Below are 69,102 nucleotides of genomic sequence, written 5' to 3' on the forward strand. Positions count from 1 at the left end.
CTTAATTTGTTGACAAGCATGCAAGGAGGCAACATTTTTTTGAGACTTTGCATGTCTAAAAACACCTCCATTCTATACCCGTACAGATAAAAATTGAGTTTTAAAATTCCAGGTCAAAAATCATTTCCGATCAAAGTGATGACAGCTTTGTCCTGGGATCCTTTAGGTTCACCGGGTTACTGTTGAGAAATCTGATGCCTTCCTGATTCTTGCACATTTGTATGTGAGTGAGGTTCTCTGCAGTTATTGGCATCCTGCCTTGATCCCTAATATTCTGAAATTTTACAGGGAAATGTCTTCGGAGAGATTCTTTTTTTAATTCATTTTTTTTTCAGCACTGGTCTGGGACCATTATATTTGGGAAATTTCCCTGTCTTTTTGTTTGTTTATGTGTGTGTGTGTGTGTGTGTGTGTGTGTTTAGTACTACCCTCCCCTTATTGTTGCTATTGTGCCTAGAACTCTTGTTAGGTGGATAGCTGGTGTCCTGGACTGATCCTCTCATTTTCCCATGTTTTATCTCCTATAATCCATCCCGTGTCTTTTTTTAGTTCTCTTTTCCATGAGATCTCTCTGATGTTAGCTTCCAACTCTCTTCACTGAAAAACATCAACTATCACTGTTTTAATTTCAAAAGCACTTTCTTGTTCGGATTTTTAAAAATAAGTGTATGGCATATTGTCTTATTTTTTTAAATGTACTATCTTATCTCCCTGAGAGTATTATGGTCTGTCTTTTTTTTTTTTTTTTGGTTCCTTTTTTACCTTTGTTTTGATCCATTTCTTTCTTATTGAAGTTTGTCCATTCCTGTTAAGACTCAGGTCTTTGAAAGTTGATTGGCAGCTCTTTGTAATGGGCATAATCATAGGGTGATTTTCACTGGTACCCTCAAATGCCTTTGGGGCAGTTCAGTTTTTCCAGAGGACCCTCCAGACTCCTACCTCTTGGTTAAAACTTAGCGGCGCCACTGGATATATACGTGTATTTCACTTAATCCCCATTTTCAACCTGGACTCTCAGCTCCACGATCCTTATGCATGTTCTCCAAGTGTTCCCCAGCCTTCTGTCTTCTATAGAACTGCCCGTGGCCCCTCACTGTGTGGGTCCAGGATAGAAGCTACCTCTTACCTCATGGCCTCCCTTTGAACCATCTCCTTCCATGGCGTCCAGCACGGGCACCTCCTGAGACCTTTAGGATTTGGCAGGAGGAAATTGTTTGCTCCTTGTTGATCGTTCTCCTTCAGTGGGCTCGTCAACACAATCCTCCCCTGCTCCACTGAGGCGCTTACTCTTCCTCCATCCCGTTTCTGCCTTCTTATATAGTGGATGGGGGTGGGAGGGTTGCTGGCTTCTCCTAGTTTCACTGAGAAAGGAGTTTGCATAGGTTTTCTTGCTCTCCTTGCTATTTGAGGGCCAATTTTAAGAGGGACAGAAACGTCTTCACTCCACCATTGTAGAACCACAAGTCTGCATTAAGTAGAGATTAAACTTATATTAAGCCCACATGATCTTTTAATCCTCTCAACTCTTAACATTACCATTAATAAAGCCTAAGTTGAAAGAGGTTAAGTTCTCGACCCAAGGTCAGTGTTGGAAAGTGGCTTAGAACCCAGGTCTGGCCAAAGAAAAAAAAAAAATCAATGTTTTTTTCTCTTACTCTCTCCTGCCTCCGAAAAGCCTGAGATCAAGAGAAAGTAGTAAGGTATGGTCCAGCCTGGGGTTCATACCTGGAGATACAATGTGAGGAAGCCCCTCAGGAAAGAAAAGTGCTCCTGAATTTGTCAGAATCCTAGGGGACTAATGTTTCTTAGAGTCCATGGAGAATCTAGATTGTTAGTCAAATAAAAAAAAAAAAAAAGATATACTAGAAACAGGGTCCGGCCTTAGGGGCAGGGGCTGAAGAACTTGGGGAGCATCCCAGACTTAGACCGTGGAGAAAGGAAGAGGGCCTGAGTCTTAAGAGAACTTAGAAGAGAAATTAATTTCCAGGTTCCCAGGAGAGGCCAGTGAGGCCAATGGCCTCATGATGTGAGGGCAGGAGAAAGGCTCTCGTGGGCACGGAGCCACAGCCTGCCCTGGGACATCAGGGATTTCCAGCCCTCAGCCTGTCACTGCTACCAGGATCGGACTCAGCCAGGGTAGGCGGTGAGCCGTCACATAACTAATCGGATCGGCAATAGAGCAACTTAGAACTGATAGTGTCGGTCTATCTTTTCTGTGCATAGCTCATTTTTTTTTCCCCAAGAGTAGGTCCTTACAGTATCCTGTTTAATTTGAACTTGTTGGAGTCTGCTGAAGGATGGCATGCGGGTGTCACCTCCCGGACCACCCTGGTCAGTGATGGCTGGCGGGACCACCATGGGGAGAGCCACTCTGGCTTTGTCCCAGCTCCGGGCAGCTGCAGGGGTACAGGGGAGTTCAGTACATGCGCGGTCCCCACCGAGGTGACTCCTGTCCCCAGATTTGTGTCCTCCACGCATGTGGTCAGGAGGCTCCCAACGCCCTTAGTCAAGTCGCTGGTAAAAGCTAATCGAGATGGATGAGTGAGCAGTGCCCGCTCGTGTGGCTTGGAGGCCGGCCCGGAGCTGGGCGCCGGCGCACCGTCCCTGCCCGGCGTCTACCACAGGCACGCTTGCTTCCGAAATGGATTTCCAGGTCACATTTCCCCATCTCGCGTGCAAGAGAGGCTTTTCCTGTAAAACAACCGCCTGAGGAGGGTGCTCTGCTCAGTCCGCTCCTAAGATGCATGAACCCGGAGGTTGAGAATCGAGTGGGAGAGAGAGCAGCTCTCACAGGAGAGAGCAGCTCAGCCCTGGCGGTTATGGCCTCCCCCCACCCCTGCCCCGGGGGCTCATATTTAGACAGCAGCGCCGCCACGAGGGCTCCAGCCCGTGGTCTCCTGTCACGTCCTGAGTCAACGCTGTATGTCGTGCGTGGGGAAATGAGCAGTGAAGATGACACAAAGTGTGACAAAAATACACAGGCACATTCCGTTTCAAGCAGCTCACACTTTTATCATAAAATACAAACTTTCTAAAATTAAGCGTCTTACTTCTATTTTACCAACAACAGAAACAAAAATCACTCATGTCAGCTAAATACAGGTGCATATGTGGTCAAGTGGGGGGCGGGGGTACGGGTGCGAGGGAGGCGTGTGTGTGGGGTGCGGGGTGTGTGACACAGGTGGTCAAGAGATGAGCCTGGTCTTGCCGTTTTCTGTCTGTGACCTGGTCGGAACTTTGGTTTTCCAAACCCCCGGCCACGCGATTACAGAACCCGGAGTTCCAGAGCCCTCAGCCCCGATCTGAGGGCTAAGGTAAGAGGAGGGAGGAGAGAAGATCGTCTAAAAGTTTATGCCATTCCCACCAGAGGAAAAATAGGGGCTGTTCACCAGGGGCCCGCCAGCCGTCGAGCCGAACCTGGAAGAGAGAGAAGACGGACCTCATGACGGGACTCCTGGGGTTGGCGGAGATATTGGGAGAAGAAGTGCGTTGTCTTATGGCTGTCGGGGACCGGGAAGGCTGTGACAGGCTTGGAGGCTAAATGCTCAGCATCATTAAAAAAAAAAAAAAAAAAAAAAAAAAAAAAGCTTTGGCTCTGGGAAAATAAAATACTGTAAGGATACAACTGGAGGACAGTTAAGAGCTTCCAAGGCCACTTCCTTAGATCCGAGAGGGCCTAGCGGGCTGCAGGGACTGCCTCCTTGGGCCCAGCGCTGTCCCCATCTCCAGGACCGCACAACAGGGGGCCTGTCTGCACCTGAGCACCTCGCCAGCCCTTCGACCTGCCCGGGAAGACACGTGTGTCCCCCAGGGGGTCCCCAGCATCACGGGACTCAGGGTCGGGTCCCAGGGTGAGCCCCAGAGTCTGCACGGTCCCGGGGCTGCCTGTCCCCTTATGGGTGCTAAGCTGAACCCGTTTCCCTATTTTAGCACCTGAGCCCAAGCACCCTGACCCCTGCCAGGCCCCCCAGGGAAGGCATTTGAGAGGCGCACCTTCCCGCGGGGAAAGATGACACCTGCCCACCCCCACTCTGCCTGGGCTCCAGGGCTGCTCACGCCTCATGGGGGCCCCAACGGCAGCTCCCCCGTGACTCGGCCTGACCTTGCCCCATGGGACCAGCTACTCGCACGGCCCTACAGCAATTTCGTCCTGTCCCGTCCACAGGGGAGCCGGGCTCCGTACACACCGCAGCAGGGCACCCGGCCACACGGAGTCTGACCCCGGGGTTCTCGGGCCTTCCTGCGGCTGGTGCTCAGAGCAGGAGACAATCGCGAATTAATGAAAGAAAAAAGAAAAAAAAGGGGGGGGGGGGGGAGAGAGGGTGAGGGAGGGAAGAAGCGATGGGAACAAACCGGCGCCCTGAGGGGCTGGGGCAAGCTGGGCTTCGGGTTAGTTTGATTCGCTTTTCACTAAGTAAATCCCAAGAGAGCGGGGACGATATCCGCCTGGTGTGCAGCCCAGGACCTGGCACGAGGAGGGGCCTCTGCTGGCGCCCCCCTCCTCACCCCCAGCCCTTCCTCCCTCTGCCCCAAACTCACACTCAAAGGAACTGATGGAGACTCAGGTCGGGCCAGGACGCCCCGGATTCTGTGCTGGTTTATGAAACAAAAACTGGAACCCGCACCTCAGCCTAATAACCATCGGTAATGAATCACTGGGGACACGCCTGACCGCTGATGCCACGTCCCCGCGCAGCCAGGCCACCCGGCGGGGGGGTGGGGGATGCTCTGGGGGGCTCACCTGCCCGGGGCCTGGTCTGCACACGACACTCGCCAGAGTGTCAGAGGGAGCCGGGGGTCCTGGGGGCGAGGGGCATCAGGGAAGGCTTCCTGGAGGAAGAGCACCAGCGCCCTGGCCTGGGGCATGGTTGCCGGCAGCAGCCTCCCCGCTGGCACTGCCTGTGCCACTAGGACCTGTGCTCCTTTCACCCTCGAGCTTGTTATGTGTGGGAGGTAAGGGCATGGTAATGGATGGGGCAGGGAGGGGGGAAGGTGAGTGGGAAGGGAGGGGGTGAGGGGGCGGGGGAGAGGCAAGGGAGGGAAGAGGACAGGAGGAGCGGGGGGGGGGGGGGGGGGGGGGGGGGAGCAGAGGAGGAGGGGGAGGGGTGGGAGAGGAGGAGCTGGAGGGAGTGGGGGAGGAGGGAATAGGGGGGCAAAGGGGGTATGGAAGCGGGGGTAGGGGGTGTTGGACCATGACAAAGAGCCAAGAGCTCACAGAGAGAGGCCAGGAGGGGTAGGGGGGCCGCCTCATCCCCGGAGCCCTGCTCCTCCCACCGGCCTCTCCCCTGCCCCTGCCCGTCCCCCAGCCACGCCATCCCCGACGCCCTCATCCCCCGTCCCCCCAATGGCCTCGAGTGGTTCCCCCAGCCCTGCTCCCCCCACATCCTCCAGGAAATGCCTCCTCCTCTGCCCCCCATGCCCCGCCCCCCTACAGCAGCCCAGCGGGGTAGGCCTGCACCCCTGCCTGAGCCCCGCTCCTGGTGCAGACTCGGTGCAGGCCACCTCACCCCCACCCGGGGAAGTTTCACCAGCTCCCCAGGGCCTGACCCGACGCCTGGCCGTGCCCCCCAGGCCCTGCTGCCCCTGCTCCCGCGGCCACTCCCCCTCCTCCCCCCCCCAGGGCTCCGGCTGCAGGCCCACCTCCCACCTCGGGGCCACTACCCCGACGCACAGCTCCCCTATGTACCTGTCGCTTCATTCAGACCCAGCTCCGGAGGTGGCCCTCCCTCATTCTCCGTCCTCCCCCGGCCCCTGCCTTCCTTTCCTGCTGCCTTATTGCTCCCCGTGAAGGAGACCAAGAAGGCCTTTTGCCTCGCTCCTTCCTTCCCTCCAGGAAGCGCTGCCCACGACCAGTCATGCTCTTGGGGGAGCATGCGGCCTGCGCCGCGCCCCTTCCCTGGCGTCCCCAGCCCCTTCGGCCACCGCCCACCCTGCCGACTATGCCTCCCCCATGGCACCATCCTCCAGCGCCCAGCATCTCTGCCCGCAGCCAGGGCCCGGGTGGGGGCCCTCCTCCCCTCCTTCCCCGCGGTGGTGCTTTTTTTTTTTTTTTTTTAAATTTTTATTTATTAAATTTTTATTTATTTATGATAGTCACACAGAGAGAGAGGATGGGGGAGAGAGAGAGAGAGAGGCAGAGACATAGGCAGAGGGAGAAGCAGGCTCCATGCACCGGGAGCCCGACGTGAGATTCGATCCCAGGTTTCCAGGATCGCGCCCTGGGCCAAAGGCAGGCGCTAAACCGCTGCGCCACCCAGGGTGCACCAGGCTGCAGGCCCCGGGCCTCCCAGTCAGAGCGTTTAACACCCAAACCCAACCTCCCTTTCTAATCCTATTTTCCACCTTTTTAGGGGTAAATCAAATACTTCAAGCACACACCTCTGCTGCCCCAGCCTCATGCTTGTGTCCATCCGTGTGAGGGCTGCACCCCCCTGTGAGGGCTGCACCCCCCTCCCCTCCTCCCACGGCTGCTCCCTGGGGCCTCGCAGGTCCACCCCCCCCCCCAAACAGCGGGTCATGCCACCGCCCCGGGCCCCGGGGTGCTCCCCACATCTCAGCCACTCAGTCTCTGAAGGGAGGAACCTCGTCCTAGTCCGCTGTGGGTTCCCTGCAGGCTACATCCCCATCAACCACAGGACCCGACACAGAGCTTGGGGGGCAGGGGGTGCAGATGACATGCACCCTCGTCTGCGGTAGGAGAAGCAGAAAAGATGGGGAGGGAGGAAGGAGGGAGGAAAAAGAGAAAAGGAGAAAGAAAATGGGCTGTGGATTTGGGGCTCAGGTGAGGCCACCGACCCCACCCCAGGAACATTTCCCAGACACTTCAGCAATGAAGCCATCTGAGGGCCCCGATGGGTAAGAAACCCATTCACCTGTGTTTCCCTCAGCTCTTCCCAAGCATCCTGACCACAGAAACCTCTCGCTAACGTATCGTCCTTTTACAAGACGCAGGACTGAGAGGGTGAGGGTCTGGGGGTGCCTGGGGGGCACCACAGCGGGGGTCTGTGCGGGGACGTGGAAGGCTGGGGACCAACGGCCCTAATCCCGGCAGCGGAGTTTCCCAAGATTAGACACGCCTCCCCAGGGTGTGTGGGGACTGGGGTCCCCAGGGGGACCCCAGGTCCCGCCCTCCTCCCGGCCTCAAATATGAGCTGAAGGTTTGCAGGTGCGAGTGGGCGACCGCCGGCCTTTCATTTAGGACAACAGCCGTCGTGGAAAGTGTGTGTCGAGGTTTGCATCACCCGCGAAGCCCTGCCCCCGCTGCTGGGCCTGCTACACCCTCCGCAGGATGTGGGGGCGACTGGCCTGCGAGGGAGCTCAGGGTCCCCCGCGACGCAGGGAGCCCAGCAAACGGGCCTCGGGGCCTCAGCAGATGGGTCCTGCTCCACTGCCGGCCCCGCTGCAGGCCGAGTGCCCACGTCCACGGCCGCGTGGCTAGGATCCCCTGGGCCCGTGGCCCTGAGCAGCCTGGCCTGCGCACCAGCTCCCTCCGGCACCCATGGCTGGGGACAGGCCAGGGCCCCTCCCTCCCCAGGACCCTGCAACGCGAGAACCAGCTCCCCTCCCGGCCCTGTAGCTTCCCGCGAGCGAGGTGCACCCGAGGAGGGGGCTGAGGACTCACCCGTACGCCTGGGGGACCACGTACTGTGGCCCGTCTCCCGCCATCGGGGAAGGGTCGCGGGGATGGCTGCACAGCTTTGGAGGTGTCCTCTGAGGGTGCGGGTAGCCGGGCTGGACGAAGGGGATGTAGCTCAGCAGGGGGGCGTAGGAAGAGCGGAACACCTGCTGTCCCACCTGCTGTGGGCTGTACGGCGTCACCTGCAGGTCACAGACGAGAGGGGCCGCGTCCACCAGAGCCCGCTGCTTCCGAACCTCCGGGGCCTCGCTCGGACCCCCCAGCCTTAACCCCGGAGCGGCGGGCGTGCGGGAGGCCCTGCGAGGACTGTGGCGAAGCCCGAGCCTCCCCCCTGCGCCTGGCTGCCAAGGTGCCCAGGTCACCCGGGCCTCAGTTTCCCCGTTGGCAGGAGGGCGAACGCTCCCTCCGCGGCACGGACACCGAGTTGGCCGACAGCAGCCTGATGAACAGCAAATGGACTTTATTTCCGTTCTCTGCGCTGCCCTCCCCACCCCATCCCCTGCCAATAGCTGCCCCTGAGAGCCCTCATTCATTTTTACCTAAAAAAAAAAAAAAAAAAAAAAAGGTCTGTTGAGATTTCTACAGCCCCGGCTTCGACCCAGCCCCCCGGTACTTGGGCCACCACCCACCAGCGGAGACTTGCGGCCACTTGAGCTGCGGCTGCCGCAAAGGGCGAGGAGCTGAAGGTGCACGCTCACGGTAACCGGTGTGGGTTGAGGTGGCCGCCTGGGGCCAGCGGCAGCGTCGTACAGCGGGATCCAGGCTCCATAGAGCTCAGCCCCCGCCCCCCGCCCCCCGGATCCGACCTCCACCAAGAGCCGGGGCCCCGGCGGTCTCATCGAGCGTCGTCTTCTCGGCCCTGGGACGGGGCTGGGCCAAATAAGCTGCTCCATAAACATGCGTTAAATGAAGGAGCACGAGAAAAAAGGAGGGGAGAGGGCAAAGAAGAGGCCACTCAGGGTCCGCTTGAATCCCTGCAATGATGGGGAGCTCGTTACTTTGCAGGCACTGTATTCTACAAACGTCAGAAGACCCTCTCCTGTACGGGGTGACATCCGTCCTCCCGCACGCTGAAGGGAGCTGCAGTCAAAGCGAGGGAAACTTCTGGACGTCGTCTTTAAAAGCAAGAGTCCGGTGTCCAAGCCGCCCGGGGACCCAGCACAGTGACAGCCCTCTCTCACCCTGCGGATCCTTCTCTAATTTAAAAAAAAAAAAAAAAAAAAAAAAGATCGCAAAGGCTGGGGCTTCTGGAGGGCTCAGGCCGTGCCAGGCCCGTGCGGCTTCTCTCCTTCCAGCCCCGGAGCTTGGGCGGCGGGAGCACGAGCCAGAGACGGAGGAGGCGGCTCAGGAGCTCGGACCTTGCAGGTAAGCGCTCCACGGGCTCCATGGGCTCCACGGGCGTGACTTGCAGTCGGACCCCTAAGGCCCACGCGGGCCCGGGGCCCGTGCGATTGCTCCCGCTGAGCCCCCTCCTACCCCAGGCTGCAGGTAGGACTCGCGGATGCTGGACGTGGGCCCCCAAACGCCCAAGATGACGCGCGGACCATGACAAAGAGCCAAGAGCTCACAGAGAGAGGCCAGGACGGGCCCCCCCCGGGGACGGGTGCCTTGGCGGACGGGCAGGGAGGCCCCCCCGGGTCTCCTGGGAGGTGGGATGGTCCGAGGACCGCGCAGGGGGATGCCCGGGGGCTCCCGCGGGCATCCTGGGGGACGTGTCCCCAACCGCACACAGCGGGTGAACCCCGTGATGCAGCATGCACGGCTCTGGAATCGTCTCCAGGATGCGCTTCGCCGGCAACGGCAGTGACAGAGCCACATGCCCGGAAAGCTACATTCGTGTAAAGTGTGTGTAGATAGATTCGGCCGGAAGGACCCTGCGGGAACCGGCGACAGAGCCGCCTCTCCAGGGTGGTTTGTCTCTGTTTGGAACCAAGGGCCTCCAGCGCTTTCTCAGACAGACGCGGGCACTTGCATGGGGCCGTCGGGCCCCCCTCTCCCCGAGCCGGGGTCACTCTCTGTGGGCCGGGTAGGGGTGACTGCTGAGGCTCCCAGGGCCAGGCTGGGCCTCAGCTCCGCACTCCCCGAGGACGCAGAGCCCTCACTGCGACACGAGCAGCCCCGGGCCTCCGGGCTCTTCTCTGCTTTCTGGAACATTCCAACACAGCTCAGGTCAGAGGTGCGGTTTGCTCCCTGCCGGGCAGGAGGAGGCCCCCAGACGGTGAGTCTGAGTGTGGGGGTCTGTCCACCCGCGGTGGAGCCACGCTGGCTGGGGCCCTGCAGCCGGACCCGAGGCCGAGGCCGCCCCCATCCTGCAGTTTCCGTGCTGGAGTCCACTCCTGGACGTGGGGGGGGTGGGGCACTCGGCCGAGCAGCCCACAGACAAGACGCGCGTGCGATCAAGTCTCAGTTGCAGATGAACCAGCCAGTAATTTGATTTTTACTGCGCTTCCGGCCCGGGCGCTGCTTGGGGCCCACATGCACCGGGACTGCCTCCACGGCCTGCCTGTGACTTCGGTGTGACCAGACGGCTTGTATTTGAAAAACACACTGACGGGAAAGGGGGTGACTCTGCAGCTGGCCGCAGCTGGGCCACACCGTGCGGCTTTCCTGGGCCACGGAAGGCGGGTGCGGGTTGCCAGGCGCTAGCACCAAGCCCAGGCCCCAGCAGCAGGGGCTCTGCTCCCCCCCCCCACTCCTGTCTACATGGCAGGAGCAACAGCTGCCATGGGTCCAGCAAGCTCCCCAAGGGGGAGCACATGACACAGCCTCGAACCCAATCCCAGCCCAGCGCAACCAGCCCAGGGAGCTGTGGCTGAAAGCCTCTCATTTATTGTTGGAAGTCCCTGAGATGCCGAGGCCGCCGGTGGCCACCGCACAAGCTGGCTCCTACGGTGACTCGGTGACCCTGACAAGGCCTCTGTCTCCCTGGGCCCCGTGCTGTGAGTGCCGAGCCGCCCCCTGGGGGGCTGGGACGTTCGCATGGGTGGAGCCCCGATACGGGTGGGTCGATGGGGGGCCCAGGGCAGGCGACGAGCACAGAGAGTGGCCCGCAGGCCCGTCGCAGGACACAGTGTCCTCCGGGCGCAAGGCCGTGTGGAGCCGGGCAGGGCTGGGGACGCGGCCTACTCACCTGCCGGGAGGAGCAGCCCAGCGGGGGCTGCGGGGGCTGCTGACAGGGCATCCTGGCTGCGCGCGGCGGGTACAGGCCCTGCGGAGAGAGGCGCGCTCAGCACGGCCGGCCCCACGCCGCTCCAGGGCCCGCGGCCAGGCAGGGGGGCGGCCGCACTCTGGGCAAGCACGGCCCGGGCCCCGAGGCCCACGGAGCAGCTCCCCCAGCCGCCAGGCGGAGCCTTCTCGGTGGCCCCCCCACCTCGAGAGTCCCAGCTCTGCCCTCCGGGCGGCCCGTCACCTCGGGAAGGCCCCCTCGCATCTCTGCGCTTCTCTCCCCACGGCTACAGATTTACCTGCGTCCCCACCGTGAGGCCCGTGAAGGGGCGAGTTCTCTCGGCCGCTGCCTAGACCTAAGGGCCTTGCCCCAAACTCCATCCTGCCCCGCGACGTGGGCATCAATGCACGTCTGTGTGTGTGCACGGGAGTGTGGGTCGCCATCCACGTGCTTGTAAGCACGTCGGCACGGGCGCTCTCAGGTGTTCGCGGCTCCCTGTCCTCGTGTGCGCACCCACCCCAGGCTGTACCCGCAGCTCCGTGTCCAGGTGTGCACACCCACCCCAGGCTGTACCCGCAGCTCCATGTCCAGGTGTGTGCACCCACCCCGGCTGTACCCGCGGCTCCGTGTCCAGGTGTGTGCACCCACCCCGGCTGTACCCGCGGCTCCATGTCCAGGTGTGCACACCCACCCCAGGCTGTACCCGCAGCTCTGTGTCCAGGTGTGTGCACCCACCCCAGCTGTACCCGCGGCTCCATGTCCAGGTGTGCACACCCACCCTGGGCTGTACCTCCTGACGAGCCCAGGCAGGAAGGTAGACAAGTCCGCGTGTCCCCACGGCCCCAAGCAGCGCCTGGCGTGGAGTCAGGATCCTGCTAATGATCCCACTGCTCCCCCACTCTAGGCGCCAGCCGCCGCGCAGCCAAATGGGAAGTCGCGCTTCTGGTCAGCGCTCCATGCAGGGTGGCCGCGGACCCCCGTGTGTGCACACACACCCGCTCCGGGGGCTGGGGACAGATCACAGCCCTGCCGGCTGGGGCGGCCTCCACCTGCCAACCCACAGTTACCTCTGAGGATGCAGCCCAAAGCTCCCCTCGGGCCTGTGTGTGTTTCCGGAAGATTCTGAATCCAGAGACGCTGCCCCCAAGATGCTGGGCTCAGCTCATACCACTCACCAAAGTGCTGACGGCGGACACTGTGCCCCTGGGGCTTCCTCAGGGCCCACGGGCTCCTTGGAGAAGCCACAGCGTCCCTGCAGGGTGCCCCCCTCCCCCCTCCATCCCAGAACCTCCCCTTGCTCGCTGCACCCAGGCCGCTCACACGGCCCGCGGTCGGGCGGCTCCTACGTCCATCCGGCAGCCAGAGCACCTGCGGCCAGGGCACCCCCCGCAACACCCGCAGCCTGGCCCCTGCACGCCCCTCCCCATGCCTCGGCCAGAGCCTGGACATCGAAGTGGGACACAGGGCTCGGTCCTGGCTGGCCCGGGACACGGCCTGCTCCCACGTGGGGTCCCCGTGCCCGTCTCCCTGCCCATCAGCCGGGGCTGCGCTGCGAGGCCAGCTCCCCAGGCCCCCGGCCTCCGTGGGACACAAACAGCCGCCACCCTTGCTCCCTCCGGGGCCGACTGTCACACGCGCAGCACACTGACGCTCAGGACATTTCCGGTTGCTCAAATTGCAATTCTGTGATTCTGTAAAATCATAGGCATGGGCAGGTAAACATTCTTCTTTTTTTTTTTTTGCCTGAGGTCAGCGCCTCTTTCCAGCCTTCCTCCTTGGCCGGGCACTGCGCTCCTCCAGGCCCAGCGGCCCGGCCGCCTCAGGGGCTCCTTGGCGCTGCAGACTTAGTCTTCCGTGGCTCCACGTCACTCCACAGGGGAGCTCTGAGTAAATTGGATTTGGGCCCTCATCTCTATTCCTGATGCCACGCATGAAAAGGGGCGAGGAGCGACTGCTCCCTGTTTCTCCTCTCTGTCTGCTCAAGGTCTGCAGAGCTCCCTGACCCCGTTTCCTAGGAAGATCAGGGTTGAATGATAATAAAAACCAACGTCTGCATCCTACTTTAGGTTTCTCAAAGGCCTTTCTCACCCACGGACTCCATTAGCCTTACAGCCAAGTCAGGTAGAGGCTGCTGCTGATTGTTATGAGCCCATTTCACAGGTGAGGAAACCAGGGCTCAGGGCATTTAGCAGACTTCGGCTTGCCCACGGCCACACAGCTTGAAAGCAGTGGATTTCTGTAAGGCCAGGTCTGCCAATTCCAAAACCTGCCTTCTTCTTATTGTGTCAGGCCTCCCGATGAGCCATCCCGAAGCTGGATGATGAAATCACTAGACGCTGGGAGGAGGTAAACTGCCCTGGTCTTCATCACAGCCCGGGAGGCGTCAGGGGGCAGCCTTCGTGCCCAGATACGTTAGAGCCTCACTCCCTCTGCAAAGCCGAGTCACAAGCAGTGGACAGAGCCATCGTGAACGGCTTCACACGCTGAGCCCTGAGCGCACCGAGTGGATCGGTTCACACTGCACAAAATCCTACGCTCACTTCTCTTCCAGAGGTGGGGTGCACTCAGCGCCCGGCTCTGATCTGCACCCGACGTGCACCGGGCGCTAAGCGTCCTCTCCGAACCCCCTCACCTGGCCAGTGCCCGGCCTGTGGTCAGGGCGGAACCAAGGTTCTTAAAATTGCTTAAGCGAATGAGTCAACACGTGCATAAGAAGAAGGGAACGTGTCGGCGGCGAGGAGGTGAATAAAGGACCAAAGAGCAAAGGGGCAGACGCAGAAACGCAGGAGCGAGGAGTGCGAGAGGAGAGGGCGGCGGATGGACAAGGGCACTTCTCTGAGGACCCGGCTAAGTGCGGGACAGATTCGGGACGGACGCGCTCCGGCCTCCCCGTCCGTCCGTTGGGCTTCCTTACAGCCCCACGGGGAGGCTTTCCGTCCTGCAGGAGGTGAGGGAGGGCGCTCGTCCTTTTTAGCAAACAAACTAACAAAAAGGCTTGGAACAAAACATGAGAGGGAGAGAGAGGGAGGCTCTGCTCAACTCCCTTAGCTTCTGTTTACGCTCCCGGATGGCTAAGTCTGGTGGATCAGCTCAGAGAGGCTCTGTATGGGGTTGAGAAGATCCACCCTCTGCACACGGGGCTTCTGGGCCGCAGGCTTTGCCGCTTGGTTGTAGAAGAGGAGGTGACCCAGGTCCCCCAGAACAGCGGCAGGGGCAGGAGCACAGAGGAGCGACTGCGGATTGCAGGTATATTGTCCTCTCCAGGCCTTGCCGGGCCAGCCAGGCAGCAGGCTCCCGAGGACCCGGCTGTACAGGTTGGGGTGTCCGGCCCACACACCTGTGTGCCATTCTGGAGAGGAGCCGGGGCAGAGGCCAGGGGACCCCAGATGCTGAGCCCCCCTCTCCTGGAGAAACAGAACACCACCCGAAGGGCCTGTTGAAGCCATTGAGTTGAACTAAGGCTTAAACCAGAATGGAGGTTGATTTGATTTTTTCCCCTCCTTCCGCCCAGCAGGAGGCAGCTCGTAAGGGAGACCGACTTTAAATAGACAAACTAAAGAAACTCTGTTTTCCTGCATAAGGAAGCTCCGTGAGTAGAATTTCCAGCCCTGCTACTCGTGTTTCACCGTCCCTCTGTGTCTGATCACGGATGCCCCCGGAGTGTAGAGCCCAAGGCTGAGAATGTGCACTGAGACCAGCTAAGGCTCCTCAGATGCTATTACATCTGAAATAAGGTGGCCACGTAGTTTGGCATCCACACCAGGACGCCGGACGGTGAAAGGGGGGTGCTTTTGATAATTATGCTGGGATAAAAACTAAACTGGGACTGTCCTGACTGCTCTAGGACACACGTCATCCAACTCTAAAGGAAGTCCTAGCAGGTGGATCAGAAATGAGGACAAGGCCATCAGCCTACGCTGGGAGCCCAAGGACCAGCTGTCGCCCTGCGCCGGGAGTCCAAGGAGCAGACGCCACCCTGTGCTGGGAGCCCAGGGAGCCCAAGGGCCAGCCATCACCCTGTGCCGGGGGCCCAAGACCAGCCATTGCCCTGTACCAGGAGCCCAAACAAGCCATCACCCTGTGCCAGGAGCCCAGGGAGCCTAAGGGCCAGCTATCACCCTGTGCCAGGAGCCCAAAGAGCAGCCATCTCCCTGTGCTGGGAGCCCAGGGAGCCCAAGGACCACCATCACCCTGTTCCCAGAGCCTAAGCAGCCCAAGAACCAGCCCTTGCTCTGTTCCTGGAGCCCAAGGACCACCCATCACCCTATGCCGGGAGCCCAAGGAGCAGCCATCACCCTGTGCCAGGAGCCCAGGCAGCCCAAGAACCAACCCTTGCTCTGTTCCTAGAGCCCAAGGACCACCCATCACCCTGTTCCCGGAGCCCAAGGACCACCCATCACCCTATGCCCAGAGCCCAAGGACCTGCCATCACCCTGTGCCAGGAACCCAAGGAGCCCAAGAACCACCATCACCCTGTTCCTGGAGCCCAAGGACCACCCATCACCCTATGCCCAGAACCCAAGGACCAGCCATTGCCCTGCGCCAGGAGCCCAAGGAACAGCCATCACCCTATACTGGGAGCCCAAGGAGCAGCCATCACTCTGTTCCTGGAGCCCAAGGACCACCTGTCACCCTATGCCCAGAGCCCAAGGACCAGCATTGCCCTGTGCTGGGACCCCAAGGAACAGCCATCGCCTTGTGCTGGGAGCCCAGGGAGCCCAAGGACCACCATCACCCTGTTCCTGGAGCCCAAGGACCACCTGTCACCCTATGCCCAGAGCCCAAGGACCAGCATTGCCCTGTGCTGGGACCCCAAGGAGCAGCCATCGCCCTGTGCCGGGAGCCCAGGGAGCCCAAGGACCACCATCACCCTGTTCCCAGAGCCCAAGGACCACCCATCACCGGAGCCCAAGGACCAGCCATTGCCCTGTGCTGGGAGCCCAAGGAGCAGCCATCACTCTGTGCCAGGAGCCCAGGGAGCCCAAGGACCACCTATCACCCTGTTCCTGGAGCCCAAGGACCACCCATCACCGGAGCCCAAGGACCAGCCATCGCCCTGTGCCGGGAGCAGATCTGGAATACACAGCATAGTTGAGCTGGCTTTCAGACAACGGAAAATTCAAGAGTGCGTGTGTGTGTGTGTGCATGCCCACGTGCCCATGTGTAAAGCAGGCCACGGTGAAGAAAACAGGCAGTCTGAGCCTCTTTGTGATTTCGGCGCCCTGCAGGGCACACTCCTGGGTGGCTGGGAGCTGGGAGCTGGGATCCAGGCCCGGGACCCACTCGCTCACCTGATACTGTGGGAAGGCGGAGTGATTTGTGAACACGGGCGGAGGCGGGTAGCTCAGGTTGAGCCAGAGCGGCTGGTTCAGGGTGGCCGAGGTCAGGGCCGTGGCAAAGCGTGGGGTGAAAACGTTCCCTGTATACTTGAGGTTGCTCTTGTCGGCCACGGTCCCCGGCGGGTTAACTGTGAGTCACAGGAGGGGTAGAGTGTTTCAGGGACTGTGGAAGGGAGAGGCCAGCGCCCCCCCACCCCGCCCCCTGCACCGTGACTACCCCAGGATTCATGTTCTCAGGTGTCAGGTCTTTGAGCTCCCAAAGGGTTCTTCAAAGTTTGGGTGGCTTTCCAACTACGGGAAAACATCGTTAGCACACACCTGGCCAATTGGGAAGAGGTGCGAGTCCCTGCGTGGCCTGGCTGGGAGCGCTTTCTCCATCCCTCACTAGGACAGGAGGCGGCTTAGCAAGGGACAACCATAAACCAGGCGGCCAGGGCCACAGCTGACCTACGTGGAAAACCAGATTCTTCTCTGTGCTTTACGAAAATCCAGTTCTTTAGCAATAACTTCTGTGCCTTTGGGATCCACTCCTACCAAATTATTAAAGCACCCCCTGCGGACATTTACGCGGCAACACTGAGGCTCTTGCACCGGCTAGTGTGTCTATACTGGCTGCACATATATATATATTTATATATAATATATAAATTAGTCTGAATGAAGGAGGTTTGGCTGAGTTGTCCTGGGAGATGAATCCTAGATGCTCTCCCCATGTAGTACGCCCCGTGGGCTCATGGAGTCAGAGATGGGACCTCAATTTCCCCTTTTTTTTTTGGGTGGTGGGGGAAGGACGTTTGAACGGAACACTCGTAGGGAGAGAAAGCAGGGCCATTGAATCATCTTAGGGTAGAAGTCATGTGAAGCGTGGATTTCCCTGTTGTTCGAGCAATCTGGGGCGCTGCCGTGGACCTGGCTCAGGGCCGTACTCAAACTGACCGCCGAGGACGCCCACGGGGCCCCGAAAGCCACCTGCATCTCTCTAGCACTTGCATTCCTGATACGGGACGTGGGATAGTCATTTCCCTGATTTCGTGAGTCGGACGATGTCACTGGGGAAACCCCGCGAGCTTCCCGTGGCTGAGGCAGCCGTTTGGAGGCAAAGCCATCACGGGCCCATAAGAGTTTCTGGAATCCCTTCCCCTACAGACTCTCCCCCCGGGCAGGGTCAGCTTACGTTTCAGCTCCAGTCCGTCCACCTCCACTTTGCTGCGAAGCTTTAGCGGCCCACTTGGGTTCTTGGCGACCCCAAGAAACTCATAGAGCAGGTTCTTCTCGGCAGGCCACATGGACTTCTTGGCTGACAGGGCCACGGACACGGAGCCCCCGGGGTCACTGCAGCCCTCCTCACCGCAGGTGTCCTTCTGGGTCTGGGGCCACTGACTGAGAAAGAGGCTCTCTCGACCCTTCGTCGGCTCCTTGGTGCCAGGGTTCCATTCTACATCAGGGGGAAACTGAGTCAACGGCTCCGGGAGGCCACCTGCTAAATGTGGGGAGCACTTTCTTGTAGACAAAGTGATAGGTCCTCCCTGGAACACGCCTGGGGCTCCAACCACTCTGGGGTCTCCCTCCCAGTCCAAGCCAGGCCTAGTGTCCTCGCTAAAGCTCTTTGTAGACCACTGCCCATTGCAGTCTTCCCCTCCCACCCACATGAACCCACTCACCCACCCATCCACCCATCATACCTGGACCCACCACTCATCCATCGTACCTGGACCCACCCACCTGTCCATCGTACCTGGACCCACGACCCATCCATCATACCTGGACCCACCCACCCATCCATCCATCCATCATACCTGGACCCACCACTCATCCATTGTACCTGGACCCACCCACATGTCCATCGTACCTGGACCCATGACCCATGCATCATACCTGGACCCACCCACCTGTCCATCATACCTGGACCCACGACCCATCCATCATATCTGGACCCACCCACCTGTCCATCGTACCTGGACCCATGACCCATCCATCATACCTGGACCCACCCACCCACCCATCCATCCATCATACCTGGACCCACCCACCCACCCATCCATCCATCCATCCATCATACCTGGACCCACCCACCTGTCCATCATACCTGGACCCATGACCCATCCATCATACCTGGACCCACCCACCCATCATACCCGGACCCACCACTCATCCATTGCACTTGGTTGGACCCACCCATCTGTCCATCGTACCTGGACCCATGACCCATCCATCATACCTGGACCCACCCACCTGTCCATCGTACCTGGACCCATGACCCATCCATCATACCTGGACCCACCCACCCATCCACCCACCCATCGTACCTGGACCCACCCATCCATATCCCCCCATTCATCCATCCATCCTCCCTTCCTTCCATCCAAACTTCTTTCCTCCCAATTACCTTTGTTTTTGTCCCTCTTTCTTCCTTCCTTCCTTCCCTCTTCCTCCTTCCCCTTTGCCCTGCTTTCTTTCCTTGCTACCTTTCCCCCTGTCCATCCACAGGGCCAAGCTTGGGAACGCAGAGCTGCCTCCAGGGCACCCCTCCCCACTCCTCCGTGGGGGGACCTGTGCGCCTATAGAGCATGTGGCCTCACTGAGGTCCGGCCCTGCACCACGGACAGGACTCCTGCTTCGTCGCTTACAGGGGATCCAGCCCAGTCGCCAGTGCCAGGCCCTGACCTGAGTCCTGAGGACACTGTGATGAGTCAGAGCCAGACTCAGCCCTGCAGGAGCTCACAACAAGAAGGGAGAGAGAGACAGACCCAGAAATAGCTCCAGGACAAGGCAGATGGGGACCGCGAGGTGACAGAGGGACACAGTGGGAGAAGAAGGTGGCTGGGGCAGCTTCTATCTGAGAGGGTCAGAGGGTTTCCAGAAGGAAGTGGGCCTACAGCGAGGCCCTATATCCGGGAGTACGGAGAGACGGCGCGGGGGCGCTGGCGTCGCAGGCACAGCGAGGGCCTGTGCTCACGGTGTGCGTGGTCGGGCCAGGCCCGGGGCTCTCTCCAGACAGACAGAGTGGCCCCGGGTGCGAGGGCACCGCCTGGACCCCCCAGAGTCCCCCTCAGCCGTGATTTTTTACCTCGATTTCCCTTTGAGCAAAGGGACTCATTCTTCAAACTGAATGAACTATGGGTGGGATTGTGTTCATGTGGGTCTGTTTCGAGGAAGGACCCCTCGCCCCCTCTCAGCCTGGAGGCTTTGCAGGTGTCCTCGGGCCTTGGCTGGGAAGCGCCCCGGGTCACTCCGTGGCGGCTGGACCCTGCTGGGCGTGGGTCTGCTCCCACCCGCTGTTGCCCCAGCGAAGCCCAGGGGTCCCACCGCTGGGTCTGGACGGGACTGGGCTGGGCCTCCTCGCACCAGCAGCACAGGACCGACTGCGCCAGCCCCCGCCAGTTCAGACGACAACGACATTTTTAGCAAAACATGTCCCGAGAGTCCCTTGCAAGAGCATCTCTGGTTGCCGAGTTTAGCCCGCGGCCGGGGCGCTGGAACGACGGTGGCCGCTAATTATAGCCCTTCCCCTGGGACCCACACACCTGCAGGCGCTCGCACACCTCCTGCCGCCCGGAACACTCCTGCCACTCACGCACCCCAAAGCTCCCTTTCCTGGCGCCCGTGACGCAGACGGACACACAGACGCACGCACGCGCTCCCGCCTGTCGCCGCCCCGCCTCACGGGACGGACACCCCCACGCCCACATTGCCTCTTACAAACACTCACACCTGGAAAGCTCCCTCGGCCGCACGTCTATGCAGACACACACATGGGGTGGGTCGGGGGACGATGGGGCCACCTCCAGCCCAGCAGCCCCCCACCCTGCCCCGTCAGAGAGCTATCCGTGCATCCTTCCTGGAGGAGGAGGTGGCAGGAACGACCCTCGTGGGCACAGCTCCCAAGAGCCTGCTGGGTGCCAGAGGCCATCCCGGGACCTGGAGTCGGGCCAGCGTCCCCGAGCTCTGACGCCTCTGCCTCCCCACCACGTTCTGCTGTCCCCTCAAGGTCATGGGTCAGGCCCTCCCCACCCGGCGCTGCATCATCCATCCACGCTCCTCCATCCGTCTGCCCTGGGGCCGTCCAGTCTGAGCGGCTGGGTCAGGACGGGCGCCCAACACGCGGAGCCTAGGAGCGGGGTTCCTGGGGCACCCTGGTGTGGGGTGTGGGCTCTCGGGAGCCCCGGGGAGCCCGTCCTGGGCTGCACGCCAGGGCCTGGCACCTTCACTCCCGGAGCCCGGATGGAGGACACGTCCCCTGTCCAACGGGCGGGGCTCAAGGCCCCTGTGTTTGCTCCCCAGGCTGCCCCCCCGGCACCCATCGCGGGGCCAGCGCTCCCGTCGGCACACAGACGCTGTGCACCTGTGCTGCCCCGACCGGCTGTCCACCGGTGCCTCCCCGCGGGCCCCACTCACCCACGAGCGGACGCCCCTCCGTGGCCGCGTCAGCCTCGGGCTGGGAGCAGATCTTGGCAAACACCGGGAGCTGCCTCTTCTGAGCGGGGAGCTCGGGGAGCTTGTCAGGGGGCGCGGACAGGGGGGCCGGCAGGGGCGGAAGCAGCAGGAGCGAGCCGAGCTCCAGGGCGTCCCTGGGCCCCGGGCCGCCGAGCGTGCCGTTCTGCAGGAAGCCTTCCTTGATGGCCCTCGTGTGCTCCTGCACCGCTCCGGTGTCAGGGGCCTGGCTGGTGGCCGACGGCTTCAGCGGGATCTGCGCCAGGAGCCTGCCGACCTCCGAGTTGGGGGCCCCCGGCGCGCGGCCCCCCGCATCCGCCCCCTTGACGCTCTTGACCTTGGCAGCGCGCAGAATGCCCGTCACCGTGGACACGACCGAGTCACAGTCCGGCCCGCCGCTGAGGACAGACATGGCCACCTTCGGCTCCCGGAGCGTGTCGCCGGCTGCGATGGGGGCTCCCGGGCCCTCGGTGCTGCCTGCCCCCCGGGGAGGCGCGGGCAGGCGGGGAGCCGGCAGTCGGGGCCCCGCAGGCGGCGGGCTCTCTGTGACGAGGATGAGGTGCTCCTGGGTCAGGCTCAAGAACTCCTGCTCCACCAACAGGGAGATCTCGTCCTTGCCACGGCGGGGCTCCGGGGCTCTGCAAACAGGTCAGAGAGGGGCGGCTGGAGTGCGGGCTCACTGGGGTGGCTCCCAGAAGGTGACGGGGAAGGCACATCGCCGCCCGGGGACAGAGGCCTAGTGCTTTCTCAGGGAGGAGCCAGCTGGGCAGTGGGTTCCCAAGGCCCGCAAACGCCAAGCCCGCCGCGGGAGCCCCGATCCAGGAAGCAGGACTTCGGGGTCCCCCCCAGGGAGCCTTCCTTTCAGCTCACCGCCCCCCCCCACCATGTGGAAGGGCAGCCCCACAGGGGTCAGGAGGGAGCCTGCAGCTCTGAGCACGGAGGCCGAGCCCGGGGAGCCCCAGGCCCACGGCTGAGGCTGGGAGACTCGGGGAGGGCCCCGCACGCCCCTGGGCAGGTGCAGGTGCGCCCAGCACGTGGGGCGGGGTCAGCACGGAGTCAGAGATCCCGGGTGTCTACACCTGTGTCAGCCGGGCTACAGCCTGGAGTTCGCATCGTGGCCCCGCCCCCGCCCAGTGCGGCCCCTGACCAGACCTCAGCCTCTGGCGGAGCCCCAGCATCTCCCCGGCCCACGGCCAGCTTCCACCTGCACCCCAAGCCCCAGGCCCCCGTTGGACCCCTGATGGTCAACACCAGCCTGGTGGAGCTGTTGGACCCACGAAGCCCGGGCTCCTGCTGTCTGGCTCCCGCCAGGTGTGAGAGAGGAAGGCAGCCCGGCACTGCCTCGAGGAGCTGGCCCCATCCTCTCTGCTGTCCGTGTAGACGAGGCGGTCTACAAGGAACCTTCTGGAAGCTACTCCATGCCCCCCCGAGGGGGGGGCGCCGAGGCCCATGGAGAAGGGGTTGGGCGAGAATGGAGGTGCCCATGGGGAGGCCCAGGGTGCACTCCCACCTCAGTCCTTCCCCATGCCGCCCCCCGTGTGGAAGCCCACACCCACCCCCTGCGCACGTGAACAAGCATGCACACGCAGGGATGGGTCTGGGGCCATCCCAGACGCGGGGAGAAGGCACAGGCCCCGTCCCAGGGGCTTCCAGTGGCGCCGGGCTCCCCCCAGCTGCAGGGTCCTCAGAGGCCCGGGGTCCTGGGAAAGCAGCTGGGAGGCCAGGGCTCCCGGGAAACACGGGGACAGGCCTGGCACTGGCCTCACGCCTAAGCCGCCCGTGCCCCCTCATTACGGGCCCCGCATTGCAGCTGCAGGGTCGGGAAGAAGCAGACCCCAGCTAACCGGACCAGGGCCCCGGGGCCCCAGCACCCACTTCATGTCTGGGCCACAGGAAGGCACTGGAAGCGCCATGTGATCCGGTGTGAGGCTGCGGGGAGGCTCCCCGGGGGTGAGCTCCGGGCCCGGCTCCCGGGTCCTTTCGCCCTCTCCTCCCGCCTCCCCTGCTCCCGGCCCTCTCCGTCCCACGTCTAGACGGCAGCTATAAATAGGACCCACTCTCACGCGCTGTCCCTGCCGACAGTCAGAATAAAGGGGAGCCCCCCCTTGTTGCTCGTCCTCCTCCTCCTCCTCCTCCTCCTCCTCCTCCTCCTCCTCCTCCAAGGGAGCAGGTGAGGCTCAGGCCACAGACGCCGGCACGGGAAGCACCAGGTTTGGACTCGTCCCTCTACAAAAACACGTGCAAAGCGAACTGTGTACCAATAGGTTTTGTTTTTTTTTTTAGGGAGACCCACTACAATTACATCCACCTCAGGACATCGTGGTCGCGGTATTGTGGTTTATACGCAGATAACAGCAACAGCAAGATGAATCCTTATCTCTTGGACGTACATGCGAGTGTGCCTGAGAGTCGCTGCAGGGGGAAGACGTGGGGCGCGGATGGGGCAATAGGCCGGACGCAGACCACCACTGGGACTGCGTGTTGGCAGGTACGCGGGCTCATCGCCGACAGTTCGCTCTACTTCAGGCTATGGTTTTGCATTTTTGTGTGTGTGTTTGTTTTGTTCTTTTTTTTAAATACAGACGTTACGCGGTAGCTGCGCACGGAAACCGTGTCGCCGCGGAAACTGCAAGGACAGGTCCAGGTGGATTCTAAAAGACCCTCAGGACCCCGGGGTCCCTGTATCCAAAACCACCCATGGGCGGTTCCTAGTCAGCGTGGGAGACCGTCCAACCCCATCCCTGACCCAGGGCGCAGCAGACACTGAGCGGGATTCCCTGTTCTTACTGCTCTGGACGTGCCCCTGCGTCCCAGAGACTGCCGTTCCCAGAGAGGTAGGTGAAGCGGCAAGGACAGAGGGTCCCCGGGGCCCAGCGCGCCCGGCCCTCCCTCCGGCCAGCCTCTGCAGCCCCCTCTTGCCCTCGCATCGCTCACGATGCAAGGGGAAGAGTCCAGGCACCCCCGCACACGCCGGCTCCTCGTCCTCTCCACACCCCCGGGCAGTGGACGCCCTCATCCCCAGGTACAGGCGGGCAACACGAGCCTGGAGGAGGCCCGAGAGCCTGTCGCCTAGAGAGCGGGGAGGAGGCGGGTGGGCCCAGCTGCCTTCACCACCTCCTCCGACCCCACCCGGCTTCCTTTCCAGGACTAACCGCTCCCTGGCCCCTGGCTGAGCTCCGTTCTGCAATTTGAATGCAGGCGGGGCCGTTGCTGGCCCCATCCCATCACCCCATCCCATCACCCCAGGCTCTGGAGGCCCGTCCCGGTGAATCCCGAGCCGTCATCCGCAGCATCAGCTCCGCATCGGCTGCACATCCCATGAGCGCATCTTCTGGATCATCCTCCAATTTACAGACAGAAATGTTGAAAGGAACGAGCCCAGGCCCGAGCTTTGGAGATGCTGCCAGAGCCCCCCCCCAAACACACACACACACACACACACACACACACACACACGGAGTCGGCCTGGCCGTCATCCTACATCCATGCTCCGGGGGAATGAATCAGTCCAGTCGCTATCAGCCCATGCCCTCTTGTCCAATGACAGCCTCCATCAAGCACCTCGCCGTGGTCAAGACTCCTCTCCCGGGCACGGGTCCCTCATCAAGGGTGTCCCTATCTGCCTGCGGCTGCCCCACCCACCAAACAACCAGATTCCTTCGTCCTTGTCTATTCTAGAGAACCACACGCCTGCAGAGTCAGGGCGTCCTCAGGACTCACATCAATCCATCCATTGCTCTGCTGAAGCCCTCAGGTGGACTCTGACTACGCGCAGGGTACAAATCCAGGCTCCGTTCTGACCATCAGGGCGGTAGGCAAAGTGGCCCCGTCGCCCCTCCTGCTTTGACCCCGTCGGTCATCCAAGCCATGTAGGCCTGAAAAATACTCCTTGGCGTAGTAGGCCAGGGTCATTCCCGCCCCAGGGGCTTTGCGTCTCCTACAGAATGCGAGATGGTCCCCTGACTGCTTCTCCTCATCATTCGGGCCTAAGTTCACGTGTCCGACTCCCAAAGTAGCCTTTTCTACCTGTTTTTGACGTGCACCCCCCCCCGCCCCTGCTAGGCATGCCGAGCCCCACAAGTCTGCTTCCCCTCCTCGGCCGTGAGCCATCGCAGCACCTTTCTCCCCATGACAGCAGCGCCTCCCTGACGGCCGGGGCTCTACTGCTCAGCACAGAGCCCAGGGTCCAGGGCAGGGCCCAGCGTGTGGCTCCAGCCCAGGTGGGCCCGTCGAGTCCATGAGAGCAGAGGCTCACGAAGCCGTCTTCCCTGCGTGGTCCGTCTGTCGCGTCGTGGCATCGAGGGCTCTGTTGCCTGAGGCTGCTCAGCTCCGCTCCTTGCCCAGGCTGCAAACTGGCCCCGCTTCCGCTTCCCGGCTCCCGCCTGAGGCCTGGCACTGCCTGGGTCAGACGACACCTGCGTCGCCCGCCCAGGGAGCTCCCCAGCTCTGCACAGCGGGCTCCATGTGGAGCCCACCCGAACTTCGCAACCCCCCCACCCCGGGGGGCTCCCAGCAAGACGCTTTTGTTCTTCCTACGACTTCACCTGGTTCCATGTCTGCTCCTCTGTGTTTCCTGGAATCTGCCTTTTCTTCTCTCTTCCTAAGAAGTTTTGCCGATCCTGGCGCCTCTCCCATGCTATTTGCTTTCTCCTTTGAGTTGGTTAAAAAAAAGAACAAAAAAAAAAAAAAAAAAAAAAACCACCGTAAAATCTGCCACAGTGAATCATTCAGGAGGTTTACCCCAGCTCCCAGACGCGGACAAAGGAAGAGGCCGGGATGGGTGCTGTGACTGCAGCGGCTGCCCCCACCTCCAGGAGTGACAGGTGCCCCACGGACGCTCCGGACGCGAGTGCTGCGCGTGGTTTCTGCATTTGCTGCGGACGAGGTCATATAAAAATAAAGGCTATTGACTGGTTGGCACCCCTTCCCAGAAATAATGACTAAGCAAGCGCACTGCGAGCTCCCAGCAGCGGTTCTGTGTACACGATAACGCAGAGCAAAGATGAAAACTGCTATTCATCAGAGCCAGACAACGGAAAGATGCGGGTGGAGAATTGTCAGCGCCGCAAGAGGACACCCAAAACAAATAGTTTTCTCCCCACCGTGGCATTCCAGACCGACGGCAAACGTGGTACCCGGGCCGGGTGTCCGTGCAACGTGGCTCAATGTGAAGGTCCCCGGGCCCTGCACAGACCGGGCCTGAGTGGCGGGCGCTCTGCAGACGGACCTCCTGGCCGAGGCTGAGCTCCCGACCGCGCGGCCGGAGCGGCAGAGGGTAGCGGCCAAGAGCTCATTCCTGGCAGGGGGCAGAGGCAGAAGGACACCCCCGCAGGTTAACGGGGACGACTCATCACGCACGTTGGCTGACAGGTCCAAGCTGCAGGTCCCGGGTCACCAAATAATAAGGCTGATTATCAGTTAGCTCTCCACAAGGTAACTCACTGGCCCGGCCCCACACTACGTGCTGTCCACACCAAAGTCTCCTTGTAATCCCCACAACAGCCCCAGTGAGGCCGATCGATCGTACTAACAGCCCCCGTCTTATCACGCCCTCCTGTGCCCGGGCCCTTTGGCAGCTTTCACCCGCCTTGACCCAGGAATAAGCAGAGATACCGAGGGATAAACGTAATCAAGGAGGTGGAAGACCTGTGCTCTGAAAACCATAAGACGCTGTTGAAACAGATTGCAGGTGACACGAACAAACGGAAAGATACGCCGTGCTCGTGGATTGGAGGAATTAATGTCGTTAAAACGTCCGTAGGGCCCAGAGCAGCCGGCGGCCAGTGTGACTTCTGCCAAAATACTATAACACGGAGACAACAAAAAAGTCCGAATGGGACGGGATGAGCGCTGGGTGTTATTCTGTATGTTGGCAAATTGAACACCAATAAAAAATAAATTTATGAAAAAAAAATCCATATGGAACCATGGAAGACCCCAAATAGCCGGAGCAATCTTGAGAAAAAAAAATTAAAAAAGGAGGAAGCTGGGGGTATCATGCTCCCAAATTTCAGACCATACAGCCCCGAGCCATCGTGACCAAAACGCTACGGACACACGGGCCAGTGGAACAGGATGGAGAGCCCAGAGATAAAGTCACGCTTGCGTGGTCCATCAATCTGCAGAAAGGAGGCGACAGTGGACAACCGAGAAAAGACCGTCTTTTCGATAAATGTTGGTGGGAAAACTGGACGGATACGTGCGGAAGGGTGAAACCGGACCACGTTCTTATGCTGTCTGCAAGAATAGGCTCGAGATGAATTAAAGACCCTCATGGGGACGCCTGCATGGCTCAGCGGTTGAACACCTGCCTTCGGCCCAGGGCGTGACCCTGGGGTCCCGGGATTGAGTCTTGCGTCGGGTTCCCTGCAGGGAGCCTGCTTCTCCCTCTACCTGTGTCTCTGCCTCTATCATGAATAAATAAATAAAATCTTAAAAAAAAATACCAAGTGCTGGGGAGGACCCGGGGACGGGGGGGCCCTGCACACGGCTGCTGGAACACAAAGGGGTGAGGCTGCTTTGGAGAACGGTGCACAGGCTCCTTGAGAAGCAGACCAAATAGCTGGCGCCTGGCAATGCTAGTACCGGGCACCTACTGGAAGAAAGTGAGGACGCTGATTTAGAAAGATGTGCGCATCCCCGTGTTGACTGCAGCATTCTTTACGACCCCAAGATAGGGACGCCGCACAGGTGTGCACCAGCAGATGGATAAAGATGTGGGCCACGCACAGGCTATCGATCGGCCGTGAAAGAGAATGGGATCTTGCCATCTGTGGCCCCACGGGTGGGACTCCAGAGCCTTCCACTAAGGCACGTCGGGGAGACAAACACCAACGCTGTCTGATTTCACACGCACACAAAATACGAAAAACAAAATGAAGGAACAAACCAGACAACGTGGAAACGGGCTCAGACGCCCGGAGGCTGCCAGAGGTGGGGAGGCAAGGGGCAACATCGTGGAGGGGGGATTAAGAGTCACGAACTCTCCGTCATGAAATACACGAGTCACAGGGGTGCAAAGTGCAGCGTGGGGAACGCTGGCCATGCTGTGCGCAGTGACCTGGCGCGGCGACAGGTGGTGATGGGACTCTGGGCTGCCGTTTTGTGGCGTCCGTGGGTGTGGAAGTCCCTAGGTCATACCAGCCGAGGCTCGGGTGGCATGGCGCGTCGACTACATCACAATGGGAATATAATCCACATCCAAAAATACATTAAATACATCAAAGAAAAAGCAACGAGCAGAGACTCATAAAGCGCGTGGACGGTGGGGCTTCCTGGCTGGTGTGTCCTGGTAGGCACGTCTGGTCCGTGGGAAGGAGCGAGCAGAGGCTGCCAGAGGAGAGGGCACGGGAGCCTCAAGGGAGTGGAAAAAGCCTCCGACAAATGACAAGCGTAGGGAAAGCTGTGGGGGAAGGCGCAGAAGGAGCCCCGGGGGCAGGCGGGGAGCAGCTCTCCAGACACACAGATGTGGCCAGGGCTCTGCTGCATGGGCGGGCCTGCTGCTCAAGCACGTGGGGCGTGGGGTGACCTTGCAGGTGGGGGCAGGGGCGCCGGGGTGATGCTCCAGGACTGGACTCTAAAGGCGCAGACATGTCAGCAGGGAAGCCCCAGGCTCTGGGAAGAGGGACCTTCCTCCAGGGAGCAGCCCCTGGGGCCTGAGCCACGACTGGCGCGGGTCTTCGAGGTGCCGCACTTGTCCTCACAACCACTGTGACGCGCGGGTAGCGTCTTTGTTCCCGGCTTAGGACAAGGAAACCAAGGCTCGGGAAGTCCGGGGGTAGAGTCAAGGTCTCCCAAGCGCATCTGGTGTTGCAGCAGGGAGGGACCCGAGGCCCCATGGCGGCAGGCCTCACCCATAGCTATGACCCTACAAGGGCCGGAGACGTGGGCGCGGCGGCTGGGCCTTTGCAGTCAGGCCCATGCCCCGGGCGGGAGCCAGGCAGGACATAGGAGCGTGGGCACGAGGTAGGACCTGGGGGGGGTGCAGGGGGCTGGGGGGCCTCCAGGGGAGGCCCTCATCGCGGGGGCGGAGGCTCGGGCTTGGCCGAGGGTGCTGGACACTCGGGGTCTTCCTGGCGCCATCACCCACTCAGGGCGCCCGGCCGGAAGGGACGGCGTGTCCGTGCACGCTGCCTGTGTCCTCCTCAGCCTCGCTTGTCCTCCTCTCCTCCTGTGGGACTCACCCAGCTGCCCCAGGCATCCCTCCCTGCACACACGGCACAGCACCCCCCTGCGCCCCGTGCACACACACCGCCACAGCCTCATGCACAACCCGCAGGAAGGAAGGGACAAGGGTGGATTCACCGCGCACGCTGGGCCTGGGCTCCGAGCGCATTCAGGTTTGGGGCCCGAGCACCTGGGGACCCGCCTGGCTCTGGCGGCAGAGGGGCCTTCAGAGGCTTGACCTGCTGCCCGCCTCCGTGCCTCCGACCTCGGACTGGAGAGGATTAAGTGAGGCGCCACCAAGGCAGTGGGTAAACTGTGAGGAGCGCTATGCAAATGTTAGCAGCTCGAGGAGAGCGTGTGGGGGGAGCTGTGGGGAGCGGCTGCAGGCCTGGAGCCCTGCCTACCCTCCACTGCCCAGCCCCACCCCCCGCCCGGGCACATCGGGGTGCACGGGGGCAGGGAAGGCCTTGGGACCTCGGTCTTGTCACACGCCTGGTGGAGGAGGCCACCCTGCGACCTCCCCCAGCTACCCCAGGCCGAGGCCCGCGTCCCGCTCCCGCCTGAGCAAAGGCCCGTGCCCTGCGTAGACCCTGCGCTGCACCATGTCCTTGGCACAGCCGGCAGCTTGCTCAGGGACTTTCAGGCTCCTGCCTCGGGCTCCTCGGAAAGCTGTGTCCCTTTTAAACCTGAGCTTCTGTCCTCTTTGACCCCAAAGTCCCGGGGGACTTGCGTGCACGTGCACAGGAGTCTCTTGGGGGGACTGTTCCAAACGCAGACCCTGGGCCTTCCTGGGAGGCCCAGTCCCCTTTTGCCCTTTTGAGCAGGTGACCCTCCTCCACCCCCATCCCTCGCGGCCTTGAGGCAGGTGAGACACCCAGACAGGTGCGTATTGCCCCAAGGTCGGGGGGGGGGTGCAGAGGGGAGCCACACCTGCCACCGCCACCCGCCCCTCGTCCTGCGCCCCCTCGCTGCAGGGTTTCGGGGCGACGCCTTGCGCTGCGACTGCAGGTGCCAGGGCGAGAACTTGGCAGGAAGGGAGCTTCGGCGGCAGCGGCGCAGCGATGGAGTGATTTGTATTGTTCAAATTATCTTTAAAACTTTTCATTTGAATCTGTTTAATAAGAGAAGGCTTACCCTTAGGAAGATATATATATATATATATATATATATATATATATATATATATATATATTTTTTTTTTTTTTTAATGTGACTTGGGAGCTGAATTGGAAAGAACGTTGCAACAAAGATATTAAAAAGGGGATTAAACCAAACCACCGGTGGCCCATCTCCACAGGCTCCCACAACCTGCAACGCAGCTCCCGAAACCATGAAATTAAATTAGAAAAGGGGTACACGGGACGTGGGACGTTAATCAGGAGTCGCCTCCCCTCTGCCACTCCCGGCTCCCGGCGCTGAGCAGACACAGAAGGGCCACCCGGGGGGGGGGGTAGGGAGGGTGGCTCCTTGCCGCCCCACAGACCTCCTATCCCTGCTCCGCCCTGCTGGGCGAGCCGCCTCAAGCCTGAGCCTCAGTTTCCTCACCTGTGAAACGGGAGCGACATCGACCCTCTACGGGGAAGAGCTGCTAAGACAGGGAGCTAAACCAAAAATTAAAATATAGAGCCTGCCGGGAGGAGCACTGGGTGTTTTTAACTATATGCTGGCAAACTGAATTTAAATTAAAAAAAAAAAAGTTAAATAAATAAATAAATAAATAAATAAATATGATTAATAAATTAATTAATTAAATAAAACTCAGAGCCTGGCATGTGTCGGATGTACGAGAAAATGCCAGTTCCCCTCTCCGCAGCTTAAGCAGAAGGAAGAAAAACCCCTGCGACATCTTGCCTTATTGCTATTCCGTCCTTGGGTCACTCGACGCTTCGTCTGAGGACGGTGACCCCTCGCTCGGATCCCGGCCACCTCCGGGCCTCACCCTCCTGGCAGTGGCGTTTTTATGGCCCATCCATCACTCCCTTCCTCATTCATTCATACACGCTGCCCAGCGGCCACCGGGTGCCAGGAACTCCGCTGGGCACCGGAGAGGAAACGATGAGTAAGACAGTCCTTGCCCCTCGGGAGCCGTGGTCAAGTGGGGGAGGAGGGACCGAGGCCACGAGGCATCGTCCAGTACACGCCCGATGGTCGGAAATCTCCCGCCAGGATGGCGACGACACAACCTGGGGATGCCGTGTCTTCCCCGTTGGCCCACGGTCAACCCAGCAGTTGAGCCTCAACCGACTCCTCCGTCCCATCGTGATCAGGCCTGGAAGCTGGGGAGCGTCCGTGTCTCCTGACGATCCCTCCAGTGTTCTCCTGTCAGACGGCGTAAGCCCTAGAAACCAACCGCCGTGTTCCCGCAGGGGCCCCGGCGGCCGAGAGCCTCGAAGCGAAATGCCAGCCTTGGTTGAGTTGGTTTCCATTAGCTTAGGTTTTCCGGTGTAGCGTCTCCTTCCCGCTCCCTCCCGGATTGTTCTTAATCACCTACACCTTGTTATTTTATCCTTGATCAAAACAATAATGGTGATGATGATGATGACGACGACGACGACGATGGAGAATAACCTGGCGTCCTCATCTCATGCTAGGTGCTGTGGGAGCTGTGCACACATTCTTTTTGTTGTTGTTGTTGTTTTGTGTGTTTTTGTGTGTGTGTGTGTTTTTGTTTTGTTTTCTGTTTTGGGGGGGTTTTTTTTTGTTTTTTTTTTCATTTTTTTGTGTTTTTTTGTTTTGTTTTGTTTTCTGTTTGTTTTTTTGTTTTTTTTTTGTTTTGTTTTTGTGCACACATTCTTTCATTAACCTCCACAGCAGTCCTTTCGGGTGCTGGGTCGCTACGATTTTTTTTTTTTTTTTTTTTTTTTTGCATTTTTCAGGTGGGGAAAATGGGGCCCGGAAAAGTCCGAGCAACGTGGTTAGAGCTGGGGAGTGCACTGGGATTCTAACCCACCTGCTTCCTCATTTTATTGTTTTTCTAGCCACCCTGAGACTCTTAGGAAGAAAGAGAAGCTGTACGTGCTTGCTTATATTAAAAGGAAGAACACAGAAGAGGGAGGAAGGAAAAATAAATTGCTGAATGAGTGAGTGAGCAGCAAAATATCCAAAGGAGGAGACGCTTACTCTAGGTTTTTAAGCATCGATGGGCTTTTGAAGGACGGAGGTATGTGTGAAGGAGAGGCAGTGGACCGACGCAAGCAATAGCAGGGAGACGTGCACCTGCTGGGGGTTCATGTGGGCTTACAGAGTGTGGAGAAGGGCAGCTGGGGCGCAGGCAGGGCCAACGCAAGGCTCCTGAGCTCAGGTCCGGGGGTTCAGACGACGAAGGGGAGCTGCGGAGACATTCCTGAGCAGCACGGTGCACAGGCGGCAGGCGAGGGACGCGGGCGGAGGGTGGAGCGCGTCCGGGAAGGAAAGGAAATAAATTAAAAAAAAAAATCTTAAGTGTCCAGGAGCACAGGGTTTCAACCGGGGGCCCACGCGGGGTGTGGGGGAGCCTGACGCCCACAAAACGTGAAGGGATAGACACATGTGCGTGAAGCCGAAGGGCGCACAGCAGCTTTCCTCAGAGTCTGAGCCTCTCCAGAGCCGGCTTCTGCTCCAAGACACCCGTCTGCGTGTCTGCGTGTCCGCATGTCCGCGTGTGAGCCTCGTCCCCATCACCCCCATCGCCAGGTTCCAGGCTTTTTGCAAGAATCCTACTAGTACGCAAAAGTGAGCACATATTCCAAGCAGCTCTCCCGGGAAAGAGGGTTCACCCAGCTGTTCACCTAACTGTGGTGCAAAAGACTGGTTTGTTGGGGGAGCAGCTCAAACCAGGTGGCACGTTGGGTTCCAGGCCCCGGGGGCCCCGGGGGCCTGGAGGACGGGTCAGGGGGGCGAACGGTGAGGATTTACTAAAGCCGGTACCCAATAGGTGACTCAGGAAGTCGTTTTTTTCTTAAATCCTTAAATGCATTCGTGTAGACTCCTCTTCCCTCTCAGGTCCGGCTTGGGGTGACGCCCACCGAAGCCTTTGGACTCCGCAGACCAAGTCCTGTCTGACTTTCGGGAATGGGAGGTCCCCAGGGTGCAGCCCGAGAGCCCAGAAGCACCCGGTGAGCTCCCAGCCACCTCTCCACCCCGTCCACCCCCACTCAGGACAAGCCGTCTCCGGGGAGCTGCCTGGCTTTTCCTGCACCTGCAGGATGCTCTCTCTCTTCTCAAGACCTAGCTCAGGAGATGCCACCGCACAGCCCCTCACAGTGACAATCCCACCACCCTGGGGCCCAAGGGGCCCTCCCTGTGCCCTTCATTGCATGCATATATGGCAGGGGTCTCATCGTTCCACCTTCAAGCTGGTCTCCCGCAGCCTCCTCCAGGAAGCCCTCCCTGCGCCCCAAGCCCAGACCTCGAGTCTCCCTTTGCGTCCCCCCTTGCACCCGCGGTAACATGTTGTGGCCTGCCTTCCTCGACATGGTGGAAGTTGGCGGAGGTCAGAGACCGTCCCCATCGTTCCCACTGTGGCATCCAAGCAGTGGGCGCACGATCAATATGGCGAAGGTCGTTGCCGCTGTGTCTGGGTCGATCCCGGCCACTAAGGTGAAGCTCTTAGAGAGAAGGGCTCCTGCACTGCTCATCTCTGTGTCGTGGGACCCAGCACAGGGCCTGGCAGCCCAGAGGGCAGCCAGGAATGTTTGTTGAATGAATCTGCAAACACAGGAATGGACAAATGCCACTTCCCGGTCAGGGCAAGGGGGTCACTGCAGACCCAAAGCCCTGTTCCGAGGCTGTGGATTGTCAGCAGTGGGGTGAGGGTGGGGGTCTGAGAGGGCCTCGGTCCTAGACTAGGAGTCAGGCGGTGGCTTCCCACAATTCTCTAAGCCCAAATTTAAGTCTAATTAAAACATAGCTCAGTAAGAGTCTGGAGTTTGATGAACACTAGATAGAGTCATCGGTTTCTCCCCAAAAGCCCATTTGTCCCATTTCTTCCCCATCTCAGGGAACGGCCCACGGTCCAACCCGCAGCGCAGGCCGACGGCCTCGGAGGAGCCCTGCTGCCTCCGCGCTGGCTGCTCTACCAGTGGTCTTCCCGCGTCCTCACGCAGGCCCGCACGCCCTGTCCACACCGCAGCTCGAGAGGCCTTTGAAGACCAGTCAATTCGCTCATGCTACAGCCCCGTCCCCAAGGCCTCTGCTCGGGTCCCGCCCCACGGAGATTCCCATCCGGGCTCCGATGGTCACCCCCCGGGCCGCCTCCACCTTGCCAGCCTGCTTCCCATCGCTCTGTCCCATGTCCCCCCGACCCCCGGTACCTGCCCGGGTCCCGCGCTCCCTCCCCGGGCTCACCTCGATCTCGGGCTCCTCGTAGTCGCCCTTCCCCGGATTTCTCCCGACCGGCCCCAATTTCAGGTCACATGACCACGTCTCCCCAGAGGGCCCTGCCCTGACCCCCTCCCCGCCGCTGCCTCAGGGTGCTGTGCTGGGACCCGCGTTCTTTCCATCAGAGCACTCGTTGCCACCTCAAGTGATTCGGTCTCTTTTCACGTGTTTGGTTCCCTCCAACTAGCACGCCAGTGCTTCTCGCGTTCCAGAACCACCAGCATCTTGTTCACTTGCTTTCTGCTTCTGTCTCCAGCTTGAGAGGAAGCTCCCAGACGGAAAGCCCCACCCAGCCCGGGGCTCCATCCCACTCCTTCTCAGCGCGTTGCCGGGCACACAGTTGACGCTTATTGAGGATTTGCTGAGTTAATAGCTGAATGAATGGATGAATGGACGAGCTCAGAATGTGCGCACACTATGAAGCTGGCTCGTGGAGGAGAGCGAATGCGTCCTATTCATCGGCTTTAGCATGAACACAGAATACGGAGACGATCCAGTTTGCACAGACTGGGGTCACCCCTGGGTTACCGTGCTCGGTCCCGGTCACTGCGCTGTCACGGGGACCACAGTGAGCGTAGAAAGCTGACCGGGTTGGCGCGGGAAGGGAAACTTAGGAAACCAGCAACGATCAGCTACGGAAACCAGAAATCCCAGGAAGGACGCCGGCGCCATCCTTTAATAGCTCAAGAGCGGCTGGAAGAACGAGGGGGTTGACGTAGCTTGCAGCCCTAAGCCCGTGGATCTGAATCCAGATCCATGGGTGTTCGTTTGATAGAGACAGATGCCATGTAGGAAGGAAACGGTCCCTTGACAGCCTGCATTCGCATCTCGGGAGGTGGTGAGCTTGTCATCTAAGAAAATGTACGGGCGGGTAACGCCTTGGCGAGGATGTTGAGGGATTCAAGCAGCAGAAGACGGCCTCCGATACCCCTTTCAACCCTGACACATCTGGGATTTTGTGATATACAGGGATTGAGTCCACAAGACGTTTCTGGCCAACAGGGGTTCTGAAACTTACTTATCTAGCAGAAAACATCACCCAAACCGGGTCTGCACGTTAAGCAGTGGGAAGACGTGCTGAGGGGTATCTCAGGGGCTTGCAGCCATCCCGCAGACACACCGGGCAGCTCACTGGGTTCGAAGCCCGCCATCTGTGTGTGACCATCCAGCCCACGAGGCTGTCGGGTGGCGTGAGGACCCAAACGCCGCTTCCACTTTCCGGGGAACAGCCCGCACTCCCTACAGCACGGTCGCTCAGGTGAACCTGGGTGTGCTTTCTGAAACCCCAGCACCCTGTAACCACCGGGGCCCCGGGCAGAGACCCCAACCCCCCAGCCTATGACCTCCTCTGCAAAACGGGTTTCATTAAAACCCCGGGGAGGGGAGGAATCGGACCGAGAATGGCACAAATGTGACACTTCATGAACCTCGGAGACAGACCTTATTCTATTGTATACATGGGAACATCTGCATAATAAAAAGTAAAAAAAAAAAAAAAAGAGGGAGAGTTTAAAATAGTACCAACCTCACATAATAATTGCATAATAATTCACATAATAATTTAAAGTCATCATCGTCATCGTTATTGTCCCAAGGAGTTTATACGGATCCTAGTTATTACCATTATTGCCAGGGACGTTTAAATATCCCGCTGAATCATCCCAACAGGCCACTGCGGTGGTGGAGATGGTCTCCACGTGGCAGATGAGGAAACTGAAGCTCGCAGAGGTTAAATCCCACAGCACGATCTGAAGCAGCTACGGGGCTCCGCCGTCACGGCTGCCTGGGTTTCAACAAGAGCCCCTCGTGTTCTACTTGGGTGATGGCCACACACTTCTGACATGGGGTGTTCATCTCAGGCGGGGGTTTCTGAGCTTTCTCAGTGGCAAAACCATTGTTTTTTTGTTGTTGTTGTTTTTCCAAATGCTGCTTTTCCTGCAAACTCCAGGGAACAAAACCCCAAAAAGCCAAGCAAGCCCTCTGGCCAAAGTGGGTATGGTGCCCCAGCAACCTAGCCCCTTGATTCTAGGGTGGCCCCTGAAGCCCCTTAGGGTCCAAGAGCAGAGTGTGACAACCCCCGACTGAAGCCAGCAGCGACAACAACAACAAAAAAACCCTAAGCTCTGAGAATTCCGTGTGAGGACAGCCTCCTTTGCATAATGCAGCTTTGGAGGTGGGGGGGTGGGGGGGGCTCCTGTCTCCGAGGCCTGTGATCCTCATTATCAGCTCTGAGGTGGACCAGGCAGGGCAGATGACCCTCAATTTGCAGATGAAAAGACATCAAGGCCAGATGGAGTTGAGCCACTGGGCAAAGGTGCACCAGTTCACTTTGGGGCCAAGCGCAGACTGGAAGCAGACCTGTGTCCATTAGCTCAGTGTGACCTGGCAGAGAGGGTGCCATCTACTGGAAATTGCCACTGACCCTTGGTCCACAAAGTGAACGATCAGCGTCTTGGCCACCGAGTGCTGAGCACAGCCCCGAGGCCCCCTGCCAGGGCTCCATCCCGGAGCAGATGGCAATGGGCAGCAGAGGGGGGGCTCAGCGCCACTGGGGGGCTGGCGGCAGGATTCGGCCAGTAGACGGGCCATTCCCATTCCAGCCGCATGGTGCTGGGCACAGGGCAGGGTGAGCAGTGACAGCCGGGTGCCTTCCACCTTTGTCGGCAGCCCGAGAGGGGACAGCAGGGAGTGCACCTGGGGCACCTGCACACACTTCGCCTTTCTTCCCAGCTCTTTTCTAGAAATCCCCGAAACCAGACATCGTTGGTGATTGCCTGGATGCCCCCCCACCCCACATCCGGCATCTCCGACTTGAACTGGAGCATGTGTTGGAGCAGGCAACACTTAATTATCACTTAGTCTTCAATTAGCACTTAATTATTAACACTTAATCCATCTGTAAAATGGGGACACCAATACCTGCCTCCTAGGGACCCTGGGAGGATTAATTAACGTCTGCAGCCCACTCTGAGGATGCCAGACATGACTGGGGGCTCACAGTGGCACTGACGGCCGTGGCGCTTCGCTCGCTTTTCCTGACGCGCTCTCTCCTTCCTTTCCCTGCGAATTTCCAGCCCCAATCATATCTGCCCAACATTGAGCTCTGTGTTTCCCAGGCACAGGATTCCCCAACTAGGAAAAGGGCTATTTACAGCCATCCTCCCGCACTTTAATTTTCTATTGTGCCCTCTGAATATGTCAATGCCTTCCCAGTAAATATTTTGATGTGCGCTCTTGCAGCGGCTTCTGTGGAGGCTGAATGGGACAGCTGCTCCCTGTATTAGGGAATTCCAGATGTGGTTTAAAACCACCAGACTCATCTGTGACAGTGCCTAGCCTCTGGGAGCGGGAAAGGGAACGTATCGCAGAGCTGCCTGGAGGGAGAGCCACGGGCATCCGACCCTCAGCCTAGGCCGGTGAGGGTTTTCGAGGGCCTCGGATCTACACCTAGGTGGCCTGGGCAAAGGGAAAAACACCAGCCCTTTGTGGGCTGGTCAAGAGGCAGCAGAAATACAGCCCTGGTCTGGCTCTTCACCGGGGAAGCTCAGGATCCTGGTCACCCACCCTATAAAGATTGGACAAAGGACCCCAACAGGTGGAGAGAAGGCATATACAGCCTAAGGGTTTAACCAGACTCAACAACGGGCCAGAACATTCCCCCAGAAGGTCGGACCTCGGCTCCTCCCTCCTCCCTTGGTGCCAGCCACAGACGGGGACACTCACCCTTCTTGGAAGCTGAGCCCGTTGTCTCTCGGAGTCCCAGCCACCGGGGCAGAGAGCTGTTCCTTCACGGTCCTGGGCTGCAAGGCCTCGGGCAGGCCTTGAACTCTTTTCCAGATTTCGTGGCAAGTCTTGTCTAAGCTGTCTTGGGGTGTGTCCTGGTGGATCCAGATGTATCTGGGGAATGGGCCCAGGGCGGAGGGGCGCTTGGCCACCAGGGCTGAGGATGAAGGGAGCCCATTTCCACTGGCCATCCTCCTCCTGTCTTTCCGGAGGCCCCTTCGTCCGCCCAGGGCTTGAAGACAGGGGGACCATCCACCACCACCCCTCATTCACCGGAGAGGGAGATGAGGATGGGCAGACGCAGGTCAGTTCTGCGTGGCTGTTGCTTCAGCAAGGTGGCTGTGCTCAGAGGCCTTCGCGGTGGGTGTGAGGGGAGGATGGAGCACCGCTCTCTTTTGGGGAGGGGGAGCTTATTTTGATTTGCTTTTATTTGCTCTCTTCTGACTTTTGCCCCCCTCCCCCTCTCCCGTAGAAGAAAATATTTGAAAGTCAACAAAAACCAGTAGCTTAGTAACCGTGGAACCCCCCTGAGCTCAGGAACCGGGTGCCTGGGCGGGCAGAATGACATCTGGGAACAGCTGGAGGGGGAGGGCGGGCTCTCCCCGCAGCCCCCGCCGTCCCGTCGCCACGCCCCCGTGACACCTGCAGCCCTCAGCCCAGTCCAGGGCTGGTGGGCAGGTGCTAGGCCAGGGCCCGGCGCAGGTGCTAAGTCAGGGCCCGGTGGGCAGGTGCTGGGTCAGGGCCTGGCGCAGGTGCTAGGCCAGGGCCCGGCGGGCAGTTGCTGGGTCAAGGCCCGGTGCAGGTGCTAGGTCACGGCCTGGCAGGTAGGTGCTGAGTCAGGGCCTGGTGCAGGTGCTGGGTCAAGGCCTGGTGCAGGTGCTAGGTCAGGAACCGGCAGGCAGGTGCTAGGTCATGACCTGGCAGGCAAGTGCTAGGTCAGGGCCCAGGGCAGGTGCTAGGCCAAGGCCCAGGGCAGGTGCTGGGTCAGGGCCTGGGGCAGGTGCTGGGTCAGGGTGCAGGGCAGGTGCTGGGTCAGGGCCTAGGGCAGGTGCTAGGTCAGGGCCTAGGGTAGGTGCTAGGTCAGGGCCCAGGGCAGGTGCTGGGTCAGGGTGCAGGGCAGGTGCTGGGTCAGGGCCCGGGGCAGGTGCTGGGTCAGGGTGCAGGGCAGGTGCTGGGTCAGGGCCTGGGGCAGGTGCTGGGGCAGGGTGCAGGGCAGGTGCTAGGTCAGGGCCTAGGGTAGGTGCTACGTCAGGGCCTGGGGCAGGTGCTGGGTCAGGGCCGGGGGCAGGTGCTAGGCGCGGCAGGGGCGGGGTCAGCCCTCGGGGTCCCGCCCACCGTCCCGGGGCCTCCCAGGGACCCCGCCCCCACGCCCTGGGGCTCCGGACGGCAGACCCCGGGGTGCCCCCCCCCCCCCCCCCCGTTACCCCAGCAGACACCTGCCCGCAGGCCCGCTGCCTGGGCCGACTTTGCCGGCGCCCACACCCTGGGCCCAGCGCCGGGTTCCTCTGCGGCCCAAGCGCAACGGCTCGGAGCGGAGCGCGGGCGCTGGGTTCGGGGTTCGGCGCCCAAGGCCCCCGGGCAGGTGGGGGCGGGGCCGGGACGACCCGGGGGCACCTGCACCTGCACCTGCCCCGTCGCGCCCGCCGCTCATGCACAAGCTCTGCACCTGCCGGGGGCCCTGCCCGGAACCGCCGATGTGGACCCAAACTGACATTTTTGGGGGGCGCTTACCGTGTGCCAAGCTCTGGGCTTCCCGTGTCCTAGCCAACCCACCAAGCTCGTGAAGTTAGTACCTTTGTTACCGGTGGGGCCTGGAGGAAACGCAGTCTGCGGGTCAGAGGGGGTCGGTCCAGAGCCCACCAGGAAGACAGGAGCTGGGATTCACACCCAGGCCCCCACCCTCCAGGCCCCACCCAACCGTCACGGCCTTAGGGATCCCTCCTGAGCTGGGTTCAGCAGGTCCCCAGGGTGGAGGGGGAGCGGGGGGCAGTGGGGTCAGGGGCTCCTGGCCAGAGAGAAGGGCTAGGTTAGCAGTTTGCGGCCCAGTGAGCTCACCTCTCTCCCTGGATGGGCTTCATTAAACTCAGAACTGATGCGGCACTTTGCCTGCCCAGGGCTCCACGGCCCCGGGGGTCAGGGGTCCACCCAGGAAAGGGAGAGCGAGCCAGATGACTGGGAGAAGAGTGGATGGGAAGAGACCAGCCACGGCCACCTCCTGGCTGGGGGGGCCCAACCCCTCTTTTAACCTCCCCTATGCGCCTTCCTTCCTTCATTCCCCAGGATTGGCTGAGCACCCCAGGTGAGATGCGGGCACCGAGGACGCATGCAGGTGAGCAAACTGGCACGGTCCCTGCTCTCCTGAGGCCTGTATTCTAGTGTAAGGAGAAAGATCGCACACTAGCGAAGTAAATAAGCACTAATTACAGACGAAACGAGGGCTCTGACGGAAACTAACCATCACCACGTGTGCCAGTGCCTCGAATTGGGCATAGAAAAGGGAAAGTATCACGGAGTGGCCTCCAGGGAAAGCCACGGGCATCCGACCCTCAGCCTAGGCCAGTGTGGGTTTTCAAGGGCCTTGGATTGACAACTGGGTGGTCCATGCAGAATGAAAAATGTCCCCTTCGTGGGCCAGTAAAGAGGCAGCAGAAATACAGCCCTGGTCTGGCTCTTCACCCGGGGAACCTTAGGACCCTGGTCACCTGTCCTATAAAGACTGGACAAAGGACCCCAACAGGTAGAGGGAAGGCATAGGGGAGGACAGGGGGAGGGGAAAGGTGGCAGCATCAGATGGATGGCCAGGTAGGCCTCCTTGAGGAGCTCAGGTGTAACATTGGAGATGAGACAGAAGGAGAATCCTTTTTTTTTTTTTTTATAAAATGGTGTTGAAAATTCTTATGAAAACCACATTTCTGGCACATAGTAGGCACTCAACAAATACATGTTGGATGAATTAATGCTATATCATTTGTAAAGTACCTGGCATACAGTCGGCGCCCAATACACAGCTTTGCTCTTTAAAGAAGGCCTGAGTTCCTGGGAATGTTGACTCTCAATTTTGAAATCCGAGCTTCATTCGCCTTTGATTTTCATTATAAAATTGAAGATGTGCTCCTTTGGGGAAAATTCTGAGGACCTAGACTGAATAAAATTATAGTTAAGAATGTAGAAAACCTTTTAAGATAGTGTATTTAAAGGAAAAGTGATCATTTCTGATGAAATATTAATAGTTCTGAAAATGTCACTCAGTGTTTGTGCTGCTTGGCATTTGGTTGGCTAACACCCATGCTTAGAGCAGAAGGCCAACAGCCCGGCCCTGCCCCGGCCACAGGATTCTGGAAAGTTAGCCAGCTCACTCGCTCCTGTTCCTTCTCCCCCCACAGCAGGAGGCTAGGCAACAGGGGCTAAATTGGAAGGGATTGAAAAAAAAATAAAATAAAATAAAATTCAGCAGGGATAGGGAATGTTTCTTGGAGCACACAGCTGAGGTTTCCAGAAGATTCTGCAGAAAACATAAGCGAAGTAATTCGAAATAGTATAAAACTATGTCTGATATGGTAGCTGCTAGCCACATATGGCTATTTTCATTTTAATCCTATTTTAATGTAAATTAAGTTAAAATCTGAGTTCCTTAGTTACATCGGCCACATTTCAAATGCCGCATGTGGCTCGCGGCTGCCATTTTGGACTGCGTGGGGGGCATCTGCGTGGTCATGAGACACATGGGCTCTAGAGCCAGACTACCCGGACTCGACTTCTGAGTTCATGGGTTCTGGCGACAGATTACCCTGTGCCTTGGCCTGTTGGTTCTCTAGGGATGCCGCAGGAAGGGAGGCTAAACCCGAGAAATGCATTTCTTCCCGGTTCCGGAAGCTTGGAATTCCAAGACCAGGGTGTCGGCAGGGCGTCTCGTGGGCTCCTGGCTGGCTGGCTTCTCCCTGTACCTTCATATGGTCTTCGCTCGGTGCACCTGTCCTCCTCTTATCAGGACCCCAGTCATCCCAGATTAGGAGCCAATCCAGAGTCTCATTTTACCTTAATCACTCTTTAAAGGTTCCATCTCCACCTAGAGCCATATTTTGAGTTTTTTTGGGGGGGTCGTTAGGGCTTCAACATATGAATTTGGAGGGACACTATTTAGCTCCTAACACTTGGTCGTATCTATAAAACAGGATGATAACAAAGAACACCTGCTTTGCAGAATCATGGTGGACGTGCTATTCCTGAGTCACGACTTAACACACGGGACGCGTGGCCCGTAAGAGACGCACAGCAGTGCCGTATATCCGTCCCTTTGTTGATTACGCTGAAATGTGTGCTACCGGGGTTTCTAAATAACAGCTTTTGTGCAACGCGTAGGGAGGGGAGGACTTGAGCTGCACTGGGGAAATTGCTCTGTGAGGAAGGGACAGACTCAAGTCATCAACTAAGCCCTTCCAGGCTTTGTTCATTTTTGAGCGCCTGCCACGGGCCAAGATTGTGCAAGACACAGGGTGAAGAGATGAATAAAACCTCTAACTTAGACGTCGTCATAGGCGCGCGAAGGGAGCGAAGCTTTCCAGAAGTCCCTGGCACACAGCAGATTTGGGGACATCAGAGCCTGTTGGGGTCCTGCTCAATGTATGTCGTGGTGCCCCTGCAGCACGCAGGCGTCTCGGTGCCCAGCACATGGAGTGGTGTCCGTGGAATGGGCGACCGTTGAATGCGGGGACCAGGCCGCCATTGGCACCTTGAACGGTGGGTTCGATTGGTTTGAACAAATTCTTAAACTGCCTGTTACTGCCCTCATGATGCTGGGCAGATTGCTTGCCCCCGGTATACCCCCATTTGCTCATCTGGTGAAACGGGGACAATAAAATGCTGACCTCGTGGAGCTGCTCTGTGACAGGTACAGAGCTCAGGACAGGGGCCAGTGAATGTTAGCTACCATTATCTAGGATTCCGAGAGCCTCGGTTTTCAGTCTGGAAGCAGGAAAACCTCAGGAAGAAGCAACTCTCCTTCCCTACTCCCCAGCCGAAGCCTCCACTCACTCACAGGGCCTTGGTCGCTGTCACCTGCCGGCCAGGGTGGGGAACACGTCCAGGTGGTGGGTGCAGCCTGTGCTCTGTTAAGACCTTCACGGGCCAAAACCAGCTTCCTCTTGGAGGGCCCTATCCCTCATCTAACATAGTTTAAACACACCCACCTCTCACCACAAATATAACTTTTTTGGCTGGAAAAGAAAATTGAAAGGATTTTTGCCATTTTGCTTTTGAAAATGTTTGGCCATGAGTGATTTATTTAATCTACGGTCGGCTCTCGTTTCTTACGGCTCTTGGTGCTTTACCTGGGAAATCTTGCACAGCGAGGAGACTCCAACCTACAAATTGTCATCAAACGTGATGAAATTTTCATGACTACTAAATCCAGCCGTTAATGAAGCTGACGTAACGTCACATTTTGCATTTAATTAAATATTTACTGATTTTATTTTATTTTATTTATTTATTTATTTTTGTATTTACTGATTTTAATGTTGCAGTTTTCTATATCTTGGTATTGTGGAGCTAATGAAAACACGTTTAGGTCTCAAACTTCCTTGCAGGCCCCCCCAAACCCCATAGAGGACCCCCCTTCATCCCCAGGCCAACGGTGCCCTAAGGGGTCCGGCTGCCCAGAGAGGGGGCCGGGGGTGGGGGCAGATGCCGAGGGGGATACCAGGTAAATTTCCCGAGGGACAAACCATCAGAGCTAGAGGTAGAGGAGGGTGCAGCCATGTGTCACAGGTGCAGGCCTTCCTGGATGTTGTCCCCGAAACCGAACCCAGCCACAGAGCGCCCGGCCACCTCCAGGACTTTGGAAAGGACACCAGAATGCTCTAGAAGCAGAGCTGACTCTGGCTTCTCCCTCCCGGCAGCAACATGAGCAATCCTCACCCTCACCCAGGGGATTTCTCCTCTTGTTCTCATCCCCACTCCTTGCCCGCATGTGAGGAGATCGTTAAGAGTTCAGGCTGTGGGGTGGACGTCCTTGAACTCCCGCTCTGCTGCGACTACGGGGCCTTCACACACGCTTAACTTCTCTGGCGTCTCGTCATCTGCAAAGCGATCGAAACAAGAGACCGGTGCCAGGTGCCGAGGGGGAAGAGCTTCGGATAGGAAAATGCCAGGTTCTCGGCACAGATGCCGACTATTGTTTATTACTAGTTATTAAAGTAAAAGCGGTAGCTTATGAGGGGTCCACTTGAAGTTAGGGAAAAGGCAGGCACCTGGGTCGGTGGAGCATCTGCCTTTGGCTCAGGTCATGATCTCAAGTTCCTGGAATCGAGTCTCAAGTTGGGCCCCCTGCTGCTCCCCCCACTTGTGCACATGCTGTCTCTCAAACAAATAAAATTTTTAAAAAAGATAAAGTTAGGGAAAAGGAGAGCCATAGTTGATGGAGGAAAAGAATCTGGCTGGCTTGGCAGTGGTGGCCCCAGGAAGGTAGCAAAAAAGTCAGCATGCATTTGGCCTTTCACCTCCTGCTCTGGCTTCCCCACCAGGCTCATCGTGACAGGTGCCCCAAGAATTTCTGGAGAGGCTGTCTCAACTAGAAGCCTGGTGCTCTGCCCCTCCTCCCATAATTTCCATGCCGGGACGTTGGTCCCCAATATGCATTCATTGAAGATTTATACAAGCGGACGGCTGAGATGATTTGAGGCAGCTTTCAGATTAAAAAAGTAAAAATCATGGCATTGAAGAGTAAAGCAAGAACTGACTTCATCTAAAGAAAACAAAGAGTTGCTACTTTCAGGCACCTGAGCTGGTCAGAACGCATGGAGGTAATAAGGTAATAAAACTGGGTATCCCTATTTGTCAGCTAACACAAAAATGGAAACACATCAAAGGCAGAGTTTTTATTTTCTGACAGCAAAAAAACACACATCTTCATCTGTGGAGACAGAATGTTTCCTGGAAATAACCCCAAGCATGAATTTATCATGAGTCCTTGTAGAAAGGACACTGAGTGACATAGTGGGCAATATATTCAATTCTGTTTCCATAAAGACAGAAATGCCATTAAGTTGGTCAGTTTCTCACATCAGGGTTCTCTGAAGACATAAAGCATAACATTAAATCATAACTCAGAGAAGGCATTTCTTTAAGGAACTCAGATAATGAAGTCTAGGGGAGACCCCTTTGGGACCATTCCACAAACATTAGCGAGCACCCAGTCAAGCATCTGTCTGTCCATCCATCCATCCATCCATCCATCCATCCATCCATGTATCCATCCGTCTATCCATCCATCCATCCATCCACCCATCCATCCATCTGTCCATCCATTCATCTATCCATCCATCATCCATCATCTATCCATCTGTCCATCCATCCATCATCCATCCATCCATTCATCCATCCATCCATCCATCCACCCATCCATTCATCCATCTGTCTATCCATCCATCACCCATCCATCTGTCCCTCCATCCATCCATCCGTCTGTCCATCCATCCATCTATCCATTCATCTGTCTATCCATCCATCACCCATCCATCTGTCCATCCATCCATCCACCCACCCATCCATTCATCTGTCTATCCATCCATCATCCATCCATCTATCCATCTGTCCATCCATCCATCCATCATCCATCCATTCATCCATCCATCCACCCATCCATTCATCCATCTGTGTATCCATCCATCCATCCATCCATCCATCACCCATCCATCTGTCCATCCACCCATCATCCATCTGCCCATCCATTCATCCATCTGTCTATCCATCCATCTATCCATCTGTCCATCCATTCATCCATCCATCCGTCCATCCATCCATCCATTCATCTGTCTATCCATCCATCCATCCATCCATCCATCCATCCATTCATCCATCCACCCATCCATCCACCCATCCATCCATCCATCCATCCATCCATCCATCCATCCATCCACCCATCCGTTCATCCGTCCATCCATCCATCTGTCCATCCGTCCATCCATCCGTCCATCCATCTGTCCATCTATCCTGCAGAGCTCCACTGAATGCCCACTATGTAGCAGACCCTGTAGGTGGCACTGGTGAAGATCGCCTGCAAGAGCTGACACCTGGACTGAGTTCTGAAGGACAAACAGGAGGATGCCAGACACAGCAGGAGGCGAGCACTCCAGGCCAGGGAGCCACAGCCACAAAGGCCCAAAGCACAGGAAAGAGAAAGCACGCCCTTCTCAAGAGCACAAGGGCATCTGAAAGGCTAGAGCATGAGGTGGGGGATGGGGTGGGGTGGGGGGGCTAGAGGGGCAGGTAGAGGCAGATAATGGAGGCCCTTTTAGGAAGACTTTAGCAGGGAGCTTGGGTTTCACTCAGTAGGTCCTGGGGAAATGTCAGGGGAAGGTGGGGAAGCTGTGAAATGAGGGCAGAGCAGGGCGGGGGCACCTGTGACGTGGCTGCAGTAAGAAACTGGAAAGAAAGACTGCAAGACCTGGGAGATATTAAAGAGGCAGGACTTAGAGGACTTGGGGGCTACCTGGGGGTGGGGGCCGAGCGAAGGTGTCCAGGGTGAGCTGCTCAGCTTTACGGCTCAGGAGCCCGCGGTGGTGCAGGCGGGAAGCAGAGGTGGGTGCGCTGACCGGGTAGAGGCAGAGGGGTCCCGGTGTGAGCAAACTGGGGCCTCGCACCCCTTGGGACATTCATGAGGACAGGATGCCACCCACCCCGCAGACACTAGGGGCTGAGACCTTTAGAAGGAGGTTCCCGCGGGAGCCAACTCCCAGTCCCGGAGGAGTAGGCTGGGGGGAGAAGTGGGCCCATTACAGAGCCTGAAGGGTGCAGAGGGAGGCCCCTTCCCCTCGGGCCCTGCTGCCAGCGTCCTGAGCGCACCAGCGCCGTCTCCCTCCCAGCGCGCATCCACACTGCTTGCTCCCCGGGCCTGTCACCCTCGGCTGAGCCCGGGGAGCCCTCCTCCCTGCCACCACATGCTGTTTAATGGCTGTGGATCCCCCTCCCCAGTAAACTACCAAGCCCCTCAAGCCCCCCCTCTACCCACCCCCAGGGCAGGACCTCCTGACAATGTCTCATTCTTCTTTGCTCCTTCTTTATTTGCTTCCTCAGCACCCAGGTGGAGCCTGGCGCGCAGAGAAGCACTGGAGATGGGGACAGTGAACCGGTGAGGAGTAAGGCCACGACCACTCCAGAAGGAAGCCCCACACGAGGCGGGGGGCTGTGGAAGGGCCCTGCCCGCCGCTGGGGCCTGCCCCCATCCTCCATGGGCTCAGGGCCGTTACCCAGCAGCTCCCACATCAGGGGCTGGCCCTGGTGTCTCTGATGGGTGGTGGTGTTCCTCCACACAGCCATTTGGGATCTGGGCTTCCTCCAGCCTGTGGCTGTGCCACCCCCGGGGGAACCAGGCGATGGGTACCAGCCGGCAGCCGGAGGGGGCAAGGATGGGAGGATCCTATGGGATCAGCCTTGGAGCAGCACACACCCCTTGTGCTCACACTCCTTTGGCTGGGGACACCGTCTCATGACTTCTTCACCCAATTACAAGGGGGCCTGGAAATTTGGCCCCTTCTCAGTGACACTTAGCATTATTGACATTTTTGGCCAAGTCGGTGCTGGAGGTAGGGGGCAATCTACCCCCCAGGGCATCATAGGATGTTCAGCAGCATCCCTGGCTCTGCCCCCCAGATGCCCACACACCCTCCAGGCCAGATACCCCAAAGATCTCGCAGACATGCTCAACTGCCCCCCGGGGGGCAATACCGCTCCTGGTTGAGAACAGTTGCTGCATCTGTGGACGGGGAAGCATGCACTTTTGAGACTTGGCTAGCAGGCGGGCGCTGCAGGGGACCCCCAGCAGGGGGAGGGGGGCTAGGAACGGCTCCCCAGGAGAGGTGACATGGGCTGAGGGGTGTCGGAGGAGACAGAGGGCCCCTGCATGTGCGGCCGCTGAGCACAGAGGAGAAATCCCACCTGTTCCGCCACGGACGCGAGCGCTGTCCCTTTCCTTGGGTCACCGACAGATTTTTTCCATAAGAAATGTCAGAACGTGGTGGCCCCAGCTCAGCCCCTGGCCCGCTCCCTTCTCCCTCCTGATCCCTGAGGCCACAGCTGCCCCCACCCTTCGTGCTGGGCTGTTGTCACCTTTCCGGGAGAAGTAGATGGTGTCCCCACAGTGACAGCCTTGCTCTTGGGACGCCCTAACTTCTGTAGGGTCCTGCTCGAGCTAAAATCCCCATCTCCCTGGGGGCCGGGCTGTGCCTCAGAGCTCTCCCAGCCCTCGCTCTGGGGCCCTTCCCGCGGACCCATCCACTCCTGCCCTCAGGGGCCCCTCCTGTCTGCCCCCTCGCCCCCACCCTTGGGCCTCAGAAAGCTCCTTCATTTTCTCCTTGGGTCAGAAGGAAATGTGCAGATGGCCAGGCCCACAGCCCCTACTGCGGTGGAATTCTCCAGAGCATCAGGTCTTGTTTTCTTTCCCAAAGGAGCTCTGATCTTATCTGGACATCAGGCTTATCTTGCGAGTCACTGTAGTGCACTGGGCTTTTTGTGCAACGTGATATTGTGGAGACGCCCTGCCCTGCCCCGACGGCTGCCTGCAGCTCTGGGGAGAGTGGAAGGGGCGAGTGGGGGGCCGGCCCTGGGGGCTGGGCTGAGAGCCACACTCTCCTAGGCTGGGGGTGGTGTAGCATCCCCGGGGCTCCCGCCCGGCCCTCACCCTGCGGGTGTCCCCGAGGCTCCAGCTGTCCCTGTGCCCACAGCACAGGACTGCTGGGGTCGCCTTCCAAGTGCGCTCCCTTTTCCCGCCATTCATTCCCACCCAGTCCCCGCAGGGACGTCCGTGCACACACGCGCCAGGCTGTGCCCCTTTGGCTTCCACCTCCTGGAGATAAAAATCCACGTCTCTGGTATTCAGAGCCAGCCACCCTCCCAGAGTAGCTCCCACTGACGCAGTCGTGCTGGGCTCGGCGCTACCACCCTGCTAAGTACATGTTCAGACCATCATGCCTGTGTTTTCTTTTCTCCTCTCCCACCTTCAAAAGTTCTGACTTCCTGTTGTGTGTTGACCTGTTTCTCTTTCCCCAAATGCATATGTGGAAGTCCTAACCCCCAGGACCTCAGAACGGGACCCTATTTGGGCACAGGGCTTTGAAGAGGCGATCAAGTCCAGATGAGATCAGGCCCTAATGCAATGACTGGCGTCCTTCTAAGAAGAGGCGATGTGGCCACAGACGTGCACGGAGGGCGATGTGAAGGGACACGGAGGAGGCCGTGGACCAGCCAAGGCGGGAGGCCTCAGAAGGAGCCACGTGTCCATCAAGGTGTGGACACCTCGGTCTCCGACGTCGGGCCTCCAGGACGAGGAGAAAATGAATTTCTGTTGTTTAAGCCGCACCGTGCAGTACTTCGTCACGGCAGCCCCGGCGAACCCACACACCTTGTGTTTCCCGCGGCCTAAGACTCAAAAGCAAACGCCTCACCACCCCCTGTGCCTCCTGGTGATCTGGTTCCTCTGCTCCCCTCTTCCCTCATCTCCTGGGTGCCCCCTCTTGATGCAGCCCCATACTCTGTCTCCTGTCCGTGTCCCTTTTCAGAGCCCTGCTCATGACCCCTGTACCGAAAACCCCTTTCCCACCTCTCTGCAGGGCTGTGTTGCTTCATCCAGATCCCCGCCCCAAGAGGCCTGCCCAGACCGCCTGTTTAGGTTACATTGCCCCCCTGCCCCCCCCCCCCGCCCCATATTCTTTCTCAGAGCACCGTGAACTTTTCCTTCAGCGCGTCCTTAGTTAGTAACGTTATATGCATTTATCTGTCACCTGCCTTCATCAGGCCGGGGACTGTTCATCTGGGTGTATGTTCCTTATCCAGCGCGGCGTCCAGTGTGTAATCATGCTTACTAAATATTTGTTGAGTAAATCTTCATCTTGCCAAAAATCTCTATCCGGGCCTCGGGGTCCAGCCAAAATCCTACTTTCTTCCTTAAGTGAGCCTTTCGATCCCCCAAGTCCAAACCAAGGTCTTGGTTTGTCTCTGTAGCGTGTCCCTTGTGTCACGGTGATCACCACTGCATGCGTGTGTGTGTGTGTGTGTGTGTGTGCGTGTGTGTCGCATGTGGGGCGCCCACCACTGCCCCACATCCTCCCACGCTGGCCTGCACGCTGTGGATCTCTACATCGCCCACGGCAGAGGCTGGCACACGGCCCAGAGCCCGGAGGCCTCAGTAGATGCGCGTGGACCCAAATAGATCACAGAGAGGCACCAACGGTGGAGGAGGAAGTAACCGGGCCGTTTTCAGGGATGAAAAGTGCGCCCCTGCCCTCCAAGCCCCCGAAGAGGATGACAAACATTGCTTTTGCCAGGGGAGGTGCGGGGGCAAAGCTCAGCTGTGGGTTGCAGCCACTGGCGAAGTTCTGGGGCGAGGAGGGGTGGGGGCAGTGCAGTGGTCTGGAGCCCCAAACCCTAGAGCAGCCCAGACTCTCTCCTGGCCAGCTGTGGGCTGCTGGGGCAGCCGGGCATCGGCCAGGCATCGCCAGCTCTTCTCTAGGGGGGGACCCAGCAGGCAGGGGAGGGGGGCCCAAGCTTAGGGGCCAGCTCACCGCAGGGCCAGTCCTCGTCCTCCCCGGGCTGCTGGGAAGGCCTGGCCAGCCTGGGCTGGCTGAGCTCTGTCTTTGGGGGGCCCGGACAATGGGGAGCGAGGAGGAGCCCCCTCCCCGCCGCCCTGGGGACATAAAGCAGGCCTTTCACTGGGTTGGTCTGGCTGCCTCGGGGCGTCTTGGCACCGGCAAGGGCGTCGGGAGGGGAGGGGCGGGCCGGGAGTGTGCAGGGGGTGGGGCAGGACTCGCAGGGAGCTGCCCCCGGGCCACCGGGCAGGCTCCCCAGCTGTGGGATGAGCTCATGCAGGGAAACCGGAACGAGTTGGGCTGGGGGATGGGCGGCAGGGGAGCGAGACCGCGGCTCCCGAGCAAGTTTTCGCGGGGAGCGAGGACGGGCATCGCCCCCACCCCGCCCCCACCCCCACCCCGCCCCGCGCCCCCTTGCAGGCCTGAAATCCTCAGGCCCCGCCCGAGCCCTCCAGACCCCCGGGCCCCCGACTCGCGGAGGTGCGCCCAGCTTAGCGCCCCGGGCAGAGCGGCCCCCGCCCCCCTTCCCTCCCCTCCCCTCCCCTCGCCCCCGGGGCTCGCCCCTCCCCCCGGAGTCGGGCAGGCGGTGTAGACCGCGGAGGAGCCCGCGTGCCGGCGGCGGCCCCGGGGACCCCAGCCCGAGGGGGGAGGCAGGGTGGGGGATGGGGTGGGGGATGGGGTGGGCCCGGGGGCAGGAGGCCTGGGAGCAGCTCCGGCGCTGCTGGGGCCGTCGTGGGGGAGGGGGGAGCGGCGGGGCCGCCCGGTCAATTTTGAGGATGGATCGTACAAGTAACTCTTGCATCGTCCTTCCGGCACCCTCCCCTGCCCCACGCACCCCTCCCTCCTGCAGCCCGACTGTGTCTTAGGGTAGGGGTGGGGCGTGCCGAGCCCAATCACCGCCCCCCCCCCCATTCTTCACCATGGGCGTGAGCGCACACACCCTTCTCCCGGGATGGGGATGGGGATGGGGGGGGAGATGGGGACGAGGATGGGGATGGGGTGGGGAAGGGGATGGGGTGGGGATGGGGTGGGGATACAAATGGGGATGGGTTGGAGATGGGGATGGGGTGGGGATGGGGTGGAGATGGGGATGGGGAAGGGAATGGGGAAGGGGTGGGGAAGGAGATGGGGTTGGGGTGGGAAAGGGGATGCAGATGGGGATGGGGTGGAAATGGGGATGGGGTGGGGTGGAGATGCGGATGGGGAAGGGGATGGGAATAGGGATAGGGTGGGGATGGGGTGGGGATGAGGATTGGGTGGGGATGGGGATAGGGATAGGGTGGGGATGGGGTGGGGATGAGGATTGGGTGGGGATGGGGATAGGGATAGGGTGGGGATGGGGATAGGGATAGGGTGGGGATGGAGATGGGGATGGGATAGGGATGAGATGGGGATGGAGATGGGGATGGGGTTGGGATGGGGATGGGGTGGGGATGGGGACGCGGGGGGCGGGGGAGGCTGCCGCGAAGGGCGCTCCTGCACCTCCGCCTCGACCCCAGGATTGCAAGTTCAAAGCCGCCACCACCCTGATGAGCTCCCGAGAGTGCCGTGACTCGGGGAGCCGCGTCCTTCCCCGGTTACCTTCTCCCAGACAGTATTGCAATTTGCAAACGTGGGAGAGGCGTGTGCGCGCGTGTGAGTGTGAGTGCGTGTGCGTCCGTGTCCCCGTGTGTCTGTGCGCGCCCGTGTGCACGGGGAGGGGGGGCGCGCGTATTAACGGGCGATCTTGGAAACGGAAGCGAGAGGACTGAACTTAAAAGAAACTGGTCCCTCGTAAAACCAACGGGGATAAACAACCGCTCCGCTGTGCTCTGCGGCTCGTCTGGGGGCGGAGGTGGCGCCGGAGAGGACCCCCCCCCCTCCCGGCAGCGCCTCCTCGGCTGCGCCTCCACCCCCGGCGTTTGGAGCGGCGGGGAAGCGGCTCCGGAGTGATTAATCCGGGGATAATTCACCCCCCCGCCCCCCGGCGCGAACCCCGCGAAGCGGGATTGGAGCGAGTCATTTCCGAGAGCGCGGCGCGCCTCTCCCCGGCCGGCGGACACTTGGTTCATTCCAGCCGCAGCAGCTCGGGGCTCCCGCGGACCCGGGCTCCGCTCCCGAGCACCGACGCTCCCCAGCTCTCCTGACCTCCTTTCTCCTCGGCGGCGAGCGGAGCCTCCCCCGCGCCCCGGCCGCGCCATGCCGCGCTCGCGGGCTCGGGAGCTGGGGCGCTGCGGCGGCCGCCCCGCGGGGATGTGGGCGCCCCCGCCGCCGCCCCCGCCGCCGCCGCTGCTGCTGCTGCTGGGCTGGGGGCTGCTCGGCGCCTCGGCCGCCGCGGGTGAGTCCCCGCCGCGCCCCGCCCGCGCCCCCCGCGCGCCTCCGCCCGCGCCCCCCGCGCCCTCGCCGCCCCCCCTGCCCCAGCCGCAACTTGGCCGGATCCGGGCACCGCGGGGGCCTGCGAGACACGCGGCCCTGCCCGCGGCCGGGGGCGCTGGGACCGTGGCTCCGGCCACCCCCCCCCCGCGTGTGCCAGGCTTTTCCGCGGTAAACTTTCCTGGAGCCCCCCCTCCCCCGCCGCCTCCCATTCGGGGGGCGCCCGGCCTGGGGGCGCAGAGCCGCGGCGCACCCCCACCCCCCGTGTCCGCGGCGGCGGGGTCGGCCCTCCGTGCCCGCGCCCATCTGCTCGCGGAGGGAGCCCGCGCCCCGGCCCCTCCCCGCGCGCCCCCTCCGCAGGGCGCGGGGCCCGAAGGGGGGGTCAAGGGGGGCGCGCGCCCTGCTGGGGGGCCATGGGGGACGCACGGCCTCGGGGATGGGGGGCGCACGGCCTGCGGAGGGTCCGGGGGGCGCACGCCCTGGGGGGGTCAGGAGCGTGCGCCCTGCCGGGAGTCAAGGGGGGCGCGCGCCCTGGGGTGGCCAGGGGGACGCACGCCCTTCTGGGGAGTCAGGGGGGCGCACGCCCTGCTAGGGGGTCTGGGGGGCGCACGGCCTGTGGGGAGTCAGGGGGGCGCACGCCCTGCTAGGGGGGCTGGGGGGCGCACGGCCTGCGAGGAGTCAGGGGAGCGCACGCCCTGGGGTGGCCAGGGGGGCGCACGCCCTGCTGGGGGGTCAGGGGGGCGCACAGCCTGCGGGGGGCCAGGGGATTGTGTGCCCTGGGGGTGCCAGGGAGGCGCACGACCTGGAGGGGGTCAGGGGGACGCGCGCCCTGCGGGGGTCGGTTGGGGGGGCGGGGGGGCGGGGGCCTGGCGCCCTTTCCAGCGCCCTGCTGCAGCCGGTGCGGCGGGACCTGTCCCCAGACCGAGCCGGGAGGGGGGCGCCCCGGAACTTGGTGGCGAGCGGCTGCAGCCCGCGGGCCAGGACGCGGGGACCCAGGCCGGGTGGGGGCCGCTGGCCGCGCCGGTGCCCTTCCTCGCTCCCGCGGCGCCCCTCTCAAGCTCAGCCCAGCCGCCGCCTGGAAAGTTCCGCCGCCCGGGTGGGGACGGGTCCAACAGGCGACGCCTGGGGCTGCATTTCCCTTCCACCGGGAGGCTGACACTGGGGGGGGGGGGGCGGGGGAGAAAATCCCAAACACCTGCTGCCAGGCCTGGACTCCGGGCTGGATCCGTGGAGGGGGTGGTTATGTTTTGTATTTTTTTGTTTTTTAAACCACCCACTGGAGCTCTGGAGGCTTGGCCTCTGCCACTACACACCCCCGGGCGCCCTTCTTGGAAAGCGCACCCCTTCCCCGGAGCCTGGCCGCCCTCTGTGGGTGCCAGCCTGCTGTGAGCGGAGCCCCGCAGACCTGGGCCGGCTCCCTGGCGGGGACGTGGGTGCTGCCGAGCGGGGAGGGCGCCCCAGCCAGCCTCCGTTCCCATCCCGACTTGACAGGACTTTCTTGGTTCTCCTAAGAGTCATAGCCGCCGACACCCAGAGAGGGGCGCCCGCGGCTCGCTGGCCTCGGAGCTGTGGCCTCGCGCACACCCACACCCACTGGGTGGCTGCGCTGCTCGCCACCAGTCGCAGGTCACCCAGACTTGCCGCCCCGGGTGGTGGGGGGATGGCAGGTGGGACGGGACCGTCAGGGCTCCCCCCCCCCCTCGTCCAGGTGTGGCCCGTGCTCTGGCTCAGCCCATACAGACCGGACGCGCTGTGACCCAGCTGTTTTTCAGGTAGATCTGTCCCTCTGTCCCCTGGGCACGTCATGCCCCCGGGGAATGAAAAAGACCGGCTCACCGGAGCTTGCACACTGCTGGGCGGAGCTGGAATCCTGCCCTGTAGACGTCCACTGGCCTCCAGCTCTGTGGTCAGTGGAGCAGTTGGCTGCGGTGGTGGGGGGGAGCCGTGAATGGCGTGGGGGAGGGGGTGCGGGATCCCCGGCAGGCCGGCTCGGCTTCCAGGGCTTGGCCTTTTAAGCCTTTCCCGCATTCCGCTTGGCCTTGCAAGTGGCAGAGGTTTGGAAATGGACTTGGTGACAGATGATCGCGGGGTTCAGCACTCTAGACAGAGACACGTTCATTTTGTGTTCTCTTTACACGGTCGACTTTAAAAGACGCTCAGGGCTGCGCTGTCTCCCCTCCTTGGACCAGTGATGACCGAATAAGAGGAAGAAGGGATGGGGAAGGGAGAGCCTCCTCACCGCCCTTTCCCTGGGACCCCAACCCTTCCCTGTGGGCCCCGCCTCCCACCTGCCCCTGGCTCTGGCCTCCACAGACACCTCCCATCAGTCACCTCCTCTACTAACGGTGACTCAGTCTGTCTCCCTCCTTCTGGGTCCCCTTGGCCACAAACAGCCTCCTCTTCACTCTAAAACCAGCCGAACGGCCTTGACCCACTGCCCCGTCTGTTTGCCTTTACAAGCTTCTTCCAAAGGGCCCTCCGCTCACTTGCTCCTGGTGGCTCCCTGCAGGCGGCCTTCTGTCCCCAGGACTGGATCTCTCTAGGAAGGATCCCTAGGGACCGTCCTGATTGTCGAGTTCGTGTCTACCTTCCTCTCCCTCTCTGCGACTTGGAGCCACTTGGGGTTGCCCCTTTCCCAAAGTCTCCCTCGGGCCTCGGGATGCTGTGCTTTGCTGGTTTCTCTCCTACCTCTTGGCTGTTCCTTCCCAGCCTCTGGTAGTAGCACTTCTTCCCCTCCTGCAAGCGTCTCCTGCAGCCTCCTATTCCTCGTGGCTTTCCTCACTTCCTGTCACCACTTAGTGGGTGAGCTCATCCGGGCCCATCCCTTCCACCACCACACTCTGAAGCTTCCAGACAGATGTCTCCTGCCAAGACGCTTCTCCTGATATATCTATTGGCTTCCCTAGACAGCCCGTATATCCAGCGGATTCTTGGATATCTTCACCTAGATGGTTCCCTTCCAAAGCAAACTCATTAGCTCCTTTCCTGAGCTCCAGTATTCCCCGTGTAGGCTGGTGGTTCCCCCAGTTACCCAGCCCAGAAGCCTTCACGTCGCGCCTTCAACGCTTCCCTGTCCGGGGGCCGTCCAGCGCGTGCCCTCCGTGGTTATGACACATCGCCACTCTTCTCGGGGTTCAGAGGCACGGGCGGCACTGGTATGCCTCCCGCGTGCTTACTGGGTAATGCAAAATTAAAAGCAATATCAACCTGTAGATATAAGGAATTTCAGCAAAGTTCTGATGTTTCCTGTGCTAACCACGTCATTGCTTTTTTTTTTTAAGAAATCAAATACCAAATTATGACTTGTTTTTAATTCTCCCTGCTTTGCTTGCTCCCGAAGTGCTTGTTTCTAGAAGTCTCTTGCAGACCGGAGCACTGACCGTACCCGGGGTTCCATTACGGGACTAATTGGATTATATTTAAGGGATTTATTTCTTTGCCTCACGTGCTGAACTGTGAGCTTCCTGAAGACGGGGACAGTGCGACTGTATGTCTCCAGGTATCCCCAGCACCCGGCTCAGGGCCTAGCATAGAATTAGGCCCTGATGGTTGGTTGTTAAATCGGCGAATGGTTTTTAAACGTATATATTTTATTCTTGGGTGGTTTTCCAGGTGCCGATAAGGCCGAATGAAGAGTTTAGCAGTCAGGACAGCCAGAGGCAACAAACACGCCTGGTCCTCGGTTGCTCCCCCCCAGAAGTAAATGTCACAGATGGGTGGGATGTCTCCTCAGCTTTCAGAACCGATGCACAAGCCCCTAGATACAGCTCTTCCCCACGCCCCCAAAGGAAAGGTATTTAAGCGCCTGGTGTATGATTTGAATTTTCATTTGCAATCGAGCTGCAAGCGTATGGTTTTCAAGAAAGAAGCTGACCAACGCTGACGGTGTTGGCCATGTCTCGGGCTGGCAGGTGAGGCTGGAATCATGTGCGAGGGGACGGGAGAACCAGATCGCGGGCTCTTAGATGGCAGGATATGGGTTTGTCCAGAAGAGTGCAGCAGGTGGCTTGGGCAGCACCACCTTGACGCGTGCACGTGACCCGCTTCCGCCTCCTCATCGTTTTCCTGCCATCAGGGTTGAGGGAGTCGGACTGCCCAGCAGAGCCAGATGTTCCTTGTGGAGAACTGGTCCATCTGCAGACGCCTCCGAGGCTCCGGTTCCTCGCTTGGACAAGGGGCAAGTCATTCCTGTGTCGGGGGAAGGACTAGAATCGGAGCCGCACCCGACGGCCCAGCCGCCGTGCCCTTGTAGTGGGAGCTGGGGCTGCAGCAAGACCCCTGAGCGTAGAGGACTCGTACCCCAGGTGCCCCCGAGGCACCCAGGGGAGTGACACGAATGGCCGGTGGGGTCACTGAGTCCCCACCATGTGCCGGCACCTTCCCAAGCCCTTGGTCCTATTAACCATTATCTCCATTTTGTACGGGAAGAACTAGGCTCTGGGAAGCTACATAAGTGGACACACAAGTCGATGGCCAAGGCAGGGCTGAGCCAGTTTGTCCAACTCCAAATCCTTTACTCATAACCGCCCTGTTGTCTGACTTCTAAGGGGACCCGGCTGGTGTCACGCCCTGGGAATCCTCTGCCCAGGCTGCCTGCCCTCCCCGCCCCCGGGCTGCTCCCCCTCCAAGTGATGCTGTGCTGCTGTTGGTCCTCGAGCCCCGGACCCCAGACTTCAGCGCCTCGAGCGACCGTGCTCCTTGCATCCTCGCTCTGCTGGTCCCAAACACCCGTCCCGACCTCCCGACCGAGTGCCCCAGTGGGCTCTCCTGCCAGTCCCCTGAGCTGCTGCAAGAGACTTTTCTCTCTGTTCTTCCCTTTGAAAGTTCACCCCTAAGTACCTGGCCTAACCCCATCAACCCCGTCACTCCCCTTTGGACAGGGGGAAAGGGGGAGGGTCTTCTTGCCCCCCCACCCCTGCAGGTTGCACAACGCCTCCCTGGGGAGTGGCCCCTTGAGAGCCGGGTATGGCCTCCCAACCTCTCCCCGAGCCTGCCGCGGAGATGTTCCACAGCAACGGGGAAACATCTGGGTGAACCTGAACGTGGGGGGTTATTCCAGAGTCCTTGGGTTCACCGGCTTCGACCAGAAGACCCTGGCTCTCCCGTGGCCCCACAGAAAGCCCAGGGTAGTAGGCTCTGCAAAAATGTGCAGTTTTCTCAGCTTGAAAACGGTGATGAGGTTCTTCGAGCTCCTTCCGGGCTCTTGGAAGTTAAGGGAGACAAGGGCGACTCATTGGGTTTCTTTCCGGGCTCTTGAGAGCTCGGTTCCCTGGACTGTCTTTGCATAGGCCCCCTTTAAAGATGACATCCTGGCCTTTTCCCTCCGCTCCCACTCGCCTACACTTTTAACTGTTAGATGTTTGGGGGAGATCCTTTGGCTTTTCCCAGGTGGCTTCAGGTCGCCTGAAGAATGGTCTCACCCTGTGTGCGACCACGGATGAGAGCTTTGACAAAGCAGGGCACGGGAGGGAGGGAACATAAGGGAAGACCATGGCTTGGGATTGGAGAAATGGAATCGTTTGAGATGGACTCAGAATAAGTAGGAAGGAGTGAGCTGGGGTAGGATCAGGAGCCTCTGGGGGTATTGGGATGGGATAGATCAATGGATTGGGGTGGTGGAATGGAAGGGAATAGGGTTGAGTGAAATACAATGGTTGGGGTGGGATTGAGAGGGTGGGAGATAGAGTGTTCCGGGGGATCGACTGGTGAGATGGGGTGGGAATGAGTCAGAATGGATTGAGGTGGAATGGGGTGGGACGGGATGGGTGGAGTTTGGGTTGGGTGAAATGGGAAAGTTGGGGTTTGGTGGAGAGGGGGTGAATGTGTGCTGGTGGGATGGGGTGAGGTGGGGCGGAGTTGGAACGTATTGGGACAGTTTGAGTTGGGTGGATGCATGGGATACTGGGACATGCGAGGTTTACAGGCAATCATGGCAGGAGCCCCGTGCAGCCCAGTGCGAGAGGAGGGCACCGCGTCCTCCCTAAAGTGGGCGGGGTGGCTGTACCCACAACAGACGACCTCCTCAGTGGCGCAGGGCTTCATCTCCGCGGCACCCCTCTTCTGGGGCGTCTCCCCACTGGGAACTGCCTTTTACTCCCCACCTACTTTGTTTCTGTAAAACGTCAGGACGTTTATAAACTGAACCGATGTCTATGAGGATGCCCATCCTACTCTTGAAAGTCTTGACTATAAGGAACTTCTATGATGCCAGAAATAAGGTATGTATGGTCAAATTACTGACAGCACCAAGATAACCCTTAGGAATTCATTTGAGCATCTCCCCTGGGGTCTGGAGCCAAGCACAGGGGCCCCGCATCGCACAATTAGCCAATTTCTAATTTATACTCAATTAAGTGCAATTATAATCCAGGGACCTCAAAACTCGATGTGTCCACCTTCTGGGTTCTCAGGCTGGAAATCACCTAAATTCCATTACGAAGCAGCCACATCTATTGAATGGAAGCGAGTGAATGTGACGGATTCGGGTTGAAAGGGAGGGAGAGGAGACCTTGGAAAGGCTCCCGGGGGCGTCCGTGGGATGCGCAGGTGTGGGAGGGCGGACTCAGCCGCGGGCAGGGGGGCTGCTGGGTGCCCCCGCTCTCGCCTACACCTGCTGACCCTCGCCAGCTCCTCCCCGCGGCTTCTGGGATGGGGGTTGAGCGTGGAGAGAGGCCGAGAGATTGGGTGAGGCTTGTGTGGGCTTCCGGCACGTTCCTTGGCAATGGGAAGGAGGTGAGACTGTGGGATGATTCATTTTCAGTCCCGGAGAAAGAGTCCCAAGCCTGAAAACAGCCCCTCCTGGCAGGGCCCTTGTCATCCGAGCAGCCCCAGGCGGGCTGACCCCGGAGGGACAGGGATGTTCCCCTGTGTGATGCGGGCCTTGACGTCTGGCGTGGGGGGTAGGTGACGAGTCGCCTCTGCAACCTCCGTGAGCGTGAGCATTTCCTCTTCCTTACCTGTCGCATCCTGTTGCCCACCGGGGCTACGTCCTGCTGGACTCGGAAGCTTTTGAGTGAACAAAACAAACGACAAGGGCCCGGAGATTCCAGGGCGGGCCACCAGGCTCAGCTCCGTGCAGCGGGAGGCCCTGTGCGGTGGCCCGGCTGGCTCGGCTCTCCAGGGGCGCAGAGCCCGCTGTCCCTGGAGGCCACCCGCGTCCGGAGGGGGTGCGTGGAGAAGGCTGGGTTTGCTGGGCGGCCCGGCCTCTTTGGTCACCGTCCGATGGCCTGCGTGGCTGCTCAGGGGAAGTCGGCAGGGAGGGCACGAGCGGTCGAGCGGTCGTCCTGAGACCGCCTGTTGGTTGCCCAGGCCTCTCCCTCACTAGCACATTCATCCGGGGGACAAGCTCTGCATTGAGGCCTTTTAACTCTAGCGAGATGAACATTCCTTCTGTTCCAGGGCCCCCGGGACTCACGTCTCCTCTGACATTTTGTTCCAGGGAACACGGAAAGAGGAAAATGTTAGAGACGGAGCTTTCCCGAGTCACGTGGAAAAACACAGGTGTTTTTAATTTGGTGCCGCCGCCTTCTTTTTTTTTTTAAGTTTAAATTCAACCTGCCAATATTTTATTGGCCTTTTTGTTTGCTTTGAGCTCAGGTGCACAGCATTGAATTGATCCCACCCCTCAGACCACGATACCCTGGGCTCCTCGGTCGGTGCAAGGCTCCTCTCTGGTTTCATTTTACATGTTTTTGTCCCCTTCATCTACAGTCCCAAAGCATGACTGCATCCCTCCGTCCGCGCCCACTCTGCCGAAGCTGATAGACGTCCTAAAAATGCCCGGATCCTTATAATACTTATAGGGCTGTTTGTGCGTGTGATTCACTTTTTATTTACATAGATGATGGGGAGCTACACGTTTCGTGCAGTTTCTTCCTGACTCAACGCTGCATTTGAAAGATCTGGCCCCGCTTCTGTTTGTCTGGTTTGTGGTTTCTCGCAACCGTGCTGCCCAGAGTGTCGCATCCATCACATTCCAGGGAATCCTGCCCCCCACCCCCACCCCCGGGGAGAGACTCCTGGCGCGGCTCCAGCTCCTGGCCACACGTGAAACTCTGAAGAACACCCTCATTCATGCTTTTTGGGGCCCCGCCTGAGAGTGAGAGGGGGCTCACCTAAAAGGGGGAATTAGGATCCTTAAGTTAATAGGTTAATTTTCTGTGTTCTGCTGTGGTGTTTTCCCGAAAGGCAGAGTCAGGGCCCAGGTCCCCCAAGAGCGTACGAGGGTTTCCGTCTCCCCATGTCATCACCAGTACCTGGTATTATCCATCTTTCTAATCTTTGCCATTCTGGTGAGATTCAAGTGCCATCTCATTGTTTTCATTTGCATTTCTCTGATTCCTGGTCAGTTGGGGGGGGGGTCCTTTATATGCTTGTTAGGAGTCTGAGCTTCTCTCTTTGCAAATCTTCTATTATCCTTTGCCTGCCTTTAAATAGGGCTGCTTGTGTTGATTTAGGACCACTTCCGGTCAGCCTGCAGAAGCTCTCTCTACAGCCCAGGTATTATTACCTGCTGTCGACTTTAGAGCTTACAAGTAACTTCTCCCAGTCTTTCATCCATCTGTGTTGTTTATGGTGTTTTTCTTTGGACGGAAACACTTCAGGTTATTTGGTCGGATCTATCAGTGGTTTTTTTTGTTTGTTTGTTTTTAAAGATTTATTTATTTATTTATGATAGAGAGAGAGAGAGAGGCAGAGACACAGGCGGAGGGAGAAGCAGGCTCCATGCAGGGAGCCCGACTCAGGACTCGATCCCGGGACTCCAGGATCGCGCCCTGGGCCAAAGGCAGGCGCCAAACCCCTGAGCCACCCAGGGATCCCCGGACCTATCAGTGTTTTGCGGAAAGGCAGACGTTGAGACACGTGTCGACGCTGGTGAGCCGGGGCAATGCCGGTTCCCAGGCCCCCCCGCCAGGTCCACGTGCTCGTAGGACCTGCTCTCTGTATGGAGGGCTCTGAGCATTTCCAGAGCCTTTCTGTCCATACGAGGCTCCTGGATCTTGCAAAAGGTCCATTTTCTGGCTCAAAGCCTTGTGCTTTCTGAAGGTGTCAGCTAAAGTAGGATTTACTGAATGCCTTCCACACTTAGAGGGTGTGAGGGTTTCCTGGGCGCTTCAGCAAGGCGCTAGAGGGTCTGCTGCACCCGAGCTCTTGGATGCTCTGGGCACGTAGGCAAACTTCACGAATGAGCCTACAAAAGAGAGGCTACGACAAACATGCTCATAGCCACATTTATTCAGTTTCCAAAAAGTGGAAGCAACCCAAGGGTCCGTCAGCAGATGAGTGGATAAACCGGTTGTGGTATAGACTCACTCAGTGGAATATTATTCAGCCTCAAAAAGCAAGGAAATTGCAGGACACCTGGGTGGCTCAGTGGTTAAGCACCTGCCTTCAGCCCAGGGTGTGACCCCGGGGTCCCGGGATCGAGTCCCGCTTCGGGCTCCCTGCATGGAGCCTGCTTCTCCCTCTGCCTGTGTCTCTGCCTCTCTCTCTGGGTCTCTCATGAATAAATAAATAAAATATTAAAAAAAAAAGCAAGGAGATTGTACTCACTGCAGCATGAATGGCCCTTAAAGACATTACACGAAGTGAAGTCAGCCCGTCACAGAAGGACCAATACTGCAGGATTCCACTTGGACGAGGTACAGAGTTAGTCTGTAGAGACGGAATGTCGGAGGGGGGTTGTGGGGGCCGAGGGGGCCGGGAGAGTGTTTAGTGGGTACGGAGTTTCGGGTTTGGGAGATGAGGGGTCCTGGAGGAGGTGCAGGGACGCCACCCAGCTGTGCCCCCAAGGGGGTCAACATGGTAACTGCTCTGCTACATGCATTTTGCCAGAGGTAGACAAAACACTTGGGCCGGGAGGGCTCCTGGAGAAGGGAGGGCTCCTGGAGCAGGTCGTGCAGGGTGGAGGGCAAGGAGCAGGTGAAGAGGCTCCGGGGAGGCACGGCCCCGGGCGCCCCGAGAGCTCTTGGCGGAGGGGAGCAAGGCAGGGAGTCTGAAAGAGGTTCCGCGTGTCCCCCCCATGCCCATTTCCCACCTTCCCGGAGGCCGGGAGTCCCTGAACCCTGGGCTGCTAATCCCGCCTCCGTGACAGCAGCACCTCATGTTCACTCACACATCCGCTGGCCGTTTCACTCCCGCGGCCTCCCCCTCTCCCCCGGGGGTGAGCGCAGGCCCCTGGGTGCCCTGGATCTGGGGCAGGCGGCCGGGGAGGCGGGGGCCTGTGCAGAGGCTGCAAGCAGCCAGTTGCGTGGGGCCCTGGTTTGCCTTCCGCTCCAGCGGCACCACTATCTGCGTCCTTTTGGGAACTCTGGGCCCCAGGGGGAGAGCTGGGTGTCCTCTCCCTAAACCTGGTGCTCCTGGAAGTCAGCGGTTTGCTGTTGAGGACGGTGGAGGGAGGTGGGGCTCCTGGCCCAGACCTCATGGCTGGTCTGATTCGGGCCTGATGGGGCAGCAGGTTTAGTCCCTGCAGAGAGTCCCGGGCCCTCCCTCCCTCCCCGGGTCCTCTGTGCTAGAGCCGCAGGTGCAGCCTGCACCCCTACGAGTTCCGATGATGATGATGATGATGATGATGATGATGATGCATGTGAGGTCCCTCTGCAAACTTCTCAGGCAAACAGCTCCCCAGGTCTTAGGCCTTCAACCACCCAGGCCTGCTCACCTTGCTATGCCCCGGCTCTTGAGGGGCCTCCGGGATCCAGCAGAGGAAGCCAGGAACTGAGGCTGTTATAGGAATTCTGGCCCCTTAGCCCCAAGGTCCTTGGTCCCACTGCACTGAGGGATGAAGGGGTGACCCAATGAAGAGTGGTGGGCAGCTGTGAGAGATCCCGAGAGTAAGCGGGGCCCCGATGGGGTTGCCCTCGGGGTTTCTAAGTGCAGGGGTTTTTGTGAGCTCTTTGGCAGAACTATCCTGAGTGTGCCTGGCCCCCCACCCTCCCCCCCACCCGTGCCCGGGCTGCTAAGATGTGCCAGTCAGGGCTTTGGGCCGGCACCTGTCTGCCCACTGGGTCATCATTCATGTGTTGATGGTCTTTTGGGCTGATGTTTGGACACTAAGGCCCTCTGCTGAGCTAGGGCCGCCCCCCAACCCCCGGCCCCCCCGCCAGGACGGTGAGAGGGCTGGGACCTGGATTCCTTGGCCCCACTCTGGGCCCTTCCTCCAGAAGCCTGGCCTCCCCCCTGGGCCCTGACCCCACCCACTGATCCTGCCTTAGCCTGCCTAAGGCGCCAAGAGGGACCCGTGTTTTATGGGTAATTGTTTTGTCTCGGGATGTTTTGCAAAGGTCACTTTTGCAGGAGCTGCAGGAAAGAATGCTAGTGCGGATTTGTCTTAGCTGCCGGGTTCGCCTCCTGGTTGGGGGACTCTGGCCCCCACTGCCTGAGCGCTTGTCCATCGAGTCCCAGGGCTGCTCCCAGCCCCGCCCCCACAAGTAGCCGGGTTCCTGCTGTGGGATTAGAGGAGGCAGGAAGCCCTGCAGCAGGCATTTCCCTCCCCAAACTGCTCAACCCACTGAACAAAGGGCCGGTGGGTGAGGGTTGGCCTGGGCCTGGAGCTCCTGAGCCGAGCAGCCTTCTCCTCCCCCCCCACCCCGGTTTGTCAGGTGAGAAGCCAGAGCGCTCAGGGGAGGCTTATCCTCCACTCCCTCTGTGTACTAATTCCCATTATTCCAGATTTAATACTCACCAAAGGGCAGACGCAAAGCGCCGAGATGCCATTTTGCTCAGGCCTTGGGGGGAGGCCGCTGGCAGTTCAGGGAGCAGGGCTGTGGGCAGGTCATGGGTGGGGGCAGCGCCCGGGGCGGGGGCTGGGGCTCGGGTGCAGTCACGGCGGGCTTCTGGAGGAAGCGCTGAGTGGGGCCACACAGTCCAGGTCCCAGCCCTCTTGGCTTCCTGGCTGGGGCAGGACTCCGTCCTCAGGGAGGCGGCCCCGGCTCAGCCGAGCGACTCTCGGAGCCTCCGCCATCCCCGTGAGGGGCCCGAAACTCAGCAGGGAGACCGAGGCCAAGGGCCAGTAAACAAAGACTCTGGGAGGCCCGGGGTGGCGTTCGTTTGTGGGGTGGGGACCATTAAATCAGCCCTGGGAGGAGACTGGCTCATGATCAGGGGAGCCTGGGAGGCAGCAGGCCCTTGGTGTCCCGGGTGTGGTCCAAGGGCCGGCCAGGAAGCTTCTGAGATGTGCAGCCCTTAGGCCTCGCCGTCCACCTACGGAATCGGGAGCACCTTTTAATGAGATCCAGGTGATTCCTGAGCCTGAGACGCTGAGAAGCTCTAGGGGACACACTTTCTCAGCGCGGACTTTGGAGGAAGTCCAGCACCGCAGCCCTGGCGCTCCTCGGGCCTCGGTGCCTTTGCATTCGGAAGAGGAGGCAAAGCCTGACCCCCGGGGATGCCTGCACGGGCCTTCATCTGCGAAAGGGGCCTGGCTCTGGGCACACAGCCCTTCTGCCCCTGTGCCCCCCGAAGTCCACGCCCCACAGGCCCCGTTTGGGTTGCTTTACTGGCCCTCCAGTGCCCCCAGCCCTGAGGGCAGCGCCTGGAGCACCGCAGACACTCAGTCCACATTTGTCCAGCGACCGAATGCGCATCGCGTGCTTATCAGAAAAAAACTAAACACTCTGGAAACTACTTTCTATTATTTTTTTTAAAAGGTTTTTATTTATGTATTTGACGGAGAATGGGCAGTGGGGAGGGGCAGAGAGAGAGAGTAGACTCTTGCTGAGCGGGCAGCCCGACGCGGGGCTCGATCCCAGGACCCCTGGATGGTGGTTGGAGCCGAGGGCAGACGCTTCACCGACTGAGCCCCCGGGCGCCCCTGGAAGTGGCTTTTGCAGCAGCAAAGACGCAGCGAGGTCTTCTTTTCCGGGTTGCGTTGCTGCGTCGGCCTAGGCAGATCCTCCAGGTGAAGGGCCGCGGGGAGGCTGCGGCCAGGCGCGGTGGCCGTTGTTGACGCGGGGCAGGGGGACGGCCTGTCTGCATCAGCCTGCGTCGCAGGAAGGTTGTGTCGTTGGTAGAATTGAATGGTTTCAGGGACATCTGGGCGGCTCAGTGGGTGAGCACCTGCCTTGGGCCCAGGGCGTGACCCCGGGGTTCCTCTGCCTGTGTCTCTGCCTCTCTCACGAATAAATAAATAAAATCTTAAAAAAAAAAAAAAGAATTAAATAGTTTTGAGAAGTGTTCACCGTTAACGCTTTGTAGTAAAAAATGAACTGCAGGGTGGTAGGATCAGGGTCGGCTAGGGTGGTGGGGACCTGCTGTGTGTCTGACACCCTCAGCGTCCCCGGGCCTCAGCCTGGGGCCCCGGAAATTCACCTGACCCACCTTACTCCGGCCCTTCCTCTCCGTCCCACACCTGCTGCCTGGGCCACTCAGTGCACGCCCAGGGGTGGGGGGTGGGGGGGATCCGTCCCGGGCTCTGTGCCCCTTTGAACCATCTACTCCATCCGGAGTCACTGTCACCGCTGGGGCCGCCTGGCCCATACACTGTCCTGAGCAGCCGTGTTTCCCCCTTGTCTTCGAAGGAAACCTCATGGCCGACTTCGGGGGGAGCGCCCCCGGCCCCGCGCGCCTGTCCTCGGCCTTCCTGCTCCCCACGGGCCCCTAAACGCGCTTTGCTTTCACCTTAAGCGTCTAAACTACACCCTTCCCTGGCTCTTCACCCCGAGGGCTGTCACCGTCTCCCACGGGGAGGGTGTCTGCTGGCCCGTTTCTCGGCGCCTGTCACCTGGCTCCCACCCGCCCCGCTCGGGCCCAGCGCGTCAGCCCACGGCGCCCCTCGGCCTCCTCCTCCCCAGGTCTCGGTGTCCGTCAGGCGCAGCTGCCCTGACCCTCCGTCTGTGCCTCCCCTGTTCGGCAGCTGACGCCCACCAGGACCCCCTCCCTGCCTGAGGTGGCTCCCATGCCCTCTGCCCACAGCCCTCTCCCGCCCATTCCGCATCTCCTCCTCCTGTGCTGCCGCGCACACTCTACCCAGGGGTGGTGGGCCCTGCCTCGCACACGCGGGAATCCAGACCCAGCAGCACGCACCTGCGCCTACGGGCCCGCCCCTCCCCGCCCCCCAGCAGCCCTGCATGCCCGTCAGCCCCTGCTCCTGGGCGTCCCGCCACTGCAAACGGCCACGCTCCCCGTGGACCGTCCTAAGCTGGACATCCAGGGATCACCTTAGGTTCTCCCCGCACGGTCCGATCTTGTGGATTCCGCCTCCCATGGGGCTCACGGGCCGCCCGCGGGACAAGGCCAGTGTGACCTCACTGAGGGCGACCGACGAGTTGCGGCCCAGGCGTGCTTGGCATGTGTCTGGCCTGGGCCGTTTCCACAGGGGACAGGCGCTGCTCCCGTTAGGTCTCTGCGATCCTGACAGTAGCTCCCAGACCCTCTCGGGGCTGCCTTTGAAGAGCCGTGGGGGTCCGGGAAGCCCCGGCGGGGAGCACCCACCTTGTCTGGGTCCCGTTCTACGTGCTCCCCCCCATGCCTCCCGTTCAAGCTTGCAACGAAGTGCGCGGAAGACAGGAGGGGTCAAAGGGAGAAACGGGGGTGTCAGCCTCGCGACCAGGACGCTGGGGGGACGAGGTGGCTTCGGGAATGTGGCTGCTGATGGGCGAGGTCTGCTGGCCTGTGGAAGGCTCCAGGGGACAGGAGATGCCAGCCAGCCTTGGAAGCTCCTCCAAGCCCCTGTCCAGATGCAGAGACGTTATTGAGACATTGGTCCTCTGGGCTGCTTATCTCTGTGACACATTTAAATAAGAAAATAAATTGCTCATTTCTCTTTTCCCTTCCCTGTCCCCTGGAAGAGTAAATGGAGAATGAGCTTCATCCAGGTGAATTGTCAGGAAACGGGGCTGCTGTTTAACATGCCTCCGCTCTGGGGTCAGTACCACTTCTCCTTGGTTGACTCCTTGATAGGAAGTGATGTCAGGTGACGGCCGGCACCACACGTTCGCTCTGCAGACGAAGGCTCAGAACTGGGTGGAAGAGGAGCACGTGCGGGTGAGAGAGGAAGACGGTGGCGGTGCCAAGACCCTTCCCTTCTTTCCTCCTCCTCCTGCCTTCCGCCCCTTCCTTCCTTCCTCGCAGACACTCAACCATCTACACGTCCGTTCACCCCGGTTGTACTGAGTCCGTACTTTGTGCTGCGCCCTGTGTGGGGTTCTGGGGTTTAGCTGTGTCTCCCCACTTCCACACCTAAGCTTCCATTCTTCCTAATGCATCATCCTCGGGGTGATCTTTTATTTTACTTTTTTTTTTTAAAGATAGATTTATTTATTTATTTATTTATTTATTTATTTATTTATTTAGAGCAGGGGTGAGGTGGGGGGGAGAGAATCTCAAGCAGACTCTGCTCTGAGCAGGGAGCCTGATGTGGGGCTCGATCTCCCGACCCTGAGATCATGAGCTGAGCTGAAATCAGGAGCCGGATGCTCACCCGACGGAGCCACCCAGGTGTGCCCAGGGTGATCATTTATTTTATTTTATTTTATTTTATTTTATTTTATTTTATTTTATTTTATTTATTTATTTTTTAAAGATTTTATTTATTCATCAGAGAGAGAGAGAGAGAGAGAGGCAGAGACACAGGAGGAGGGAGAAGCAGGCTCCATGCAGGGAGCCTGACGCGGGACTCGATCCCGGGACTCCAGGATCACGCGCTGGGCTGAAGGCGGCGCTCAACCGCGGAGCCACCCAGGTTCCCCTAGGGTGGTCTTTTAAATGTCAGGTGGTGACTGTCACCGTGGAGTTTGGCCGGGCGCTGGGGTGGGGTGATGGGTGCACACAGGTGGGGCGGGAGCCCAGCCTGGGGGCGTCAGGGAGGACGTCTGCGCGAACCTGGAAGGTGGAGCCCGCAGGCGGGGGGCGATCGGCGTGGGGAAGTCAGAGAAGAGCAAAACAGGGCTCTTTCTCTGGTCGCTGTCGGTGGGACCGGCCCAGGAGGCTACCTCCCTAGGGGGAATGAGCATCGCCTGGGTGGGACGCCTGTCCTGTTCCCATCCTGACGCCGTGGGGCTGTACCCGGGCCCCGTGACGCAGGACTCAGCCGGGTTGTTCCCATTTTACAAATGGAAACTGAGGTTTGAAGGGATGGAACAAATTGCCCGGAGCTCACACACCAGGCAAGTGTTAGAGCTGGGCCACCGCCCATGTGGGGCTTGTGCAGCCCCATCCGTGTGGCGCACGGAGTGAAGATGGGTCCACACCAACCCCCATCACAGGCTGTTCCCGTGATCGTGGCGATGACAATATCACCTTCGTGGGTGAAGCTCCTGCCATGAGCCCTGTGCCAGGTGTTCACAGGTGCCAGGT

At 59.6% G+C, this 69,102-nt stretch overlaps 1 protein-coding gene and 1 long non-coding RNA gene across 8 annotated transcripts; one reads left to right on the forward strand and one right to left on the reverse strand.

Annotated features, from left to right (window-relative positions):
- Nucleotides 1-2,991: 2,991 nt before the first annotated feature.
- Nucleotides 2,992-39,421, reverse strand: C15H1orf94 (chromosome 15 C1orf94 homolog). 2 transcript variants are annotated; one of them, XM_038557975.1, is made up of 8 exons: nucleotides 39,316-39,421; nucleotides 37,820-38,796; nucleotides 20,537-21,210; nucleotides 17,316-17,576; nucleotides 16,094-16,269; nucleotides 10,767-10,844; nucleotides 7,622-7,818; nucleotides 2,992-3,417 (listed from the first exon to the last, which is right to left on the reverse strand). In XM_038557975.1, exons 2-8 carry the CDS (start codon nucleotides 38,146-38,148, stop codon nucleotides 3,342-3,344), a joined length of 1,791 nt encoding a protein of 596 aa, XP_038413903.1. In that variant the 5' UTR covers nucleotides 38,149-38,796; nucleotides 39,316-39,421; the 3' UTR covers nucleotides 2,992-3,341. The 2 variants fall into 2 exon arrangements, with proteins under 2 accessions (XP_038413903.1, XP_038413904.1); XM_038557976.1 differs by having other exon boundaries at nucleotides 39,304-39,410.
- Nucleotides 38,438-49,738, forward strand: LOC102151174. Of its 6 annotated transcripts, none has more exons than XR_005370195.1 (7): nucleotides 38,438-38,703; nucleotides 40,160-40,208; nucleotides 42,081-42,616; nucleotides 44,401-44,687; nucleotides 45,875-46,106; nucleotides 46,952-47,006; nucleotides 48,938-49,738. It is a non-coding gene; the product is annotated as an uncharacterized LOC102151174 (long non-coding RNA). The 6 variants fall into 6 exon arrangements; XR_005370190.1 differs by having other exon boundaries at nucleotides 38,439-38,703; nucleotides 42,052-42,616; XR_005370191.1 differs by lacking the exon at nucleotides 38,438-38,703 and adding an exon at nucleotides 39,481-39,664 and having other exon boundaries at nucleotides 42,052-42,616.
- Nucleotides 49,739-69,102: the final 19,364 nt, after the last annotated feature.

The sequence above is a fragment of the Canis lupus genome, chromosome 15 (genome assembly GCF_011100685.1).
Source record: "Canis lupus familiaris isolate Mischka breed German Shepherd chromosome 15, alternate assembly UU_Cfam_GSD_1.0, whole genome shotgun sequence".
NCBI lineage: Eukaryota > Metazoa > Chordata > Mammalia > Carnivora > Canidae > Canis > Canis lupus.

Bases quoted from the DNA above. Each gene is read 5' to 3' on its own strand.
- C15H1orf94 (XM_038557975.1), bottom strand. From the start codon at position 38,148: ATGAGGGGTGGTGGTGGATGGTCCCCCTGTCTTCAAGCCCTGGGCGGA. The intron at 10,845-16,093 runs GTGAGCGAGTGG...CTCTCTCCGCAG, and splicing joins CCGCCTTCCCACAGTATCAG to GGCCTGTACCCGCCGCGCGC. The intron at 7,819-10,766 runs GTGAGTAGGCCG...TGTGACCTGCAG, and splicing joins TGGGCTGCTCCTCCCGGCAG to GTGACGCCGTACAGCCCACA.